We start from the raw sequence: 72,089 nt of genomic DNA on the forward strand, positions 1-72,089 counted from the left end.
GCTTTTGGCTCTTGATGCTGATTGCGTTGTCATCAGGTAAAAATTGTCACAGATCTTTTGGTAACGAAGAACCAAATAATTTACAGTTCGATTCATTTTCACTGGCGCAGAAGAGATCGCTATGTCGGACGCGAGGACCTGCATGCCGGCGGTTGGCCTTGGCTGCTTGAAGAGCGACAACTGCAGGAAGCCATGCTTAAATGATGATCCTGACAACAACAGTTGGAGATGTTTACACATATTCTGCCTCTGCTGTAGGCCGTAAGGGCTATGAGGGAGATATGAATAAAAACAAAGCGTGCGTTTGCGTGGCAATAAAACTGGTACCTAAGGAGCTAGCTTAGGTCAGATGGTTTGGGAGTATAGCGCTTGGGCAACTTTATCTTGATATCATCGATTGAGAAATAATAAGCTATATTATAAGCGTTATCACCCCAAATACTGGAGGAACTATTTATTGATAATAAAAATGTGCAAACAAGAATATTGGACTTTACCATCAAGTTCCTGGCGTCAAGATATTGAAGAAATATATTTGGAATAACAAAGTTAAAATCCGAACAAAGAAAAGACGGTTTTGGACCAATTTTGCCAAAACCGGCCAGGCTCGCTAAACCAGCCAGGCTGGTTTTAATGTGCACCGCTCGACACAGCTGCCCGACCTCGAGAAAACCGTCCAGGGCGGTTTTCTTGTTCCGAGTCCGGTTTGTTTCTCAACTCGGTTTTGATCTATTTTTTGTCGTGGAAAACTTGAAGATGCTTTCTGCTGGGATAACATCACCCCCTCTATATAAACGAGAGGGTCATAATCGATTGAGGAATCCAACTTTCAATCGTCAAAGAACACATCTACTACCCCTTTTGCCCTAACTCTCTCTACCCTTGTTGTTCATCATGTCTCTCAACGAGATTGATTTGGCGGTGTTCTAGGTGGCCTTACCAATCCTATAGCAACTTCGTTGTGCCCCTCGCAACGGGTCTTCCGGAGAGGTGTTCAGGAGTCTACCAAAGCCCCGTTTGGCTTGCTGAAACTTGGCTGAATTGGCTGAAAATACTGTTCTGGCTGAATTGTTGTGAGAGAAAAACAATGTTTCGGCTGAAAAAACAAGCTGAATAGTGCGGATTATAAGGTAAGCCGAACGGGGCCCAAGTGAAAAACGAGCGTTGAATCGGTCTGACCAACTTGCCAGCTAGTCTCGTTGATTTACTACGTTCTTGCTGTGTGCCAGGTTGTGTGCAACCTCGGGCGTCTAACACTTGCTGTGTGTGATCCGATTCAGAGTCAACACACTTTTGGTGTCTCCGTTGGGGAAGAAGAAGAAGAATGTATTTACTAGCAATATGTAGGATGATAGTAAGACAAAGGAGGGTGATCCAACCGATCCCTTTAACTTGGAGAACATCCGGAACCCAACATCAATCGAGGAGCTTCACGAGGACCCTTGCCAGAAGATTCAAACCAAGCTTTCTACCGATCTAGGGGTCCTTGCGAGCTACACTAAAGATCGGCGGGGCAATTAAGGTTATCCAATACCGTGAGCCCATCTTCGATGACCCCTCCGCTTTATTCTACATCCGCTGCATCGGAGGTAAAGTTTAGTGAAAAGGTAGACGATACTTACCCTACTCATGTTGATTATGCTAAGATGTTGCAAGATCTTAGGACAATTAATGATATCAATCTTATGATCGTCGTTAATATGACCATGTCGCATTTTGATAGATTAGAGGGTAAGAATCGATTATGCCGAGGCACCTGCTAGTGAATCAACTTCTACGCAACCTCAATATGGCATGCCTTGCAATTTTTATGAGAATCAAAGCATGTATGAAGCAACTACGACTGAAACCGATAAGGCCAATTTAGGTGGGGTTAGTACAACTATGTCAATTGTCACTTTTGCTTCAAATTTGGTTCATAACATGCAAACCGATAACGGACCAGCAGTGAACCGGTCTTCGATGGGGTACAATATGGTTCATCCTAACCTACCGAAGTCACTACCGAGTCAAATTTCTATGCTTAATAGTGCACTTGTGGCTCCTTGTACCGATTTTAATGAGTCTTTGAATCGGTTTAGGGATGAATTATCCAAATCTATTGAAAGTGGCTTGGGTGTGCAAATTAAGCCAAGCAGGACTATATATCATAAGTCGTACCCTTCACATTTTGATTTCTTGAAAGCTCCTGATGATTGGAGGGTACCGTATATTTTTATAAATTTAGTGGTGAAGATAGTAAATCTACTATGGAGAACATTAGCTTGTTTCTTACTCAAATGGGTGAAGGATTTTATGAATGTTCGATATTTTTCTTTGTCTCTTACTGGTACGACTTTCTCTTGGTTTATGTCTTTACGCGCTTGTTCCATTAGTTCCTGGGCTCACTTAGAATAAAGATTTCATGAGCATTTTTATAAGAGTTACTGGAACTAAATTTTCACATCTAACGTCGGTTCGACAAGGGCGTGATGAATCTGTCCTTGACTTTGTGAAACGCGTTAGAGACATTAAGAATTGATGCTTTCATTTAGCAATTTTGGAAAAAGATTTGATTGATTTGGCTCTTCACGGTTTGCACTCCAATATTAAAGAAAAACTTGAACATAATCAGTTTCTTACCGTTAATCACTTGCTGCAAAAGGTTGTTGCTGTTGAAACTCGTTTGAAGGATTCTCTTGACATTCATAGATCACATGGTCCAAATATGCATGCTATTGAATATCATTCGGATAGTTTGGACGATGAAACTATTGAATGTTGCATTGCTGAATTTATTCGGATAATTCGGTTAGAAGTGTTTCATATGAGCAGATCTGACAAGCTTGGTAATTACATGGCTTGCAATAGATCACGACTAATAGCGAAGACACAAGTGGTGACGACGGCGTTTCGACTTCACGGTGCTGCCGCCTAGTGCTGGCGGTGCAGTGTGGTGACCGGTAAGCAGTCGTGTGGAGCTTGTGGAGTGTTAGATTAGTGGTATACAATTCGCGAGACCACAATGTTGTTGTTTGACTGTGTTGAGGTCCCATTCTAACTCGGCCAAAACTTTTAGTTGTTGCTTGGTCTCTTTCATTGTCATTGTTGTTGTTGAGTTTACCCATTGGGTGATTGTTTTGGTGTACTTCCCAATCTAGGATATTTTAATATAATCGGTTGCTCCTTTGTTTGATTCGTTTTTTTTTAAAATACTTAACTTATGAATCCTTTGCTAGTACTCAATTTGTTCCATATATAGTTCACTTTAATTTTGTTTTAAGTTAAACTTATCTAACTTTAACTAAGTTTATAGAGAATTGTAGCAACATCTGCAACATTAATTAGTTTCATTAAATTCTCCATAAAATATGTCTTGATAATGCATTTCTTTGAAACAGTAGATGTTAATACATTTCTTGAAATTTGGTTAAAAATAGAAAAGTGTAGTTAGGATAAAACTGAAGTGACCAATACTTTAGAATGGATGGAGTAATATTTGTAAGGCTGAGGTTGTGAATTGTTTGCTACTAACGTATGAATGGCAAGGTTTGGCATCTGAAGACATCTACAGGACTGCAGTCAATCACCCTGTTCACTTCTTAGTTTCAGTCAGAGTTTATCAGCCATGATATGATACAGTGTTTTACTCTTACAACAAACCAGCACCAGCCGGACTTATCAGCCCAGAAACCAATTAGCGAACGGCGGGATGCAATCTTGATTTGCAGCGAATAGGATCACGTAGGGCAGTAATTCTGCTATATACACAATAAAAAAAATCCTCCAAATAAACCAGCGTTCGTACCGCCCACAGGAATGTCCCGGAAATAATAAGCTGGTCCATTATTAACTGATGAAGGGCGGTTTCATGCACCATACCAGGATGAACACTTGTTAGATAACATTAATCTTCAGGGCGCACTGCCATCTATACAGCCTCAACCTTTTGACTATATATACCCATCCCAACCTGCAGCTTAAGTACAATGCAGATCTAGCAAGTGTCCTAGAAAGCAATGGCAGGAACAACAAACAAGGCCTTGCTGTGCTTTTGCCTCTTGATGCTGATTGCCTCATCGATGTTTTGGTAACCAATGAAATAAATGGTCGGTGAAATGGTTAAACTGATTGACTTTTATGAGTTTGATCGATTATTCGTTTCGCTGGTGCAGCAGCAAAACTGTCACCAGTGCTCGAGGGAGACGACGATCCCGGAGACACCGCACCGGCTGTGGGACAACTACTGCGTGAAGAACAAGCGATGTGTCGACAAGTGCCAGGGCGTAGATGGAAAGGGCTACCATCACGGACACTGCGAGTTGTGGACATGCGTTTGTTGCAAGAACAAGCGATGTGTCGACAAGCAAAACTGTCCCTGTTCGCTGGTTGATTTCTGGACTAGTTTGAGCTGGCTGGTGCTGATTTATTGTGAGAGAAAACACTATTGGCTGGCTGGTTTGGGCTAGCTGAAACCAACGAGCGAACAGGGTGACGTAGCTCCTCCTAGCCGCGCGCAGCTGGGCCCTGAGCAGTGAGCACAATTACGCATTAGTTATTAGTATGAAACAAACAAAGCGTTATTAGGGGGAGCTCAAATGGTTTCACATTTCACTGTATTGTGTGATTGGGAACTTTTGATGTTAATGATCGATTGAAACAATAAGACGTACCGTTACGCAGTTTTTGGCTCACCCGGCACCAAGAGCACTTGGGAAGTTGGGATTGGGTCAGAGAGAGAGAGAGAGAGTCGAGTGTTGGATGCTCCCAGCGAAAAGGATTCATCAAAAGCAAAGATCCAGTGCACTCGAGAGATCTTTGCTGCTATCAGATGCACGCACCAATATGCTTCGCTATCCTCAGGAAACCTCCTCTCCTAGGATTGAAAATATCCTATCTGTATCTTCCTTTTGAGAACTCCCATGATCCGATGATCGTATGCACTGTACACTGACAAAACCACACCTCCAGTCATCACATCTTTCCGTTTGCACCAAATCGCAAAAGGTTTATTTCCAATAGCGTCCTGCCCGGCTGCCCCAGATCCCAACATGCTTTGCTTGATATCCCAACATGCTTTGCTTGATATCTTCATGACCCTCCCATGATCTTTTACCCACACTCACAAAGTTCCCAGTACAAGGAACGGGGTACGTATGACATGGATCGATAATTTTAAGCTTCCGAATCGTTAAGGGTATCTCTTCGAAACGATTGGTTCGTAGATGAGAACATGATCCCTAAATATTGGGACGCTATATATGGAACGTAGCTATGGAACAAGGATTATAATCCCGAGATATTTAAATCAATATATACCTTTTAGACGCCGTAAACTAATTCATAAATCACTGTACGCACTAGTAGAGAAACGACTTTTGATTCAGCTTGAAATTTGGCTTTAGTCCCGGTATTTTTTGCATCCAGGACTAGAGAGACCTTTAGTCACGGTTTGTAGATCCAACCGGGACTAAAGGTCCCTACCCAACGGCTACTGCGCCAGGCTTTTACTGGAGGGGACCTTTAGTCCCGGTTGGAGCTACCAACCGGGACTAAAGGTTAACTTTTACTCCCGGTTGGTGCCTTCAACCGGGAGTAAAAGTCTACTCCCGGCTGGAGGCTCCGTCCGAGACTAGAAAGGGACCTTTAGTCCCGGTTTCTGTCTTCAACCGGGACTAAAGGTACCCTCCTATATAGCCTTTGTTCCTCCCCGAGCCCGAGCCACTTCGAGCTCAGTGTTCTCTTGCTATCGCCGGCCTCTCTTCTTCCTCATCACCGGTGTATCACAAGATTTCTTCCATTCCTCCATCGGTTTTAAAGGTTACCAACTTTATACTCTCGTGTTTCATCTGTAGCTTATTTCATTTTATGGACTAGATATATGTAGTTTTTTTATGGTAGATTTTTTTTATTTGTAAGCCATTTAAGCTCAAAATCACTTTAAAGTTTGCGTATTTGGATGAAGGAAGGTTAAAGTAGTTATTCAAAACTAGTATTGAGCTTTCATTTCTAGCATGCATAGCACACTTCATGCTTTAGAGATATAGAGAATTTTAGAGTTTTTTTAATTTTATTTGTTTATAAAATGAGAAATTTATATTATATTAAAAATGAGTATAGAGAGTAGATGGCAACTGCTTCCGGGTCCTCGGCCTCTCATCGGGTTACAAAGCGACTGAGGCCGGACCTTCCTCTCATTACATGCGGCAAGTGTGAGGAGAAGATTGTGATGGAGTACCGGGTGAGAAAGGAGTGTCCCAACAAGGGTTGTATCTTCTACAAGTGTCCGGATCGCAATGTGAGTTATTTTGTCGCATTTGATGATTATGGTTAATTTATACTTATTTTCATGATGATTGTAATTAAAGTTCTAATTTTTTATTTTAATTTCAGTGGGATGGCACTGGATGTTCAGGCTGGTACTGGGAGGAAGAGTATGTTGAACACGTGCAAAACTCTCTTGCACAGGCGGCTACGGCGGCTGATGAGGCAGTGATCCTACGGAAGAAGCCCATAGATGTTGAACAAACGCATGATCTGTTTGTTTTAGTTGGGATTGGTCCCAAAATCCTTATGCTGCTGAAGTGCATTTTAGCTTTAGTTTTTTAGTGGTAGTTGGGATTGTCTACGTTGTAGTGAGACTTTCATAAATTAATACCTTGTGTGGTGGCATGCATGTCATATAATTAACTAATTATGTTCTAGGTTTTAATATGGTATGTATGTCATGTAATGCAGATGAGCTGGCATTGGATGTACAATGCTGATCGCCGCTCCTAAGAGTTCATTGAGGGCGTGCATTCTTTCTTACGTGTGGCCGAGGCAAACAAACGCGATGGTTTCATATGCTGCCCATGTGTCATATGTAAGAATTTAAAGGAATATGCTAGCTCAAGTAGTCTTCATTCACATTTGTTGAAGTCAGGTTTCATACCAAACTATATTTGTTGGACGAAGCACGAAGAAACCGGGGTTGTAATGGAAGAAGGTGAAGAACAATGGGACGATGATGACATTATTGCTGAATATGGTGCCTTCAATGATACTGCAATGGGGGAAACTGAAGAAGAGGTAGTGGCAGAAGATGAGCCCGCTGATGATCTTGGTCAGGCCATTCGTGACACACAAAGAGAATGCGAAAGTGAAAAGGAGAAGATCAAGTTCAAGCGCATGCTAGAGGATCACAAGAAATTGCTATACCCAACTTGTGATGCGGGACAGAAAAAGTTGAGTACCACATTGGAATTGCTGCAATTGAAGGCAAAGAATGGTGTATCTGACAAGAGATTTGGGGAGTTACTGAAAATCCAAAAGAAGATGCTTCCAAAGGATAATGAATTGTCCGTCACTACGTACGAAGCAAAATAGGTAGTCTGCTCTTTGGGATTAGAAATCCAGAAGATACATGCATGTCCTAATGACTGTATCATCTACCGTGGCGAGGAGTACGAGAAGTTAGATGCATGCCCGGTATGTTATGCATCGCGGTATAAGATCAGGCGAGATGACCCTGGTGATGTTGAGAGCGAATGTCCTACGAAGAAAATCCCTGCTAAGATTATGTGGTATGCTCCTATAATACCACGCTTGAAATATCTGTTCAGAAACAAAGACCATGCAAAGTTATTGCGATGGCACAAAGAAGACCGTAAGGTAGACAATATGTTGAGACACCCTGCTGATGGGTCCCAGTGGAGAGCAATCGATAGAGAATTCTCAGAGTTTGCAAATGACGCAAGAAACTTAAGGTTTGCTTTAAGTACGGATGGTATGAATCCTTTCGGGGAGCAGAGCAGTAGTCATAGCACTTGGCCTGTTACTCTATGTATCTATAACCTACCTCCCTGGTTATGCATGAAGCGTAAGTTTATTATGATGCCAGTGCTTATCCAAGGTCCAAGGCAACCTAGCAACGACATCGATGTGTACCTGAGGCCACTAGTTGAAGAACTTCTACTTTTGTTGAACAGACCAGGTGTATGTGTGTGGGATGAGCACAAACAGGAGCACTTTGACCTGCGAGCATTGTTGTTCGTAACAATCAATGGTTGGCCAGCTCTAAGTAATATTTCAGGACAATCAAATAAGGGATATAATACATGCATGCACTGTTTCGATGACATTAAAGGTATATTCTTGAAAAAATGTCGAAAGATCGTGTACCTTGGCCATCGTCGATTTCTTCCTGCGAATCACCCCCTAAGAAAGAAAGGCAAGCATTTTAAAGGTAAGGCAGACCACCAGTCCAAGCCGAGCAACCGAACTGGTGAAGATGTACTTAATATGGTCAAGGATGTGAAAGTAGTATTTGGAAAGGCACATGGCAGCGAACCTATTCCGAACGACGCCGACGGTCACGCACCCATGTGGAAGAAGAAGTCTATATTTTGGGAGCTACCCTATTGGTAAGTCCTAGAGGTCCGTAGCGCGATCGACGTGATGCACCTAATGAAGAATCTTTGTGTGAACCTGCTAGGCTTTATGGGTGTGTATGGGAAGCCTAAGGACACACTTGAAGCACGACAGGACCTGCGATGTTTGAAAGAACGAGACAACCTACATCCAGAGAAGACAGATGATGGACGCTATTACTTAAGTCCTGCCAGCTACACTCTTAGCAAAGAAGAGAAGGAAAGCATGTTTGAATGCCTAGCAAGCATCAAGGTACTATCTGGATTCTCCTCGAATATAAAGGGTATAATAAATATGCCAGAGAAGAAATTCCTAAACTTAAAGTCCCATGACTGCCATGTGCTCATAACACAATTGCTTCCAGTTGCATTAAGAGGAATTCTACCTCTAAATGTACGTCTAGCCACCGTGAAGCTATGTGTATTCCTCAATGCAATTTCTCAGAAGGCAATCGATCCAATGGATCTAACTAAACTACAGAATGATGTGGTTCAATGTCTTATCAGCTTTGAGTTGGTGTTCCCTCCTTCTTTCTTTAATATTATGACACACCTCCTAGTTCACCTGGTCAAGGAGATTAGCATTCTCGGTCCTGTGTTCCTGCACAACATGTTCTCCTTTGAGAGGTTCATGGGAGTCCTAAAGAAATATGTTCACAACCGTGCTCGGCCAGAAGGAAGCATTGCCAAGGGCTATGGAACAGAGGAGATCATTGAGTTTTGTGTTGACTTTATTCCCAACCTTGACCCGGTTGCTGTTCCTGAATCGCGACACGAGGGGAGACTAAGTGGAAAGGGGACACTAGGGAAGAAAACATATATTGATATGCAGGACAATTATTTTAATAAAGCACACTACACAGTTCTGCAAAACTCCTCCTTGGTGGATCCGTATATCGAGACACATAAAGAGTTGCTCCGATCCGAGTTTTCAGGGAAGTCTGAAGCTTGGATTATGCGTCAGCACATGAAAACTTTCAACGACTGGTTGCGAAAACAATGTCAGGGTGATGAGAGTATTGATGAGCAACTGTATTTGTTGGCTAGACAGCCATCGTGGCATATCCTCACATACAAAGGGTACGAGATAAATGAGAATATATTTTACACAGTAGCCCAAGATAAAAGGAGCACCAACCAAAACAGTGGTGTCCGTATAGATACCACCGACCCTAATGGAAATAAGCAAACATATTATGGCTGCATAGAGGAGATATGGGAACTAAACTATGCACCTACTTTTAGGGTACCTTTGTTCAAGTGCCAATGGGTAAAGGCGACTGGTGGCGGGGTAGCAGTCGACAACCAGTATGGAATGACAACCGTGGACCTCAATAATATTGGGTACAAAGACGAACGGTTTGTCCTTGCCAAGGATGTGAATCAGGTATTTTATGTCAAGGACATGTCTACAAAACCAAAGAGAGGGAAAAACAACAACGACCCAATCTATGAGCCAAAGCGCCACATAGTTCTTTCGGGGAAAAGAAACATCGTCGGAATTGAAGATAAATCAGACATATCAGAAGATTATAAAAAGGATGACCGAATTCCACCCTTCACAGTGAATGAAGACCCAAGCATCTAGCTAAATGATGAGGACACTCCATGGTTACGACGCGATCATAACCAAGGGATATACGTTAAGAAGAAGTTCACTACTGTGCCCGCTTGATATATTTAGTGATGTATTAGACCAATTATGTAATAATTGTGACTCCAGATTTTTTTGTCGTGTTTTCATATTTTCTACGGTTTAAATGAATTTTCTGCTAGACGGTGGATTTCCCATGGAGAATGTGTGATGAAAAACCAAATGATCAACGTTAATAAGATGTGAAAACTAATTTCCTATCGAAAAGCAATAGTCTTAATGATTTTAATTAAGTAGTATATTTTTGCATGGTGCAAATTGTAATTATTATTTACACTATGTCAAATATTCATACAGTAAAACAAAAGAGTTTAGGTTACAATTTTTTATTGTGTATAATAATGCAAAACCAAGTCCAGGATTTTTTAATAATTTTTTTGGTAATATTTTATTTATTAGGCAATTAATAACTCTATGCATTTTTATATAAAAGAAATATATAAAAAAGGAAAAAACTTATGGAAACCAGAGAAAGCCAACTGCAGACCACCTTTACTCCCGGGCCTAAAATGCCCTTTACTCCCGGGCCGTGGCTACACCCGGGACTAAAGGTGGGCTGCGTTTTCACAGCCCGCCAAAATGACCTTTACTCCTAGGCCGTGGCTACACCCGGGACTAAAGATCAGACCTTTAGTCCCGGTTCTAATCATCACCCGGGACTAAAGGGTCTTTAGTCCCGGTTCGTAGCGGCAACCGGAACTAAAGGTCTCCCTTTATAAAACCTCTCTGTCTCCGCCAAGCCTCATCTTCTCCACCAGATCGATCCAGCAGCGCCGCCGCCCCCAGGCCACCCTAGCCTCGCCTCACGCGTGCACGCTATCACCGGCCGACCAGCGCACGCCTCGTGTCGTCCTCGTCCTCGGCCCACCTCGCCCCCAAGCAGTCTTCTCCAAGATCCACAGCAGGCCACAACTACGACACGTCTTCTCCAGGTTTGGCCCCTATCTCCCTCTTCCTCTGCACTTCCCTTGATGATGCCGTTGTTAGAGTTCCGACGACGATGGAGATCGCCGGGCTAGGTTGGGGCGGGGCGCCCATGGCTGGCGGTGGCGGGAGCGGGAGGGGAAGAAGGAGGCCGCCACCGTGGCCATGGAGCTCTGGCATGACAAATCCTTTAATTAAAAGCTCTACTAGAAGATCATGTTTATTAGAATTATGATTTTATACATTTGTACATACTTGTTGCAAATGAGCTTTTGTATGAATCTAGAATCTAGGCAGGAGCTAACTTTGATCTGGTAGGAGTTATGGCTGATATCATGAGCTTTTGCAATTTCTACAAGTCATAAAAAAAGATGCTTCTGTATGAATCTAGAATCTGTGCATGATCTTTGAAGTTTGGATTGGAACCTGAGTGGTAGAAACTTTTTGCAACAAAATCTCTATGCTGATGAGAGCAACATTGACAATGGAAGCATTTTTGAAGATATAGTGAGATGCTTGCTTTTGCATTTGTTTTGTACATTTTGCTGTTATAAACAATAGTCTACTGATTTCCATTAGTATCAATTTGGCTCATCAATTTGGTGCATACTTCTGTAACATGTTTTTTTTAGTAAAGTCTAAGTCTCTAACATGTTTTTTTGGCTGCAGGAGCTGGACCTCGCGTTTGACACCTTGGATGTGAGCCACCGCCGCCACCATATATAATCTGTTTATGATGGATTAATTGCTCCAACCTTTTGTAATCGGATGGATGCGTGTGCCGAGCCCTCGTGCCGGCAATCTTGTAATGTGATTTTGCGCTGAGCCATCGAGCTCAGTGGAGCACGGGCACGCCCGGTGTATCGTCGTTTCCTCCTTTTTGCGCGGTAACTTATGACGACTAGTTAGAAAATTGTAGAAAATCCATACTAGTTAAACTTGCGGACCGTGTTCATCTCGGCGAGCATGTTCTCTACCGAGAGGTAATGGATGTCAAGGAGGAGCTTTGATTCTATAAGGGAGAGTGGCAACAGTCGTGGAAGACCGTGTTCCCTTCCTCGTAGAATCGGAGCTCTTTTGTGGCCAAGTACGGTGCCGTCCGGTGGAGAAATGCTCGCCGAGATGATCACATAAGCAAGGTCAACTAGTATGGATGGTTATTTATTCACACATCCCGATATCGTCGCAGTAGTCTGTCAATCACCGTATCCAAACGTAGTATATATATAAATATAAATGATAATCGATTGTTATGTGTGTACACTCCCATTCTTCTATTAATTTGCGGAAATATCATGTGAATTACTTACCTGACGCAGTAAAAGACGAGAACACAATGACCATGACCATGGCCATGGCCATGAAAAATGCCAATGACACAACACTAGCAACTTTCTTGGCAAGCAGAGTAGTGTTAAACGTTATGGAAACCTTTAAACTTTGTCAGTTAAGATTTCCCCTTCAAACAAACTAGGCACTTAAATAAGGCTTATGCTAGATTCTATCACTAGTATAGATATAGAAATGATTTTTACAAATGTTACTATCCTTGAGGTGGCACGTCTTGCAGGAGTTCATTTTATAGATATATTTTTTATTTTTTATAGATATATCTGGTGGTGTAAAAGCTAGATGGCTGCCCCGAGAGACAACATGGATGAAGAAATGATGAATATTATCAACACCGACACTTAATTTGCTGATGGTGACCAGCAGGATGTAGATGACGGGAGTCAATACCTGGCTCTTGAAGATAGCCAAGAAAAAATTGTGCAAGAAAATACAGGCGAGGTATATATATTTATATATATATTTGAATATTATATATATATATATATATTTGAATATCTATCATCTATTATACGTAGCCCTCTGGATCGACGGCGACAACGGCGAAAAGCAAAAAAATTCGAGGCCTGAAAAAGCCATTGGAGGGGCGCTACATAATATCAGAATTCAATATCGAGACAGGCGAACCACTTGGTCCACACGCAAGGAAATTCATGCAACACTGTGGGTGCCTTATAAGGGATAGACTTCCGATCAGTGCCCGTGAATGGAAGCAAAAGATCAACGAGCCTCATGTTAGTTTTGTCTCTGATCTTGATAAGAATTTAATTTGGGATGATATTCTTCAACATTTCATGTTGCAAGCGGATGATTATGATGCTATCAACGATGATGAATTAAAGGAACTAGTTCGAAAGTGGGCTATGAATAAGATGGCCACACAATTTCAGACTTGGAAGAAATCCCTATACACGAAATACGTCAAGAAGAACATAATGCCCAATTTCAATACTAGTGGCCCACTCGCGAAGTTGAGGCCCTACTGGAATGATTTTATATAGTACAAGACATCGGAAGAGGGTGAGAAACGGGTGAGAAGGAACCAAGAGAATGCCCGACAGAAGGTATACCACCATGGCATGGGATCTAGTGGCTACGCGACTGCCATTCCCAAGTGGGAAAAAATGGAAGTGGACATTCTTGCCAAGGGTATCACACCAGAATCACTCAATTGGCCCAAACGTAGTATATATATAAATATAAATGATAATCGATTGTTATGTGTGTACACTCCCATTCTTCTGTTAATTTGAGGAAATATCATGTGAATTACTTACCTGACGTAGTAAAAGACGAGAACACAATGACCATGACCATGGCCATGGCCATGAAAAATGCCAACGACACAACACTAGCAACTTTCTCGGCAAGCAGAGTAGTGTTAAACATTATGGAAACCTTTAAACTTTGTCAGTTAAGATTTCCCCTTCAAACAAACTAGGCACTTAAATAAGGCTTATGCTAGATTCTATCACTAGTACAGATACAGAAATGATTTTTACAAATGTTACTATCCTTGAGGTGGCACGTCTTGCAGGAGTTCATTTTATAGATATATTTTTTATTTTTTATAGATATATCTGGTGGTGTAAAAGCTAGATGGCTGCCCCGAGAGACAACATGGATGAAGAAATGATGAATATTATCAACACCAGCACTTAATTTGCCGATGGTGACCAGCAGGATGTAGACGGGAGTCAATACCTGGCTCTTGAAGATAGCCAAGAAAAAATTGTGCAAGAAAATACAGGCGAGGTATATATATTTATATATATATTTGAATATTATATATATATATATATTTGAATATCTATCATCTATTATACATAGCCCTCTGGATCGACGACAACAACGGCGAAAAGCAAAAAAATTCGAGGCCCGAAAAAGCCATTGGAGGGGCGCTACATAATATCAGAATTCAATATCGAGATAGGCAAACCACTTGGTCCACACACAAGGAAATTCATGCAACACTGTGGGTGCCTTATAAGGGATAGACTTTCGATCAGTGCCCGTGAATGGAAGCAAAAGATCAACGAGCCTCATGTTAGTTTTGTCTCTGATCTTGATAAGAATTTAATTTGGGATGATATTCTTCAACATTTCACGTTACAAGCGGATGATTATGATGCTATCAACGATGATGAATTAAAGGAACTAGTTCGAAAGTGGGCTATGAATAAGATGGCCACACAATTTCAGACTTGGAAGAAATCCCTATACACAAAATACGTCAAGAAGAACATAACGCCCAATTTCAATACTAGTGGCCCACTCGCGAAGTTGAGGCCCTACTGGAATGATTTTGTATAGTACAAGACATCGGAAGAGGGTGAGGAACGGGTGAGAAGGAACCAAGAGAATGCCCGACAGAAGGTATACCACCATGGCATGGGATCTAGTGGCTACGCGACTGCCATTCCCAAGTGGGAAAAAATGGAAGTGGACATTCTTGCCAAGGGTATCACACCAGAATCACTCAATTGGCCCAAACGCGCGAAGAATTGTTTTTTCGCTCATGGGGAAGACTGGACCTAGAGACCGGGAAGCTGGTTCATGGCTCAAAACTCGAAAGAGCAACACAAAGATTATCTTATGCTCTACAAGCTAAAACTATTGATGCGTTCAGGCCCAATAGAGAGAAGGATGAACTGACGTATGCCCTCGGGACCGCTGAACACAGTGGCCGAACAAGAGGTTTAGGACGAAATATTTCTTGGGAGCATGGTTTTCCTAACGACAGAGATACCTACAGAAGCTGGCAGAGAAGGAAGGATGAGGATGCGGCGCGGATCAGCAGGTTGGAGGAATTGGTTCGTGAGTCACGGGAGGCGTTGCTTCAAGCACAGGAGCGCGAAAAAGACATGCAAGCTAGAATGCAGGACGAAATCATAAAGCAAGTGCAAATAGCAATGAGTGCCCAGAGGCAGGCATCAGATCCAGGAATGAACATTAATATTAGCCCCCCTGATCAGTTGAAAAGCAGCTGCGCTTCCATGGAGTTGCCAAATCAAGATGACGCAATGCTACGTTTCCCCGTGGATGACATCACTACACCGTTTACATCATGTGAGCTACATATTCCAAAATAGAATGCCACAATCATGGTGGCTCTCGGTGTTTTTTCTCCTCCAAATCCTACCAAAACACCAAGAATCCATGGGGCAAAAATACCACCTGGATATGTTAGCGTCTCAGTGGATAGAATTAACAAAGGTTTTAGTGACCTGCCTCTTGACATTCCAGGAGGTGATGGGGAGAAGACTCTAGGAGAAGCAGAGAAAATAGGTGCGGACAAAAGTGAATGAAACAATTTTTTCACAAAATTTCTATTGACATGCATGATTAATAATAACAATTTCTTATACCTAATTATTCTTTTTTGTAATCACACAGCAGGGCCTCCGCCAACCTAAGTCCAATTATTCAATCTCCAGATCATCATAGTGCTCCGAGCAATCAGGTGGCAACGCCACCGCCGCCGCCACCTCTAAGGAGGTCTCCAACGCCTCCAAGGAGGTCTCCAACGCCTCCAACGGCTGCCCCGCCTCCCTTGATGACTAAGAGAAAGCTAGCTCCTAAGAGGTCCACCCCGCAAACAAAGTCGTTGTCCCACCAGTCGGCAAAGAAGAAAGTCTCATCTAATCCAGTTATTCCCCAAAAACTGTCTTTCGAGAAAAGTGAAAAGGAATTAAAAGCTGTAGTAAAAAAAGATGTGGATAGTTTCTTCGAAAAAGTAAAAAAGCAACGAGAAGAGAGGGAGAACCCGGAGAAATCATACTTCTACCTACCTCCAGATCTTCTAAGAAAGAAGGTGGACCAGAAAAAGCGGGAATCTCAAAAGACCCGGCCAAAATCAGACTACGACCACTCTCTCACCAAGTCATTTGAGGCGGCGCAGAAAAAGACTAAACCAGGGAAAGGTGTTGCACAACTCGGACAACAATCGCTACAATCAGTCCCCCCTCTTGTCGTTCGTAATGAATATGGTTCGAGCTTAGACTTAGACATCGATTTTGAGGAGCTGGCTCGGTTTTACGAGGAAACTGGTTTGGACCTTGCCCAAGTGCTTGCTGAAGGACCATCTGCTCTAAAAGTGGATCCTTGGAAGAAATTTGAATGTGGAAAGAGTCTATACAACCCTGAGGCCTTAGGTGAACTAGGTACGTAAATGTACCTGCTAAACAAGTGGTACATGACGGCGTGTGAACGGGGAGAGGCCTTTATTACTGTTAGAGTTAGAAACCAACATTACTTCCGTGGCGATGACGTTATATATGTCGAGTTTGAAGAATTACACCAACTATGCCACCTGGACTCTCTCGACAAAAGTCTCATTAGCTGCTATTGTCTGTAAGTGTGATTATTTTCTACTATTAAAGTGTGTATATATAAAGCTACATGTATAGATATACATTATATATCCTCACACTATATTTTTATATATGTAGATATGAGATGACAGAACTCAGAAAGAGAAAGGATAATGATGTTGGTTTCGTTGATTCAAATATCGTATTCAAACACCCTAATCCCCCGCCTCAATGGAAAGCTGAACTCGAGAAAAATCTCATGAGGTTCTTAGTGAACCAACAAAACAAGGACATACTCTTCCCCTACAACTTCAAGTGAGTGTTAAATAATTAATGTCGATCATATGGACATTTGTTCAATTATTTGCTTACTAGCTAAGCTATCTCCCATATATATACATATATGTTGACTCTAGTTAATGTCGATCATATTTGTGTATAAAAACATATGCATCAATCACTGGATATTGATGGTCATCGATATAGCCAATAGTCGGTTGAGAATCTTAGACTCGTTAAGAAAAGAGCAAACAGAGTACCAAGACATGATAGATATTATCCAAGGGTAATATAGTCTCTCTAGCAACTATATATACCCGATCTCTTAACTGCAACAATTATTAAAGACCAAATTAATGTTTTATTTTATTGGGCGCAGTGTTTGGAAAAGTTTCATTGAGAATCACCACATGAAACATTGCAAAGCGTCACTGGATGTAATCGCACACAAAGTAAGTATTATCTACATTTATATATATATATATATAATTCAATTAACACCATGCATACTTTCAATTCACCGGATCTTTTTTCTCGTAAAAGTGGGTTCTGAGGCAAGAACAGGGGAACAACTACTGCGGATACTATGTTTGCGAGTTTATCAGGGCGTACACAAAAAGAACTCCTGAAGAGATCCTCAAAGTATGTTATATAAATATATTCATATATTCACAATTTCTTTTGTTGCTCATATATATAAGTAATCAAGTGACCAACACACACACACACACATATATATATTAATACTTTTCCTTTAACTTTTATTGAAGACTCTATGGTTGAAGGAAAAAGTCATACGACGTGACCAACTGAAAGCAAATTCAAGAGACCATAACAGGATTTCTTAATGACCAGGTCCTCAACCCCGCCGGCGAGTTCTACAATGACGTCAACGAAACATGGAAGCCAAACTAGATGGAGTGATTTTGTTATCCCAAGGATATGATAGAATATGCAATGCAACCTTTATTTGTAATATATATATATATATATATATATGCATATAATATGTGTGTGTGTATATATATACACACATACATACATATTATATGTACATAAAATAACGTACAATATATGTATATGCATGTAATATATACGTTAGTTTCATACTTTAGTTTGTAAAAAATGTTCAAACATTATAAACGTGTAGAATACGTATATTATTAGCAGCGTAGAATGCGTATTCGAAAACCTATTCGAAAACCAAAACAAATCATCAATTAAAAATAGAAACAGAAAAAAAGAAAAAAAGAGGAAACCTTTAGTCCCGGTTGGTAATACCAACCGGGACTAAAGGGCCGCCTCACGTGGCCAGGCCGGGAGGCCCTTTAGTCCCGGGCGCGAAACCGGGACTAAAGGATGGGACCTTTAGTCCCGATTTCGTACTCCCAGTTCCAAAACCGGGACTGAAGGCGGTTGAGAACCGGGAGTACAGCCCGTTTCTCCACTAGTGACGAGATCAATATAAAAGTTTACTGTATAATTTTAGGTTGTATAGATTTTTATTTTTTTATTAAAAAAATACAAATCCATTGCCTCACTGTCTTGGGCTGCAGGCCCATTTAACTCACGCACTACTACTAGGTCTCCATGACTCCGATGGACCAACTCTCATCCATGGAGAGAATTCCCTGAGAGCCATTATAAAAGATGGTGTTTCCCCGGTAGCCACCAGAAAAGTTCATGTTCCATCTATACCACCAGTTTGATTTTGTCGAGCCGTATGGACCACTGTCGTGGTTTGAGCTGTTTTAGTGCACGTGGCTGGCCCTTTTTGGATAATGGCCATTTTGCCCCTGCGTGGTCAATACATCTCGTGGCTCATAGCTGCTCGACTTCTCCTCCTCTCTTGCTCGCGACTTTCCCAGGAGCGCTCCTTTCCCGGCTCCGTCTCCACCGAAACCCTAGAACTAGCGGCGACAATAGAGGAGGCGGCGGCACGCGGGCGGCTGCGTCACGCGAGTTGCGACACGCGGGCGACTGCACGCGGGCTGCGGCGCCGGGCGGAGCATGGGAGGAGGCGGCGGCTCTAGGAAATCCCCCACCTCTGCACCCCCATCTTGAACTACAAGATGCTTTCGTGGCTTCTAGAGGGGTAAGTCTTCCCTTGTACTCCCACGATTGATTTTTGGTTTTAGTAGATTAGATGCGTTATCAAAGTTCGATCTCGGGTAGCTTCACCGATAAACTACATTTGTAGGATGGACCAAGAGTCGAGCTACAATATAGAAATAAGGATTATTTCTAGCAATACTCAGTGCCGATGGTTTAGCTTTAACAAAGTGGTAGATGCAGACAGGACGAATTTCAAAGATCTTGTTGATGAGATTGTGGAGAAGTACCCACCTCGTTTTAGAGAGGTAGTGAAAGTGTACTACTACTGTCCTATGTCTAAGTCCAACATTGTGGTCAGCACAGACCAAGAATTGGTTGCTACGTTTGCTAGGCATGTTGAAACCAAGTGCATTTACATGTCGATTGCTCATCACCTTTCTAGCTATGAGCCACCTAGTATACCAGATTGGGAAGATGTGCATCCTATATCCTTTAAAATCCCAAGCACACCTTCAATCTGTGATCCATGCCTTGCACAAATTAGCCAAGCCACATCTCAACCTTCCATTCAAGATGCTACTGAGACACATCCTTCTCAGCCAAATCCTGCCACTGAAATTGCTACTGAGACACATTCTTCTCAGTCAAATCCTACCACTGGAACTGCTGAGACACAACCTGAGGATGTTTACCTAATGAATCCTGAATCAGAGAATGAGCATGCTGGAGTTGATGAGGAGAACCTGTATAGTGATATGCTACCCTAGAAATACCCAGTCCCACTTGATGAGGAGAACCTAGGGACTGACTCTGAATGTGATGTTGATCATGAGGATATTGTACCTGACTGTGAGGGTTCTGATCCTGACTTTGACGATGACCCTGATGAGCCTATGACTAACAAAGTTCCAACTCACATCCCTGAAGTAGTGATTGACAAATATAACCCACCAATGGTTGTGGGTAGTATTTATCCCAACATAGCTACTTTTAAGTTTTCTTTAGCCACTCATGCTATAATAAATGAATTTGAGTATAACAATGAGAAAAGTAAATCAGGGAGAGTGAGGGCCTACTGCTCTACGAGAATTGATGTCTGCAAGTGGAGGATCCATGCTTCTACCATGGGTGACAATGTTATGGTCAAGGTAATGTGTACTAACTTATGTCTTTTTTCTGGTCCTTATAGTTATTTTATTAATAATGTTAATAATTCCTTTTTTTCTTGTGTTAGGTGAAGAGGAATCATTTTCCTCATGATTGCAATAGTACTAGAAGGAGTGTAATGTCAAGCATGCATCCAAGTTCTGGTGTTGTGAAATGGTGAAAGACTGGCTAGTGGATGACGCAACAGTTCATGCAACAGAACTACAGAGAATGATCAAGGATAAATTCAAGGTACTTGTGCCATACAAAAGGGTTTATTATGGTAGACAGCTTGCCATTGACCAATTGTAGGGAAAGTGGGGATCAAGTTTTGACAATTTGTTCAGATTCAAGGAGCAAATAGAATCATCTAGTCTAGGAAGTTTTGTAGCGATTGATCATCATACTATAGGTGACAAGATCAGGTTCAATAGGTTATTCTTTGTAATGAAACCATGCATAGATGGGTTTCTCAATGGTTGTTGACCTTATTTGGCAGTTGATAGTACATTTCTTACAGGAAGGTTTAGGGGACAGTTATGCATAGCTTGTGCAGTGGACGGATATAGTTGGATGTATCCAGTAGCTGTAGGCATGATAGATTCAGAGACCAATGACAATTGGATTTAGTTTATGCAAAGGCTTTGGGAAGCAATAGGGACCCCTGCTGGTTTGACATTTTCTACAGACTGTGGCCAAGTAGTCATGGCTGGTGTCACTGAAGTCTTCCCAACAGCAGAACACAGAGAATGTATGTGGCATTTGGTCAAAAATTTCAAGAAAAGATAGACTGAGAAAGTATTTGATGACCATTTGTGGGCTGCTGCTTATTCTTGGAATGCATACTGGTTTGACAGAAACTACCTTGCCATGGCAGAGGCAAAACCAGAGGCTATGGAATATTTGAAGCAGAATCACAAGAAGCTATGGACCAGGAGTTAGTTTCCCACATGTAGCAAGGTTGACTATGTAACAAACAACCTTGCTAAGAGCTTTAATAATTGGATCAAGGATGACAAGGCATTGCACCTAGATGACCTAATGGATAGGATCAGGCAGAAGTTGATGGTTAAGTGGAACAATAGAAGAAAAATTGCAATGTAGATGGATGGTACTATACTTGCACCAATCTTGAAGAAGTTGAAAGAGGAAAGTAGGAACAACTGACATGGAAGTAATTAGTGGATCAGATGGGGAGATTTTAGATATGCAGAGGTGTGTGCCAAAGCTAGGACTGGATTCAGATATGTTGTAAATTTAGAGGACAAGACTTGCACCAGTAGGACTTGGCAGCTGTCTGGGAAGCCTTGTAAACATGCATTGGCCTTCATCAATTCAATCAGGAATGAGAAGATTCAAAATTATGTGGACAACTATTTCTCAGTTCAAAAGTTCAGATCTACTTATGAGGGCATCATTCTTGCTATTCCTGGCAAAGATATGTGGCCAAAATTAAATCATGGCTTCTTCATGCATCCTCCTCTGCTGATATCCTATGGCGGAACCGCCTAATCTAATGCCTCCCCGGAGTGCTTGTCTTCCATTAGACATTAAGCACCCAAGGGAGAACACCAAATTACTCTGTTCCGTCGAGCACACCCCAGGGGAGAACCCAAAAATCTACATTTTTGCCATCAGGATCACGAATGAGAGAATAAAGCTTACATCATTCTTAACCATTTCTTACATCACTGGTAATACAACATCAGAGTATAATAGTTATGGTATAACAGCGAAATGTAATTATATTATCAGAGTATAGGATTTATTATTTATAATAGCGGAACATGAACATGTTATCAGAGTTATGAACAATTTAATTCAACAGCGGAATATAAACAGGTTATCAGAATTACAGCAGAAATAAATATCTATTCATGACATGATGAAGCATTGATATGTAAACTATGACAATAGATTATAAACTTTTATTTATAAAAACATTTAGTGAGAGTTATAAATAACGACTATGATCGCAGCGTAAAGAAATTCTCTCTGAGCCCACCAGGAGAAATCCACATACAAAGGTCAGCTTTAGCGTCCACCTGTCACCTGCAATAGGGGAATAAAACCCCGAGCACTCAATTGTACTCAGCAAGACTTACCCGACATGAGAAAAGAAAAGACTCCAAGGATATGCAAGGCTATCTGGCTTGTGGGTTTATTGCCTTTGTAGGAAGCAATACTAAGCGTGCGTCCTTATATTCAATTTTTATTAATAGCCGCATTGGTTCATTAACTAACTATTCTATGTAAGCACCTATGCTACATTCAAGCAGGTGGTAAGCAATCGGATTTCCTTCTTTCATCTTCTTTCATCTTTTAGTTCTTACTACGGTGCTAGGCACGAAACAAGCCATACCGACTCGGTGGCGATTTGTGAATCAATGTCTCCAGCTGGGTACCCCAAAAACACACGTCCCGCTTGTACATAAGGCACAAGCAGGACCAATCCATCACCCTCCTATCCTGGGGTCCTAGCCTCCTAGGTCCCCGTCCAAACTAGGACTCCAAGCCCCCACCTCTAAGTCCTGGACTCAGTACGGTGCAAGGACCTCCTTCACCAAAACAAAACCCTAACAGCCAGTCCAAAAAGAGCCGAAACCCACAACAAGAGAGCAACAAGTCTTCCAAGCGCCCATACACAAGTATGTGCTCGGGATAATAAATTTGTGACTTGCCTCGATGGCTTATGCAACGACCGGTCCTTAACCGACATAGATAGGAAAAACAGTGTAACCAAGCCATGCCCCGCGTCCACGGTGACACAACCTCTTACACCCACCAATACCCAAACCATATCCCTGTCCGGTCACCATTTTTCCTTTCCACAATTTATATTTTCCAAGTGATAATGATATAGCAACATATTTCCTATATCTCACGAGTGATAGGCAATCAATCGACTTCTACCGGTTCCTGTAGCATAGCAATCTACCTGATCCTGTCATACTAGTAAGACTCATAGGATAAAGATATATATATGCAAGTGGATTTCATTCAACTCCTTAAAACTTAATGCACAAATATAATTTAAACTGCAGAAAAGTTGGGGTTATGCACCAGGGCTTGTCTGGGTAATATATATTAAAAAGTTAGTATCTACATCGTCAGATCATCCACCATCTAAATAGAAAGCCCGTCGCATCATCTCCTGGGGAGACTACCATCACACCATCTTCGAATTCTCAATCATCCTTCAATTGATCTGTTGATCCATCATCGTACCTATATGATATGCATTGATGCAAATGCATAGATCTAAATAATCAACGATAGCCGAAATACTTAGAAATCTGATTACATCTCATAAGCTAACAAGATAGCTCTAACGCTGATCTACATATCCATGTTGTCGAATAAGGCATTACTTCCCAATAATTGTTTTAGTTATACAATTTCACGGTGTTTAATTATTCCATCCTATCGATTTAATCCTTATTCAAAATAGGACATCATTACCTACCTAGCAAACTAATTATTCTAGAGCCACAAAAATTACAATAAGTATCTAATATTGCTAGGAACCTACTATAGAAATTTTAGATCCAACACTATTACTAATTTACCTTGGAAATTCCTACAAGTTCTCCTTTTAACAATATTAAGCACCTTAATTTAATTATATAGCTTCCAAGAATATCATCAAACTATGTGAACAAAATATACTAACAGGTAAATCATGATTTTAGGAACTCAACAAAACTAGTTTGGCATTTTTATGACTTTTCTATGATTTATTATGAATTTTACAAGTTCCCTGTTTTTGATAAAATAAAAAGACTAAGAAAAGGAAAAAGGACCGCTTGGGCTAACACTAGCCCAGCTCGGCCCATGCGCGCGGCGGCAACAAGCGCGGGCGGCACAGTCGACCCAACGCACGGCGGATGGCCCAGGCGGAAGGGACCGACCGGCCCAACGAGCGCGTGGCACCAGGACCAGGGGCAGGCGGCGCGGGCAGCGGCCTAGGCGTAGGCGGACCAAGCCGGCGGCGCAAGTAGGCCGGCCCACGCGGCCAGGGCACGGAGAGGGTGCATAGTTATGCGAAAAGGACCCTGCATTTTTACCAATTTGACCCGCAGTCTCTACTACACTATTCCTGTTAATCACGTTTATCACTCCTAGGCCCTTACTGTTATCTCTATTCACAAATTTACGTCCTCACCTTCTCACCTTCTCCTCTTCACAAAAGCAGAGCACCGCAGGGGAATCCGGCCGGTGGTGATTCGGCACGGAGGCGGTCAGCTACGGTTGGCCGGCAGCCAGGAGGCGCACCCAGCATGGATGACGGCGGAGGCGGCGCATGGAGCAGTGGACCAGTGCGGCAGTGGCTTCGCACGCGCACGTGGAGAACCAAGCGACGACGGCGGGAGAAGTGGCCCGGCGGCCCGACGACAGCGCAATAGGCGCGATAGGAGGTGGTGAGGTGCTGTGGCCATCTTGGCCGTAGACACGGGCGGTCACGGCCTGGCCAGCGCTCAGCAGTGGCGAAGGGGAGGGGACACCGGCGTTGCACACAGAGGAGCGGAGAGCAGGGGAGAGGAGGAGTAGTGTCGCGGCACGGGGAAGAAGCAACGGTCTAGTGCGGGAATAGAGGGGCGGTGCTTGCTCGGGTGCAGGATGGCGAGGGAGAGCAGAGAGCGGGCGAAGCTGCGTGCGGGGAGGGCCGATACCGGTGGCACGAGGCAGATGAGCAGCACGTGTGGGACCGTGGGACAGCAACCGGCAACAGCGGCCAGGTGCAGCGGTAGGGCTACGCTCGGGGCAACGACGAGCATAGCCCTAGAGGGTACGCCGACACGTGGGCACGAGGGAAGTGGCACTGACAGTTATAGGAATGGCGCGGAAGTGGAGCACTACGGTGCAGCGCGGCTACTGGCAGCAGCGGCTCCCCACGTGGATGGCGGTGGAAGGGGAAGAGATGCAGCACAAGGCCCCAGTGGGTGCTACTGAGTGATGCTCTGGTGGTAGGGGCACCGCACAAGACAGGCAGAGGAGGCAATCGAGCGAGAGAGCAAGGAGGGTGAGCCGGAGTTGGGACGCCACCCATCGGCAGCAGAGAAGAAAAAGAAAGGAGGAGACGAAGAACTTGGCCGTGTCCGATAGAGACAAGGTAGGCCAAGACAAGCAAGACAGGCAAGACAAGTAAGGTCAGCGAGCAGAGAGCAAGTGAGCAGCGGCTCGGGATAGACAGATAAGACCAGTAAGGCAGACAGAGGCCATAGGAAAAACAAGGAGACGCATGCAGGCTCGTCATCAATTTCAAGCACGATGAGGGGAGTAGGACGGGATGCCACAACGCGGCCAGTAGCGGTAGGCAAGACAAGGCCGCTGCCACATAAATAGAAAAGGAGGAAAACAAGAGTGTTCGGCCAACTTTCATTAATGCAGGAACAGCATGGCAGCAGCAAGGACGACACATATTTCACGCGCTAAGGCACGACAATGGTTTTATGTAATTATTTTACACAAAACAAATCGCCATAAATAACGCTTTAAAATATAATTTCTGATTTTTACCGTTGAGGCAAAAAGCTGATTTTTAAAATTTAAAATCTGAGACAATCATTTCGGAAATTTTTCTTAGGGCTAAATCATGGTGCTAAACAAGCTCGTAACACCAGAGGTGTTACAACCAATCCCCTTAAAAAGAATCTCGTCCCGAGATTGGAAGCAAGAACCAAAAGAGGGAAAATATGATTACACTCCGTAGATTAGGGATTACACGACTTCGAATACTAAACCACACAGGGATGTAGGGATACATGGTTCAGAGCAACCTAGTACAACCACGACTTAATCTAGAAGTCGAGATAGACAAGGACAATGGAGAAACAACAAGATAATGAGTATCCAAAACATGGTGTAGGCCAAACAAATCCAGAAACAGTCGATTGAGAAGTAAAACATCATGAACCCTAAGATTGACTAACCCAAAGGGAACTTAAACTTCTTCGATGAACCGAATCCATTCTTCTCCTCAGATTACACCATCACCTCAGACTGATAATCCTAGCTTCACAATGTCGACTAGATTTCGTAACTCTACTCCGAAGGCGAGGGGAATGAGGATGAAGAAGAAGAGCAAGGACCAAGGGTATCTTATAGTGCCGAACGGAGGTGGGTGCAACATCGGAAGTAGAGGCGACAGGGATGGGATACACAGACGGTTCATGCTGTGAAGATAAGGTTGGACATGGTGTGCCTCCTATGCAAGCGGCAGAGGGGGAAATAAAGGAGAGGAGAGGGGAAGGGGTCCGCTCGACGAGGCAGGCGTGCGGCCGACCATGTTCACAAAAGAAGAAAGAAGGGAGGGGGAAGGGGGTCTGATACAAGGGATGAGGTGTGGGAGTCGAGAGCCGACCGAACGCTAGGAAAAAGGAAAAGCGCACAGTGCACAAGGACAGCGAGTGTGGCACGATGCCGCGGCCACGCAAAAATGGAGTGCTAATGGACCCGGCACAGACGGCGTCCGTAGGGCACGTAGCGAAAATAACCCAGCAAGTGTAGCGCGGTCAACTAAACATAGGGCTAGGGACATGACGTCCACTCAGGCTTTTCCAAGCACTCCCTACTACCTGAGGCTAACTCTTTCCCTAGTGTTCTTCTTTCCTTCCCTTCCTCGACCACATATGTCTTTCATGCAAACTAAGACCATGTCATACTTTCTTCAAAACCACCTCCTCTTGCTTACCTTGAGAGAACACTATGTCATCAACCTGTTGTGGATTTTCCGTTTGAACACCTGAACATTTTCAAGGAGAATATTTGTAGCAAAAGTGGTATGGCGGTGTAACGTGGTAAAGGTACTTGGTTAACAACCTCGATACCAGTGCGTGTCGAGTAGTGTCACCATGTGGTAGCTATTCCACTAGGGAGCCCTCAGGTTTCAGTTGTGGCACTATAAGCTATTAACCAGGCAACTATTACCAACTTACACTGCCATGAAGGCAGTGGGGTCATAGACCACAAAATAAAGGGAGTATTGCAAGGGAAAATTCAAACAACAAAGGTTCTCTTCACAACAAGGGACAAGGAATTCAAATTCAACGGTGGATTTGTTTTAAAGAGATTCAAGTGTTCTACTGGAAATATCCACAATTAGTCAATACAGCGTCCAATGTTCTCCAATCACGACTGGTTTGCTGATATCTGAATAGCAACTTCTCTTGTATCCCGCTTAATATCGCCTTGAAAACTTTAAGCACGTCTACTGAGACCTAAAGGCAGATGGACGCAATCAACACGGCAAAATAACACAATGCATATTCCAATGGTCTTATACGGGTACATCGTACAGGCATTCAGACTCCCATCCATGACACAACATTCACCTTCCCTACGTCGGACGATTCCAACAACTATGGACGACAACAACGGCAAGAGTACAATACCAAAGACAGCGACGAACAACACTACTACTATGGGTACAGCATCCTAAGGCAACTAATCTACTCTAGACCACACATCTTCATTCCTAGGCTCGACAGATTCTTCTACCGACTAGGCTATGGATCTGCATCTTCTCGTGGCAATGGCTGAGTGAGAAGAACCAAGGGCTCAACTTCTGACACTTCCGAGGGTGGAGGTGTAGGCGGCACTGCAACACCAGTTCTCCTTCTTTCTGGTGGGTGGATATGGATCCCTTCCAAGATCGAGGCATCCTGCCTTTCAGTAGCCAGCGTCCTCCGCTTGGCCCTAGGTGACAAGATAGGCCTCCCGTAGCTGATGGGACATGCCAATCTTCAGCCTCCTTCAAGGCTTCTGACATGGCTAGTCTCCTGGCTCTCAGCAGCTGCCAGCACTGGCATGCGCTTCAACTAAGCTGCACCTAGAGCATCCTTGGAGAAGATCTCGGCTTCCTCAGCGCTATGGAGGTAGATCCTCAGTTCCAAGGCTTGCTAGTCATACTGCTCATCCAAAGCAAGCAGGTACGCTGGTCAAGTGCACCACGGTTGGACTGTCCTCTTACACATCTCCACCCTTGCAAAGCCTCCATGCGAGCCCTCCATGCCCGCTGATTCTTATCCAAAGGTGGAAAGAACCTCGTGGGGGTACAGGCAATGGGCTCTTCATAGATCTGGCAGAGGTATCGCAAGGCTTTGTGGGCCACAACCTGGTAGGTGTCGATGAAGCTAAACCCGGTTGTGGTCACACTCCAGGCTTCAATGTGGTCAGAGGAACTCTTCACCCTTCCCAATGTAGACGGTAACCTCACACCGCTCGGTGCCATGCTCCTCATACTCATGGCCCTCATACTCAGGACGATCTTTGACTCTGAGCTTTTGTAGGGTGGCATGTAGGATTCTAGGAAAACCCTCAATATTCAGGCAGTAACTACTAACCCAGGCTCCTGCCATCCCTGGCGGTGGTGGTGAGGAAGGCTGAGCGAAAAGCTGGCTTAAAGAAAAAGCTAAGCGAGATAAAGTGCGCCGAGTGGTGGTACCAAGGGCTAAGTTAGGCTCTGCTTATAAAGGCGGAGCTTTCAGTGGTCCTGGCGCGGTCCACCAGGGTTCCCACGCGGGGCACTATGAATGAATCGACCAAATTCCGTGCGTTCGAGGCGAGCGACGTGCGATGCCATTACTGACTAGTATGACTGTAGGGCAGGTGTCCGACAAGAACGTAGAACAGGGGTACAGGGAGATGTGGGTCACGACAGGCGTGAACCATGGGCGAAAGCGGAGCACGAAGCCATAGTGCAGACCTAACTCTGAAACAAAAATGAGCCAGTCGTGCACAATACGACACGCGTGACACCTATGTATGGCGTATCTGCAAGCCATACAGCACAACAATGCACAAACAGGATATGCATGAATGTATGTCCTATACATCCTTTCACTGTTGCCAACATATAGGACAACCGTTCTCAAATTTTTGGCACATCGTTCTCTCCCTATAACTAGTCGATACTATCGGACTATGCTCGAGTTAGTGTACCTGTAGAAAACTTGATTAAGCCTACCTAAGTCAGTAGAGTGCCATCTATCCTGGATACATAACCATAATAATAGGGCTACTTATATAACTTCGCATGCAAACGTCCTATTCTTTTGAAAAGAATTTATTATCAAATTTTATTTTAGAAAATGTTTTCAAAGCTTTATTTCCTCATTTATTCTCTGATACCACCTGTGGCGCAACCACCTAATCTAATGCCTCCCAGGAGTGCTCGTCTTTCATTAGACACTAAGCACCTAAGGGAGAACACCAAATTACTCGGTTCCGTTGAGCACACCCTAGGGGAGAACCCAAAAATCCATATTTATGCCATCAGGATCACGAATGAGAGAATAAAACTTACATCATTCTTAACCATTTCTTACATCACTGGTAATACAACACCAGAGTATAATAGTTATGGTATAACAGTAAAATGTAATCATATTATCAGAGTATATGATTTATTATTTATAATAACGGAACATGAACATGTTATCAGAGTTATGAACAATTTAATTCAACAGCGGAATATAAACAGGTTATCAGAATTACAGTGGAAATAAATATCTATTCATGACATGATGAAGCATTCATATGTAAACTATGACAATAGATTATAAACTTTCATTTATAAAAATATTTAGTGAGAGTTATAAATAACGACTATGATCGCAGCGTAAAGGAAATTCTCTCTGAGCCCACTAGGAGGAATCCACACACAAAGGTCAGCTTTAGCGTCCACCTGTCACCTACAACAGGGGAATAAAACCCCGAGTACTCAATTGTACTCAGCAAGACTTACCCGACAGGAGAAAAGAAAAGACTCCAAGGATATGCAAGGCTATCTGGCTTGTGGGTTTATTGTCTTTGTAGGAAGCATTACTAAGCATGCGTCCTTATATTCAATTTTTATTAATAGCCGCATTGGTTCATTAACTAACTATTCTATATAAGCACATATGCTACATTCAAGCAGGTGGTAAGCAATCGGATTTCCTTTTTTCATCTTCTTTCATCTTTCAGTTCTTACTACGGTGCTAGGCACGAAACAAGCCATACCGACTCGGCGGCGATTTGCGAATCAATGTTTCCAGCTGGGTACCCCGAAAACATACGCCCCGCTTGTACACAAGGCACAAGTAGGACCAATCCATCACCCTCCTATCCTGGGGTCCTAGGTCCCCGTCTAAACTGGGACTCCAAGCCCCCGCCTCTAAATCCCGGACTCAGTACGGTGCAAGGACCTCCTCCACCAAAACAAAACCCTGACAGTCGGTCCGAAAAGAGCCGGAACCCACGACAAGAGAGCAACAAGTCTTCCAAGCGTCCATACACAAGTATGTGCTCAGGATAATAAATCTATGACTTGCCTCGATGGCTTATACAACGACCGGTCCTTAACCGGCACAGACAGGAAAAACAGTGTAGATCATGATTTTAGGAACTCAACAAAACTGGTTTGGCATTTTTATGACTTTTCTATGATTTATTATGAATTTTACAAGTTCCCTGTTTTTGATAAAATAAAAAGACTAAGAAAAGGAAAAAGGACCACTTGGGCTAACACTAGCCCAGCTCGGCCCATGCGCGCGGCGGCAACAAGCACGGGCGGCACAGCCGACCCAACGCACGGCGGACGGCCCAGGCGCCAGGGACTGACCGGCCCAACGAGCGCGCGGCACCAGGCCTAGGGGCAGGCGGCGCGGGCAGCGGCCTAGGCGCAGGCGGACCAAGCCGGCGGCGCAAGCAGGCCGGCCCACGCGGCCAGGGCACGGAGAGGGTGCGTAGTTATGCGAAAAGGACCCTGCATTTTTACCAATTTGACCCGCAGTCTCGACTACACTATTCCTGTTAATCACGTTTATCACTCCTAGGCCCTTACTGTTATCTCTATTCACAAATTTACGTCCTCACCTTCTCACCTTCTCCCCTTCACAAAAGCAGAGAACTGCAGGGGAATCTGGCCGGCGGTGATCTGGCCAGCGGTGATTCGGCACGGAGGCGGTCAGCTACGGCTGGCCGGTAGCCAGGAGGCGCACGCAACACGGACGATGGCGGAGGCAGCGCGTGGAGCAGTGGACCAGTGCGGCCGTGGCTTCGCACGCGCACGCACAGAACCGAGCGACGACGGCGGGAGAAGCGGCCCAGTGGCCCGGCGACAGCACAGTAGGCGCGATAGGAGGTGGTGAGGTGCTGCGGCCGTCTCGGCCGCAGACAGTGGACGGTCATAGCCTAGCCGGCGCTCAGCGGTGGCGAAGGGGAGGGGACACCGACGTTGCACACAGAGGAGCGGAGAGCAGGGGAGAGGAGGAGCAGCGCCGCGGCACGGGGAAGAAGCAACGATCCAGTGTGGGAATGCAGGGGCGGCGCTTGCTCGGGTGCAGGATGGCGTGGGAGAGCAGAGAGCGGGCGAAGCTGTGCGCGGGTCGGGGGTCGCTCACGGGGAGGGCCGGTACCGGCGGCGCGAGGCGGATGAGCAGCGCGCGCGGGACCGTGGGACAGCAACTGGCAATGGCGGCCAGGTGCAGCGGCAAGGCGGCGCTCGGGGCAACGGTGGGCGCAGCCCTGGCGGGTACGCCGACGTGCGGGCACAGGGGAAGCGGCGCTGACAGCTGCAGGAATGGCGCGGCAGTGGAGCACTGCAGCGCGGCGCGGCTGCCGGCGGCAGCGGCTCCCCACGTGGATGGCGGCGGAAGGGGAAGAGATGCAGCACAAGGCCTCGGTGGGCGCTGCTGAGCGATGCTCTGGTGGCAGGGGCGCCGCGCGAGACAAGTAGAGGAGGGAGTCGAGCGAGAGAGCAAGGAGGGCGAGCCGGAGTTGGGACGCCTCCCATCGGCAGCAGAGAAGAAAAAGAAAGGAGGAGACGGAGAACTCGGCCACGTCCGACAGAGACAACAAGGTAGGCCGAGACAAGCAAGACAGGCAAGGCAAGCAAGGTCAGAGAGCAGAGAGCAAGTGAGCAGCGGCTCGGGACAGACAAACAAGATCAGTAAGGCAGACAGAGGCCACAGGAAAAACAAGGAGATGCGTGCAGGCTCGTCATCAATTTCAAGCACGATGAGGGGAGCAGGACGGGATGGCACAACGCGGCCAGTAGCGGCAAGCAAGAACAAGGCCGCAGCCACAGAAATAGAAAAGGAAGAAAACCAGAGTGTTCGGCCAACTTTCATTAATGCAGGAACAGCGTGGCAGCAGCAAGGACGACACATATTTCACGCGCTAAGGCACGGCAATGGTGTTATGTAATTATTTTACGCAAAACAAATCGCCACAAATAACACTTTAAAATATAATTTTTGATTTTTACCGTTGACGCGAAAAGCTGGTTTTAAAATTTTAAAATCTGAGACAATCGTTTCGGAAATTTTTCTTAGGCCTAAATCTTGGTGCTAAACAAGCATGTAACACCAGAGGTGTTACATATCCACATCTGGTAGGAGAAAAAAAAATAGAAGGTTCAAGGCAGCCATAAAAGGTGGAAGAGGGAACAAGGGTAGGAACCAGTGCCTCGTATGTGGACAATATGGCGCATACTTGGAAAAATGAGGATCCAGCTGACATTGAGGCTATGAAGTTAGAGAGGTATGTAACCATATTTATGTATGTACTGCTATGTATGTATGTTCTACCATCACAAATATGACTACGAAAGCTGACTACAATTGTAAAAATGACAGGGGAGAGCCAAAGAAGAAGAAGAAGGTAGCACCAACCCCTACATGTACAACAGAGACTAGCATTGTGCCATTCACTGCCCCTAGAATGACATTTTCAGCAACATTGAGCATTTCAACATCAGTCCCTAGGCCCAACAAAAGGAAGAGAAAGTCCCCCTCTGTGACTCAATCATCTACTGCATCTATCAAGTAAGACATTCCTCTATGTTGCTTGTTGTGAAGGAAACATAACATTTCTAAACTAAATGTTCTTGCTGGACCAAAAGATCAGGGACAGGCTCCAATCAGGTGGACCCAATTCCATTGCCCATGTTGCTACCTTCTCCATATGAAACAACAACACAGGAAAAAGCACCAGAGAAGGAGAAATCTGCAGTAGGGAAGAAGAGAACAACACAAGTGAACAAGAAGGCAGCATCAGTCAAGAAGAAGGCAGCAGAGAAGGAAGCTGACAAGAACACTAGTTCTCCGGCCATGGGAACTAGGAGCAAGGTGCAGAGTTCTCCATCCAGCCCTGCAATGGAAACTAGGAGCAAGAGACAGTTGCTGATATAACCTGAAAGTTCTTGCAACCATTTTGGAGTGATTTTGGTATGTTAGTTGCATGTATGACCAAAACTATAATAGTGTGGTCCAACGTGATGCCTGTGAAATGGTTATTTGACCAAAACTCTACTATGGTCCAACTTCTCTTGGCCTAAAATAGCTGTGACTAAACCTATGTGGTTAATGGGTGATCAGAACTATGTTGCCTTCTTATTGGCTTGTTGAAATCTGTGAGCATATTTTTGTGATATTGGCTTGCTAAAATCTGACCATGTTTCTATGATAAATTTCTGTGATAATGGCTGAAATCTGTGAGCTTATTGCCTTATTTATTGGCTGTGCTAGACATGCTGCAGCCTGCAGCTGCTGCTGGGCAGGTGCCAAGGCACTACAGCAGCGAGCCCAAGGCTGCGCACAGCCACAGCAGCCAGCCCAGCAGCAAAACCAACAGCCGATCAGGCTTCCGTCGCTCTTTTTTTTAATGGAAAAGAGGTGTCGATGGTGGCAAAAAAGGAAGCAGCAAAATTTTCCAATCCATGTTCATTAAGGGGTACTTTGGACATTGAGGGTTCCTGTTAGGACCTGTTACAGGCAAAGTTCACGGCGGTGGCTTGGAGGGGATGAAATTTGTGAACTGATGGTGACAAGGAAGATGAAATTTTTCGGTGTCGTACAAGGAAGTTGCTCCATGAGAATTCTCTCTCATCCATGGACATCAGAGGCACGCACCGCCGCCAGCCTCCTCCAGCACTGGTCCCAAGCTCCCAGTGCCGCGCCGCTGCCAGCGCCCGGGCGGCCGGCCCCAGCGCCGCGTCGCTGACTTGCCTCCAATGCTTGGCCCCAGCACTGCGTAGAGCCCAACGCCGCGCCGCCGCTCTCCGCAGCTCCGCTTCCTCGCCGGCTGATAGCCGTCGGTGTTCATCCTATTGATTTTCCGATGTGCTTTGGGACACGTTCCAAGCAGCATCCCGTCGTACGGATCCGTGTACCCCTTTTCTCCCTGAAGATTTCCCATGACCCAACCACGCCTCAAGCCTCGGCATCTTTCAGTTAACCTGGAGCCCCGCATCAGTGTCATCAGTCCACAGCCAGCGTAACCAACCAAGCCTCCAACCAACTCCCCCCCTGAACTGGAACAAGGCAAGCAGGACCATCGCCATCCCACTTGCGTTCTTGCCTTGCCTTGCCTTCTCCCCGCGAGATTCCTCAGCCGCCCCGCCCTTATAAGCCACGGCAACCGCGAGCCCCGGACGCAACCGCAGCAGGGCGTTGGGACTTGGGTGAGTGAGTGAGACTGGGAGAGCAGCAGCAGCAGCAGTAGCCGCACTGAACTTCCCTTCTTTTCCTTGTGGTTCGGCGCCGCGCGAGGGAGGCACAGCAGCAGCAGCAAGCAATGCCGCGCCGACAGAGGGCGCGCAGCAGCGAGGAGCTCAAGGCGGAGGACTTCGTCGACTCGGTGCTCAACTTCGGCGGCGGCGGCGGGGGAGACGAGGATGACGAGGAGAAGGACAAGGAGGACGGCGGGGACGCCCAGCCGGCGGCGGAGTTCAAGTCCAAGAACCTGGAGGCCGAGCGCAAGAGGCGCGGCAAGCTCAACCGCAACATCCTCGACCTCAGGTCCGTCGTGCCGAACATCACCAAGGTACGTACTTGACTGATCAATCACGGCCACCATGATTCCTCTTCCTCCCCCCACCCCCATGACCCCATCAGTGATGCACGCATTCAGTTAGTCGCCGCGCCGCCCTTAGCGCGCCGCTGCGTTGCCCATAGCACGCCGCAGCCGCGCCCTAGTCCTAGCTGCAGCCGACCCCTTGATGCCGCCTACCACGGTGCCGCCGAGCTCGTCGGCGCCCTTACTGCCTGTGCGGCCCGCCGGCACCCCTTGCCAGGCTTAGCCTGCAGGGCTGCCGCCTGGCGCCCACTGCTGTCTATCTGCCTCAGTAGCTCAGTCCTGCAGTGCAGGTTATGGAGGACGGGGTGGTATGTCTCCGCGTTGTTGTGTTCTATTTTTAGATAATCGTATATTATACATTAACTGATTTGTTCTTCAAATTCATATTCAGAGATTTTTTTTTACCTCTTGGATAGTTGGATTTTTACTCTTGTTTAGTTGGTGTTTGTTGAATTAATAGATTATATTAAGTTGATATGGACATCTTCTAATGATAGATACTATCTTCAATCAACCATATATTAGACATTCATGTGCGGCCGAATGACGATATTAAAAAAAATTATGCCCCACCTAAAATTCCTACAATTGTTTTCTGAAACAACCGCGAACCAGTGAAGAACTGAAGATGAAGCTTTCTTTTGTTTCTCTCAGTCTGAATTCCGTTGTCCTGGAATACATGCTGAACTCCTCAGCCACCCAACCTGATATGTTTCTCTGCTGGTGGTGCAGATGAGCAAGGAGTCCACCCTATCGGACGCTATCGATCACATCAAGAAGCTCCAGAACCAGGTCCTTGAGCTGCAACGCCAGCTCGCCGACTCGCCTGGAGAGGCCTGGGAGAAGCAGGGCAGCGCGTCGTGTTCTGAATCCTTCACTGCCACTGAAAACATGCCGTATCAGGTAATCGCTGCTGTTATGAGTTGATACTGCAAGCATGGTTTAGCTAGTTCAAGGATAATTTTAGGGAAATATTAAACATCAGGATTAGTTGCTGTGCATCTTTGGAACTGAAAATTCAGAACATTTCATAGAAGGTTTGGTTACTCAATTTCATCATAATTTTCGGATGCATTGAACCGAACCTTAACAACTAGAAAAGCCCTGAAATCTTCTTTGAACGAATGAGAGCAGAATAGTTCAACTAGGTAAAGGAGAAATGTTATGATAGCATTGGACTTCAGGATCAATGTTGTGCTTCTTTTGGAACTGAAAACTAATAGAGCTACTCAGCTTCATCACGATTTTGGATTTTTGGGAGACACTAATTTAGTACCTTTCAATAGCTGACTATCCCCAGCAGATGCTTGAATCGGTACAATTCAAATTTCATCAAATTGACTCTTGTTTATTCGATTATTAGTATAAAATTATTAACTTCAACTATCAAACTATCATGTACTGAAAGGTTAAGCTCTGAAATTTCTTAGAATGAGTGAGATCAGAAACCTGAAATCACTGGATGTCTGTTTTGAAGCTGAACGTTTAGCCGTGATGTACTATTGATCCCTCACAGACTCACTGTGCCATACATCTGTGCAGGGTCAAATCGAGCTGGTTCCTCTGGGGCCATACAAATACCACCTCAGGATCTTCTGCAAGAAGACCAGCGTCTTCACCAAGGTGCTGGAAGCGCTCTACAGCTACAACGCGCAGGTCACCAGCCTGAACACGATAACGTTCTATGGCTACGCCGAGAGCGTCTTCACCATTGAGGTGTACTGTTTGCAAAAGACGCTTTTACTGATCTGCTAGATTTGCCACCGAGAGTTCTCTAACTATCAAATCTGTTCTTGTCCCCTGTATATGTGTAGGTTAAAGGCGAGCAGGATGTTGTGATGGTGGAGCTAAGGAGCCTCTTATCCAACATTGTGGAGGTTCCAAGCAACTGAGATTCCGATAGCAGTAGCTCATAGAGCTCACATGTTTCAGTGCAGAAATCTGACTTTCGAGTTTGGACGAAGAACTCTAGTGGTAAAGTGTCTTTGTAGGCAGTGTAACAAGAGTACATGTCAAACTGGTAAAACTGACGGATAAAAGACTGGGTTTTGCGTTGAACACATAGCACAGTTGGCCTTATGAGTTCCATGAAAGGAATGAACTTGTGATTGTGAACAAATTTACAGTTCCTCTTCATTGTCATCTATCTTTGTGGCCACTTCCGTTAAACCTGAAATCTGTTTGCACTGTTAGTACTATCTACTGACCCATGTACGCAGCAAGGGGCGATCAGATGCTGTATTGTGCTGATTTCAGCTCCCATAAAAAAGCAAGGCAATCATGAAAACCTGTTAATGATTCCAAGTTCAGAGCAATCTGTTACAGAAAGATCTACTGTTTCGTTCGCAAACAAAAAGAAAGATCTACTTTTTTTTTTTGAACATGGGCCCAGTTTAGATCCGAAAAATTTGGCAAAATGAGCACCGTAGCGTTTTCGTTGTTATTTGGCAATTAGTGTCCAATCATAATCTAATTAGGCTTAAAAGATTCGTCTCGTGAATTTCGTCTAAACTGTGTAATTAGTTTTATTTTTTATTTATATTTAATACTTTATGCATGCGTCCAAAGATTCGATGTGACGGGAAATCTTGAAAAATTTGGCATTTTGGGTGGTAACTAAACAGGCCCATGGAAGAAACTCCATTACTCAGAACCTGATGCCAAATCATTGACCACCAGAACATTTATACAAGGTGGAATACTATCCATAATCGGATTAGTACCCGGACATAACTTCGCCTCAAGGTCAGCTAGACTGTGAGCGACAAGATTACAAGAACGGGGTTTATGTAGCTACGACAAAACTAGAAAAATTGATATGTAAGCACTCCTTCAACTCCCATAGCAATCCGCTTACCGAGCTTCGGTCAAGAACGGGCGCATTTGCCGCTTGGGCCACCATCAGTGCGTCGGTCTCCAGGATCACTTTCTGAATCCCCAACATCACTGCCCGCTGAAGAGCTTGTAGACAGGCAATGAATCTCGGTATGAGCAGCATCCAGAAGTAACCTTTCCCAGCTTGCCGTAGCCTGAACAAACAACAGTACCATCGGCTCCTCTCATGACATATCCCCAACCACCAGCTAGATCCCTCCTGGCTAAAAGCCCCATCACAATTAATCTTGATAAAAAATCAGTTGGTGGCTTAGACCATGCCGGCTTCCTTCGACTTTGGACAGGTTCAGCTTGTACATTCTTCAAACATAGCAATTTACTAACTGTGCAATATGTCCCAGCCCTCTTGGTGCATCCCCTTCGCGAATCCTGCACCGTTCTGACCACCAAATGTACATGAGAGTGATCACCCGTCGCCGCACGTTTTCCTTCAGTTTCAGAAGAAGAAAAAAAGAAAGATCTACTTTTAAGACAATACTTCACCTGAACTTTGCGATGACTAAAATTCTGCAATAGGATGTTTTTTTTTAAAAAAAATTCGGAGCTAAGATTCGCGCTGCGGGATGGATCGCATCGACATCAAGTTCAGCAGGCCCAGCGGAGCACGACTCCTCCACGTGGCCATGTAAACGTGGGCCCCACCTACACCGGTGCGGACTGCGGAGGGGACTCGGCCACGGGCCACTCGTCTCGCTCTCATCTAATTACGCCCCCTGTCCCTCTCAGACCTCTTCCTTGTTCTTCGCCTCGTCTTCCTCAATCGTCGCCGGGAGCCTCCGATCCTTCCTCCACCTCGCCGCCGGTGGTGCCAGGTGGGACAAATCCGATCTCTCCGCGGTTCGCTTCTCCGCGCGCGCTCTTCCGAGTGATTTTTTTTTTAATCTGTCGCGTCGACCTGATCTGCGAGCGGTGCGAGAAGGGGAAGGATTCCGATCTGATCCGGGGCTGAATTGCAGGGCCGGCTCGCGGACGGTGCTTGGACTGCCCCCGTGCCGTCATGGATCGCGCCGAGCTCACCACCGAGCAGGTTAGTGCCTGGGGTTGCTTACCCGCTTCCGTTTCAACTGTTGATGCTTGCTAGCTTCCGCGTGCCTAGTGTTTACAATCCGTAGGGTGTGCGGGCTGGTTTATTGGGCCGCATTAATAGGCTCTAGTGTGGTATGAAGGATGCACTATGCAAATTGTCATTCTACTGTATTGATTGACAGGATGGGTACAACTCTGTAAAATCTGTTGCAATGTTGTTTGAAGTAAATCAAAATTTCCACTCATGTCAGACTTACTTTGTCGCAACTTGCATCGTAGGCTGACGTTTTGCTGTGGTCATCTACGGAGTCGAGAGAGCAGTTGCTACTTGCGCCATAGTGATAGCGCGACTGAAACTGCGGTGATTATCATGGAATGGGATTTTTGTTATGCAAAAACAAAGTGGTTTGCTGTTTCTCTATCGATGGGGCCACGACCTGAGACATAGCCACCCTTTCGCTGTGTTAAAATGATGGATGCATACACTCCGGGCCGTAATACACTATCATGCTAGTGAATCAGTCCATGCAAATATCTTAGGCTATCATGTTCTTGTTTACCTGCTTACATAAAGCTGATGACTGCTACTGCTGCATTTATATTTGTATCAGTTAGCAGATAAAGTTTTAATTTTGGCGGGAAGAGTTAGAAATAACTACTGGAAATTGCAGATGATTGCATCGCATTATGTTTATATTTCTTGGGGCAAATCTTCCTTCCATCCATGTCCAGAGATGGATATATGTTCTAACTTCCAACCAATTAGAAACTCTTGATATGTTACCTGGCATCATATGCTTTATAGGTTCTAATATTATGAACTGAGTGCCTGATACCATCAACATTTAGCAAGTTTGTCGCGAATTTATAAATCAAATGCCTTGTTAATTTTGATACTAGGTGCTGAATTACTGAGACTGTCCGTTTTTGCTGACTGAGTGTATGGAAAATTACACTTTTCTAGCTCTGGCATACTAGTTTTCATGCGTTAGCATGCCTTCTTTCTAAGCTAGGATGCTTTTCATAAAAATGTTGCAAGCATCAGTGGATTGTGGAATTTTTTGTTGCATTATGTTAGCAGGAAGGAAAAGTATAATTCTTTTTAATTAATTTTTGTATTGTGGTTTTGTATATTAAGGTTCCTCAAGCGAGATATTCCATGGGAGCATTACATGTCAACTAAGCTTATCTCCGGAACATGCCTTCAGCTTTTACGGCGATATGACCACAAACCAGAGAGTCAGCGAGCTCCTTTGCTTGAGGAGGTGAGTTGCTTTCTCAACCTAAATTATTTGTGTGGATAAAAATGATTAAAGGCCATTGTATCACTGCCTTCTTTTTCCATCTTTCAGATTTGCTACTATCTTGTTATGATTGATGTCTTCATCTTTGCATCACAATTTTTCTGGTTTCTTCCTGTTTTCTCACTCTTTAGTGAACTATCTTATCCTTACGTTTTTTGGTGTTTCAAGATCATGTTTTTAGCTTACAAGAGGTTATCAGATATGCATATTTGTAATGCACTCTTTTTTTATCAATATCTGAATTGATTCAGTGCATTAATAGGGTGTGTACTCAACCTTGCATAGGTTTACTGTAACAGGATCTAGTTGACTAATTTCCCTTTTCCTCTTTTGCCCACAAATAACTCTTACTGCCTGTATTGCCTTGCACTTGCCCTTCAAAATAGTTTATATTATATTTACTTGAATTTACTTTTACCTTGTTTATCTATTTGTGTAAATCTCTATTACATGTTTGGTTACTCAACTAGTTTTATATAACAGTATAACACAAAGATCCTTAAAACTCTGTTCTTTTAGGATGGGCCAGCGTATGTCCGAGTTTTCCTGAATATCCTGCGGAGCATCTCCAAGGAAGAGACTGTGGAATACGTGCTTGCCCTCATTGATGAAATGCTTGCAAGTATGCCAGCCTTTTTTTCTTTCAGATGAAAACTATTCACTTCCATCATTAAACCATTAGATTATCACTTATTTATGTTACATTGGTGATACCTTTGTTTTCAGCAAATCCTAAGCGTGCAGCACTGTTTTATGACCAATCTCTGTCTGGTGAAGATATTTATGAGCCTTTCTTAAGTTAAGTGTACTATGCTTGTTTAATTCTTTTATTTTTATCTTATTAATTTAAGGAATCTGCTTATTTCGTTGTCCAGCAAATATATTGACATATATTGCCCATTCCGCATCCTGATGACAAGACTTTGTAATTAGAAGTCACCTTCTGTACCTTAGCCTGTTTTGTTTCGGGAATACCCATATGCTAGAAAGAGTTCGTACACACCATGCTAGGCCTGTTTATCTTGTTCTCTTATTACCAAATTTAGCTAACAAAATTATAATTTTCAGGTTGTTGTGGAAAGGCAACTGGTTTGTACAAGAAAAAAGTTGTAAGATATTGACTGATATAATTAGGTAAGTTTGGCTTGTATTCAAATGCTCATCATGTAAAATTATTTGTAGATCTTACTTTACTTTGACTATAGTGCACGACCAAAGCTTCAGAATGGTACACTTCCAAATGGAGATGCTTCAAATTCAAAGAGCAAACTTACTTCAGCACATGATGTATTGAGAGGTTTGGTTGAATGGCTCTGTTCACAGGTTAGAAATGTGAATGGTCTTTTTAGTTCATTACCACTTTTTGTTTTTTATATGCTATGAAACTACCATTTATGCGTTCTGAATTTTATTATGATATGTTTTGCAGCTGAGGAATCCTACACACCCGAGCTGCTCTATTCCTACTTCTATCCATTGCCTCTCCACTTTGCTGAGAGAACCATATGTTAGGACATTATTTGTTCAAGCTGATGGCATCAAGCTGCTCATTCCTTTGATATCCCCAGCTTCCACACAACAGTCAATTCAGGTGATTGCTTGGCCCTAAGCATCGAGAATGGAAATATCTTGGAGTAGAGTGTCTCATTAGGTCTTAGCTGTTTGATTGCAGATAACAGGCATAAACTGTTTCATCTTTCAACTCTAGAACTAACTTCCCCATCTGTTTTCCTTTTTGTTATTTCTTGTGCAGCTCCTTTATGAAACTTGCCTCTGCATCTGGCTTTTATCCTTTTATGATGCTGCAGTTGATTATTTGTCCACCACAAGGGTTATGCCAAGACTTGTAGAGGTTGTCAAGGGCTCTACTAAAGAGAAGGTAATGTTCTAAATTTGCATGTCATATTATGTCACTGTAATTACGTCAGAAATGTTAACATTATGCATAAAATTGAAGGTGGTCAGAGTTGTTGTGTTGTCCTTCCGTAATTTGCTGGCAAAGGGTGCATTTGCTGCCCAGATGATCGATCTTGGATTGCCACAAATAGTACAAAACTTGAAAGCTCAAGCAGTGGACTGATGAGGTGAGGAGCTTTCCAAACCTTTGGTTTTTTTAATATTCCACAGGAAAATATGCATCGAATGTTGAAATCTTTATATCTGAACCATTGTTTCGATTGAAGTAAATGTAGGAATCACAAAATGGCAAGCATATGCTTTCTTGAAAACCAACCTGTCTGAAATATTTGCTATTTACTGTTCAGTAAGTAAAAAAAGATTGCAGTTTACCTAGGATTTTTAGTTTAGTGTCCTATTTTTTTTGTTGTAGATAGGGTTAGGTGAAGATATCGCTTAAACCTGGGTTTTCAAGTGTCTAAGGAAAAATGACACAATTTGCTAAAATATATGGAGTTGCTATATTTCAGGTGCCTGAATTTTCAGGCAACAATCTTAGACAACTAATTAGTACAATTAAAAGGACAACTCACAAGAGACAAGTCACAGTTTTTTTTTCTAGTCAAACCATGACAAAATTACATGTCGCCTGAACAACAAAAATACAGGCACCTGAAATATAGAAGTGGAATTGTAATGACATAGTGCGCCCTCTTGTAGTCTTGTAGTTTCTTTGTTTGCTGAACCTTTTTGTGTGATCTGGTCTCCCATATGCCCATGGAAACCCTGGTAATTGAACAGCAGAAGTTTGCTTGGTAACATTACAAAGAGTTAGTTAATCAGGCATTTTGAAGCACAAGAATCATTTTTATCTGCAAGATATGTTGGAGGTTCCTGTATTTGCTGCTTCAAAATTGGGACTCGTGAATTTTCATGCAAGCATAAATAAATGTGACTATATCTCCTTTAATGTAGTGATGCACAGCTCTTGCGCGTTTGAGAAAAAAATATGAATGTATCTAGTCTATTACATGCTCAGGTTGAGCTTGTATGTTTTTGCACCTTTTTGTGCTAACAGCAATTTCCTATTATTTATGCACTCAGGATCTGTTAGAAGCTCTGAATCAATTAGAGGTGGGACTCAAAGAAAACCTCAAGAAGTTGAGTTCCTTTGATAAGTACAAACAGCAAGTTCTTCTTGGTCATCTTGACTGGTCTCCAATGCACAAAGATCCAAGTTTCTGGCGTGAGAACATCAACAATTTTGAAGAAAATGATTTCCAGGTATGCCTTGTCCTTTCTTGAATGAAAATGTTTGAATAAACTTGTTGCACAATTGGACTAAGTAGTTCAACAGTCAAATTCATAGCTAAGCTATTCTGGACAATTCAATCTAGATTAGATAGGCTCGTAAGCATTCGGCTCTGTGGTTGTGATGAAATTGCACCTATAACTTGGCAGATTCTACGAGTTCTCATGACAATCATTGACACATCAAGTGACACAACCGCTCTTGCCGTGGCCTGCTACGTACCTCTCACAGTTCCTCCAGTACCATCCATCTGGCCGAGTCGTGGTGGCAGACCTCAAGGCCAAGGACCGAGTCATGAAGCTCATGAATCATGAGAACACTGAAGTGAGGAAAAATGCGCTGCTCTGTGTGCAGAGGCTCTTCCTCTGGCGCAAAGTATGCCAGTTTCCTGCAGGCTTGAGAGAAACTGAGTCTTCTGTATTTAGATCCAGAGAACCCCTGTCCATTTTTTCAGAATGGCCAGTTGAGAACAAAAAACCTTGAAATTCTTGTCCAGTATATCGTATTGTTATTTGATTTTTGAAACCGATGTATAATAAATAATCAGAGCCATACCATGCTCGATGTAATAAAGTGTCCATGGGCTTGTTGATTCATTTATGTAAATTTGAATTGTAACTTTGGCATACCTCTTTTTTTTTGTTATTCTGTTTATTCTTCTACTTGACAGCATTGCCTGACCTGTGTGCATATGGATGTTACATGTTTGCAATTGTTCCACAGGTTTTTATGAAAGTTCATTCTCCTGAAATTTTAGAACATCATGCGCGAGCCATCTTTTGATTTTGGCTTGTTGCGCTACAACAATACACATCGTTCAGTTAAACCTGTATTATTGTTCATAATAACATTCGATGTTATTTGCATTTTTTATAACATTTGAGCTTTCACATATTTGAAAACACATATACTTCATTGTTCTGAAATATGAGTGATCGAAGTTTCTTCCAATTCAAACTATCCTAAGTTTGATTAATATCTATCACATGAAAGAGCTAAATTATGAAACTACATTTGATAATGTCATTGCTGCTAACTTGATGTCTTAAATATTATAGTTATTTTTTATAAATTTACTCAAGCTTATAATAGTTTAGACTTATGATAAACTTTGATATTTATACTCCCTCCATTTCAAATTATAAGTCATTCCAATTTTCTTGGAGAGAGCATCTCAAGTTTAAATCAAGAAAACAACTCACTATATAAATTGTCTGTTGAGGTAACTCATGATTACATGGAACTAAAAGGTGGTGATAGACTCCTAGTGGATGGCTCTAAGACATCAAAAGCCTTGTGATAAATCAAACCATACTATCGGAAAAAAGAAACTACGGAACTATAATAGAAGAAGTAAGACCATCTCGAATTTAAATCTATATATAAGAGAGCTAATAAGGAACTAGATAAATACTTGGTAAGTGGTTTTATCGGTAATAGAGCCCATCAAGATGAGGCTGAAGGCTACTTTGATTTGTCCTTAGCTAAAATTGCACAGTCACAAGATAGTAATAGAAAAAAATAAGGAAGAGACAAGAAATATGACAATAACTCTAGGTGGAGTTCATGACAGTAGATAGAGTAGAGGCACACCAAGATAAAACAATATAATTATAATCAAATAAATAAATAAATAAAACATTAAAAAATGTGTATGTCCCCAAAAAATTCTAAATACTACAATAAGCAAACTAGAATAGCACTATTTGCAGAGACCAACTTGCTACTTTGCTACTAGCAAAAAACAGGAAAAGAAAAAAAAAACTTGCTACTTTGCTAGTTATTTAAAGGGGCTCTTGTGTTAGTACCCTTGTTTTGTATCGAAATTGTGATTTTGCCCCTATTTTTTTGACTTTGTGAATTTACCCTTACTGTGTCATTCACGAAGCACCAGTTTGCCCCTGCTCCGTCATCCACCCCTAACGGTGTTAAACTTTGTACAAAAGGACATAAATGCCCATGTGATTTTGCCCCTGTTTGTTATGCCTAATTGTGATTTTACCCTGATTTGGAATTAGACTTTTTTATTGTATGTCTAATTATAATTATTTGAACTCAAATTTAATATTGATAAATATTCAAAATTTTGACAGCACATTTGCTATATTTTGCTAGCATCATGACAACAATATGAAGCACATATAAAACACATAAGAAAAATCATGGAGAACCACAGCATTTCAAAGTCTACCATACAACGTATCAACATGTCCACAAAAGTTGTGAAAAAAAACATGTCCACAAAAGCTACAGGTCTACACCATGTCACATGTCCACAAAAGCAACTACACCGTGTTATATACTATTGTTAAACTCTCACCGGTCTTTTGTCAAGGATAGGCATCAATGGATAGTTCTCCTTCACGCCTCGTTCAATCAGAGAATCACTATCAGCAGCTCTGTTGAGATTAGAAGCAAACAGATTCAATCTATCCTGAATATTCTTGTTAGGGTGCTTGATTGAGGTCTAGTCCAACGACTCCCAAATTGTGTACGAAATTGTGCGTCTTCATTCGCCTCCTTCTGTAGAAGTTCTTCAGTCTGAACAAGTAGTTTCTGATTGACCCTGCTCAAATCCCTAAGCTGCTGCAACTCAGATTCTAAGCCAGCAGGGCCACCACTTATCTGCACAGCCTCTACGTCTTCCTTCAGATCCAAGGGCAAGGTTATATTTCCTTCCAATGAAAGAATAGAATCTGGTAAGTCCATTTCCTTCAGCCTGACTCTAGTGATCTCACTAGCTTGCTGTAATTTCTCTGCCTGGGTCCGGATAATATTATCTACCATCTCTGTGTACTTAGAGAGTGCTTTCATGCTGTCATTAGGCACAAGTGATGAAAAAAGCCTTTCCTTGCTGGCATCTAAAACTTCAGCCAAAGAGGTAGGCTTTACAAGGGACGCTACAGGGAGGGCTCCCAAGGAACCAGCAGCTGGAACCCGCATCAGGTAAACACGATCATTCTCCTTCATAGCCCTTTCCAAGTTGGTTTTCATGTTACTTTCCAGCTTGTTGACAGAATCCAGAAGCTGGGCAGCAACTCCCTTCGTAGTCTTCTTAGCATCTGCCAAGGCACTCATACCAATCTTTAAACGTGCAATTTTCTCAGCAATTTCTTCTTTTTGATGAAGATCTAATGAATACCTATAGCAAGCATCGGCGTAGAATTGAGCAGCTTTCAGCTGGACATGGGACACCCATGTCTTATCAAAGTGCTGACTTAGAGGAGGTGCACTGAGAGCTGCATATGCTTCTTCATAGAATATGCCCACCTGAAAAGATATGTGAACATGTAATGACGAAGAATTAGTTAGATAGCACATTGACACCAAAGTTTTGCAGAAGAAAGAACTGTACGGCATCATGAATAAGAATGTGCTGTATTAATGGTAGCTAAAATGAACCGTGCAACTCATATACAATTAAGTCATCATATATAACTAAATCAAATCAATTGTAGGAACTAATCTCACAACTGGATACACACACGAACTTGCTTGCTAATTCCTAAACAACTTAAGAAACATTCAGAGCTTTCATTCATTCCACATCAATTCAAACTAAGCTCCCATATCGCAAAACCTGAACAACAGGAAGTAATCACGCACCTGCCGCGCCACCTTGGAGCACAGCGCGGGTGGCTTCCCTCCACCAATGACCTTCTCAAAGAAGCACTCATGCGCCTGCGCGAGCATGAGTTTCTCCAGCATGCCGGCGCACTCGGGCGTGATGCCCACGGTGGTGGCCCCCGCAGCGACAGCCTTGGCCGCGACCCCGCTCTCCCTGAGCCACGCGAATGCCCCCGCCGCACTCTGGAAGGCGCCGCACGCGGTCTTGATCCCGACGTCGGTGGAGCGGTCCGCGGCAAGCGCGATCTGGGAGTAGACGGCGCCGAGGTTGAAGAGCACGGCGGCCTTCTCGAGGTGGACGGAGGCGAGGGCTCACTTCTTGTTCCCCTTGAAGGCATCGTGCCATGTGAAGGTGAGGGAGTGGACGTGGGCGCGGTCGGCGGAGATGGGGAAGCGGGGCTCCACGAGCGCCAGGGCCTACGCGTAGGCGAGGAGCGCGTCGCGGCGCTGCTCCAGGGAGTACGGGTCCGGGAGGGAGGGCTGCTCGACAGCGGCGCGGAGGTCGCGCACCACGGTAAGGTCGTCGTCGGCCGCGGCAGCCTCGCGCTCCGAGTAGACGGAGGCGATGTAGAGGCGCAGCGGGCGTCCAGGCACCGGAGCCGCCCGCTCCGCCCTCCCCTGCGCCCCGGCCCGCTCCACGCCCACGTCGCCCCGATGCCGCACCTGCTCCGCCCGCCCTGATGCCGACGCTGCTTCGAGCCGCCGCACCCACGCCGCACGCTCCGCCGCCTAGAACCGCGCCGCCCGCTCCATCCCTCTCCGATGCGGTCGGTGTCCTGTGGAGTCGAGAAACAGCCAGAAAGGATAAGGGGCAGTTTGGGCATTTAGACTTTTCTTTTCAGGTTTCGAATTTTTTTAATCCATCTATTCGATGGCCATCCGACGCCAAAGCAGGGGCAGACGGACACTTCAGTTCAAAATAACAAGGGCAAAAACACAAAGTTAAAATAGTAAAGGCAAAATCACAATTGAAGTACTGAACAAGGGCAAGAATACAATTCTCCCTTATTTAAACACGAACGAAATACTAGCAGTGACGACGAAATAAGCCCCCTGGTGATGGAGAGTGTATAGACTGGCGGACCGTTGTTGCATATATATGCATCCTGAGCTTTCTGGCGGCCGATTGCATGCAGCTGACCCCTGATGATGGACATTGCTCCATCAGTTCTCCGTCTCACTCTCATCTGGGCAGACTTCTTCCATCGTATTTCCTCCAAAGACGGGGGTGTCAGCCCCTGCGATGCATTCACTGCTGACGTTGAATCCCAGCTTCGCAGCAGCTTGGGCCACGAATCCACATGCGCAACGCCTAGAATTGCCATCCGTAGAAAAAAAAACAGCATTCTGCAGACGTGCGCAGCAGAGTCGGTCAACGACACCGGCGCCCCCGACAGCCGCAGGTGCCACTGGACGTGCGCAATCCCTCAGCTCGGACTCGGAATCGTAAGCACATATCTTGTCGATCTGGGAGAGAAATGCAGCCTCGGGAGGTACAAGGTCGTCTGCAGCAGGAGCAGGATCTAGCTCGGCTGCCCTGCTGGTTGGCAGGAGCAGCGAGAGGCTGCTGGCGATCAAGGCCGCCGCCAGCAGATGCAGAATCATCAGACCCGCCTCCGCCGCCGAGGGTGAGGCCGCCAGCTTCGTCGTCGACCAGGGCCTGGGCACCATTCACAGCTTGAATCAGTGTGGGCGTGGGTGGGTGCGGTGGTGTTCTAGCCTGTGAGTGGCTTATGCGATTGATAGAGTGAAGTGATTGAAATGGCTGGCTGGCTCTGAACTGATCCCTCAACTGCTGCGTCTCCGCTCGCCTTTTGTAGCCTCTGCCAGAATACAAAACCACTATATAATAACCATATAAATTGTAAATGATACCCTCGTTCCAAGCGTGATCCCGTTGTTTAATTTAATTATTTCTTCGTCGACGACGCGCAGAACGTGCACCAACACCGACATCCAGGTAATTGTTGAGGATATCTCAATGAGACATGCGCGTCCGTGTCCGTAAATCAAATCAAACTGATGCTGTATGATCTGTATTCTATGCGTATACACTCGCTCGTATATACTCCATACCTCTTCTTGCAAGTTGAAAATAAAATGTGTCTTCGTGGTTGCTCATTATGGATGATGGAGATGATTTTGCATATGGATGGGGAAATGGGAGCACATCCGAGTACTCTGGTTACCATCCGGAATTAACAGCATGTTCGGGAGGCCGTATCGTATCGTGGATTATTTACTGCTGGCTGATTTGGTGTGAGAGAAAAACACTGTTTTTGGCTGGAAATTTACGATCGTTTACGAGCAAGCGAACAGGCTGTTAAGTTTTCGACTTGATCATCGTCGTCCTCAGAGTCATAGGCAACGAGGTCAGCTCGCGCAGTTGGACAACATGATCGGCGCAGTTGTGGTGTCGTATAAATATATAAGCACCCCGCCACAGGTTAATGCTCCTAGCGGCCGAAAAAAAATGGCGCGGCAATCAGACTCCAGATTCGCCTGGTGCTTTGCTACAGCGCGCGATTGTGAAAATTTCATATGCGCGGCTGGCTGTACGTTTTATCGAAAAAATTTACAAAATCGCGCAGCAAAAATACTGGTTGCTTGGGGTTGAACTCAGCTCACTAGCTTGAAACCTAGTGCCCTTTACGGCTTTACCACCTGAGCGGAGAGGTAATTTTGTTTCTAAGTACTAACGAGTTAATCACCATATTCGCTTGTTGGTTTCAGTCAGACTTATTCAACCAGTCAACAGTGTTTTCTTCTCACAACAAATCAGCACCAGCCAGCCCAAACCAACCCAGAAACCAACCAGCGAACACGTCGAATATGGGCAAAGCAAGAAATAGGCACCCTAATTAAAACACTCCTTGGTATTGGAGATGATGTCCAAAATGACATGTTTTTGAAACATGGAGGGAGTACTTATTTGCTACTACCTGTCCTGAAAAGAATGCAACTATGGGTTATGTGTGATAAAAAGTGGTTCGTGTTTGACTAAGTTTTTAGTGATTAATATTTATAGTTATGTCTTTAAATTAATAAATTAATTTATTATAAAAATATATTTCATAATTAATCTGATGATATTTATTTAGTATCATAAACATGGATACTTTTTTATGTATAATTGATCAAACTTAAGATACTAAAAACGTAACACTGTGCTAGCATCGCATTCTTTTGGAGACGGAGGTAGTACTAATTTGATATTTTGGACTTTGGAGTTTCATAAACTATGTTGTAATATATCATATTGGTAATGTAAGATCTATAGAACCTTAGAAACATATTTGTGTTCATCAAATTTATATTTGTCATGTTTCTTACATTAATTCCACCACAAAAATACTCATAGCGCCGCTATAGCTTAATAACTGCTAAAAAAAAATGTGCTGTTATTTTCAATAACCCACTATTTTAAACCATGGCTAGCCGGCTATAGCCACGTATCTTCATTGGTTTAAACAGTTGTATTTAGTCCAAACTATAAGCAAAGGAATCATCAAAATGTTCTCAACATATCTTCAATTCCAGATTGAGGATTGTTTGGTCCTAAAAATAAATACCTTAAAAAAATCCATGGACCAAAACACATGGTGCCATTGTATTCTGCGTAGTCGATTATGAGATGGGCACGCAAACTAAGTGTATCTCGGCCGATTATATGTTCTTTGTGGACAAGAATAAGGGTGTGTTTGGTTGCCTCTTCTAAATTTTAGTCGTTGTCCCATCAAATGTTTGGACACATGTATGGAGTATTAAATATAGACTAATTATGAAACTAATTACATAGTTTGCGACTAATTTGCAAGGCGAATCTTTTGAGCCTAATTAGTCCATGATTTGACAATGTTTTGCTACAGTAAACATGTGCTAGTGACGGATTAATTAGGCTTAAAAATTCGTCTCGTAGAGTATCGACGGATTATGTAATTTATTTTTTTTATTAGTATCTAAACACCCCATGCAATATCTCCTGACACTTCTCCTAAATTTTAGTAGCTGGATCCAAACACCCCCTAAAGGTGAGTCTGGCTGCCTGCAACTTGCGTTCTTGATTTTTGAGAGCTCAAACCAGCTACATGCCTATGTGGCTTACTCTTTTATCCTGAGGCATACAGAACTTATAGCCTGCATTGAAGAAGCCCTAAATCTATATCTGACATGGACGGCAAAGTTAACGTACAACAAACCGTATTTTTCTTTCACAATACATCAGCCAACGGTACTTTTAGACATTCAGTCTATTGGTTTGGTCGTATTTGGCTTATAAGCTATGGCTTATCAACCAACGAACAATATTTTTCTCTCACACTAAACCAGCCAGCAATACTTTCAGCCATGACTTATAAGCTAAACAAACCCAAATAAAAAGGGCAATTGCTTATCAGTCAAATATCAGTAGAGTACGTACAGGACAAAGAGGGAAATCTAGTAGAAGAAAAAGTGCGGCACCAAAGGCCTCTGCACTGCGTCATCATGGCCCAGCTCCACTACCCCAAACCAGCAACATGCACCCATAGCCACTGACCAGGAGTCCAGGCCTTAATCTAGTCCTGCAACTGAATGGACGAATTTACAACTTCGAAAATCACCACTGCAAATGCAGCGAAAATAGTCGTTTTTTCAAACTTTCTGTGCCAATGCATAGTTTGAACTTCTGAGGCTATCCGCACCGCACGCCTGCAAGCGGACCGGTAGCCTGCACCGCGCGCCTGGAAACACACCTGCAGCGTACCGGCCGCACAGCGCATCGCTACCTGCAGCGTTCCGGTCGATCTACGCTAAACACTGTAGCAAAAGAGAGAGGGAGAGTCGGTGAGAGAGAGAAAGAGGGAGGGAGGGGAATAAAATATGGAATAGTATGTATAGAGTATGTGATAGAGATACCACGGGTACGGGAAAAATATATATAGAGTAGAGAATCTCGATGACTAGGATAAAATATTCCTTTTTAGAGATGAAAATAGAGGTGGACGAGTGCGGATAGCCTGATAACATGGAGGGCAAAGTTTAACTGAACTGCATTAATGTAGTACCGAAAAACAAAAGTGCACATCACGACACTTCTGAAAACATAGCAAAATGGATTGCAGTAAGAATTACGATCATTTGGAATTACAAAAAATGGCAAAAGTTTGAACTGACATAGCTCCAACAAATTGACTTCTGCAACCAACCCTAGCTAGGCTGAACAAATAACAAGACTGAGTCCTGGCACATGCATTAGAAGAACTGCCTGAACAAACAAAGATTTATTTGGCTCATCTTAAGTCTATCTTGTCAGCCAGGTTTTTTCACGGCAAATATGCTCAACAGGCCATCTTGATGTAGACCAACAATGCAAGCAGCCTGTGCTGGTGCTTAGGCCCTGTTTAGTTTTCAAAAAAAATTTCCTCCTACAGTAAAAGAGCATGTTTGGACACATGCATGGAGTACCAAATGTAGACGAAAAAAAAAACTAATTGCACAGTTCTCGGCAAAATCGCGAGACGAATCTTTTAAGCCTAATTAGTCCATGAAAAGCCTTAAGTGCTACAGTAACCACATGTGCTAATGGCCGATTACTTAGTGTCATTAGATTCGTCTCGCGGTTTCCTGATAGGTTCTGTAATTTATTTTTTTATTAGTATCCAAAAACCCCTCCCAACATACTTCCGACACATCCGATGTGACACCCAAAAATTTTCACCTCCCCAACTAAACACACCCTTACTAATTGCTCATTCACACAACCAGTGCCCAAATGTACAGGTCTGTGAAATGCATGCAAGAGGCAAGACTCACACTAAAAAGTGTACCACTGCATATCCTTCAATCCTCCTTGGTGACAGAGATGGTGGGAAACCAAAATATGGATAGGTACGAAAATTAACTTGTCCTACCGACCCTCTCAACATTAAAAGACTCATGTCAAGTGAGAAAAATGTTGAATATGTTGGATCCTCTTCATCTGGAATGCGTTCTATGAAAATGTATCCTTCCACTGGACCACAAATGCAGCATTCACTAGTATAATAATGGTCAGGCAAGGGGATGGTAATCTTCATATGCCACTCATGGGACTTCTCACTGCCATTTTGCGGAAACGTATAATAATCCACAGATGTCCCTTCACGAATCAGAAGACTAAACATTGCAACCTTGCTTCCCCCTGACTCCACAACAACGATTTCCCGTTCATCACGGGAGGTCAATAGTGCAAAACAGCATACTATTCATGTCGAGCTTGATAACCGTGCTCATGTCGTATAATTTCCAATAGAAGCAGTCATACGCACATTGGCCTGAATCCAACATATCAATTTGGTCCAAACCTAGATCGCCCCAACTGACAGACGTGCTGACACTCCAGCAGCCAGAACCCGAAGAGAAGATAAATACTCCCAGCCTTGACTTGGATTGTATCCAGTTGATCACACTGAATGATGTATCCTCCTCTATGCCTCCTGAAGGGATAAAGGAGGCCCTCGAAAGGATGAGACTCTTGTGGAGCCCGATGGAGGCGAGTTGGTCATCGGTTATGAGAGGCAGCAGCAGGTATCGTCGGGACAACGGGTCGCACACCGCGAGGTCCCGGATGGGGCCTCTCCCCCTATGGCAATCGACAAGGACGCGGCTGTCGCGGACATCACGCAGATACCAGTGGTCCAATTTGGTGGTGCGAGGGAGGAAGTCGAAGGAAAACGCGACAGCACGTGCGACAACAGTGGAGGGATGGGGCGCCTCGACAGGTTGGAAACCAGAGGAGCTAACTAATCCAAGGAGTGGGGGCGGGTGAAAGGAGCGGTACCGGCGGAGGAAGGAGTGGTCAGCGATGAGGCGGCGGAAGGCGACGCACGCGGCGGAGGCGCGGGCGAGGTCAGGAGTTATATGTTTAGTGCACTAAGCTGTCTGACGGGTCACCAAGCAAATGTATATTCCCACCGTTGAAAACAATAGCATATAGGAATTAAATTCCCCTAAAAAATATAGGAATTAAATTATTTTAAGTTCAGATCAATTTAGACAAAAATTACTAATGTTTTTTTAGTTATGGAATTTATTTTTTTAATCAAATCTATTATAAAACATAAATGTTGATGACATTTTCTAGACTTAGGTCATCAAACTTTAGAGTATCTTACGGCGTTAAACCTAGGATTGCATTATCTTAAGAATGGAAGTAGTATATTTATGGGTACGGACTCAACCTTACCCTAGGCGAGTTCTGAGTTCATTATTTGATGATGAGAAGTGTTCAACTCTGTCAAGTTCATCCTCAAAATGGCGCAACATCGTCACATTTCAAAGTGTCTCGAATGCTTATGTAGGGGCAGGTTAGACTTTTCTGAACAAAGCCGCGTCGTGACATCACTTGTACATGGAACGGTTCAGTTTCCATCCAAAATTGTTGCTAGTGTTTTCAAGCAAAAGGGTTCAGGGACTGCCCTGTGGCCCACCCTCTTGCATGTCGCGCTACCCTGCGCCAAACGGAGGAGACAATTTGGCTTCAGCAGCATTGGGGAAGTGTGGAAACGGCGATCGACGTGCTAGCAGGGCAGGGTGACGCTAGTGCCATTAGTGGTCGAGGCAGTGTATTGTTAGGACAACTAATAACTAGGCACACGACAGTGAATCACTCATGGCGGTGAGCAAATTGAGGACACGAGGTCCATCACGCATGGGAGGGTAACACAGACGTTTGAGGACAGTATGGTGTGCGTTAATTGTTTGCTGGGCCCGTTTGATTTCCAGGCCCCAGGGGATTTTATGAATCTGGGTAAAATAATTCTCAAAATCCTAGAATCACATCCAAACAAGCTAGATTCTATTGGCTTTTAATATAGACACTGAATCCAATGAGCACAGTAAATCTTTTTATCCAATGAAAATATTGATATTTTTTTTTTTGGAACGACAGCTAGTGATTTGGCAGGGGCGGGCGGGCGGCGCAGTGCTCCAGGTGATCGGTGTCGTCGGTGCCGAGCCTGGACAGAACTAAGGGTGACTCGAGTCTAGCACAAATCACCAGTTGCCCTGGGTGGTAAAAGTCTGTTCCTCTGCACCTTTACAAAAGTTACGCCGAGTCTAGCACGAACAGGCCAGCAATCACGGCAAGATTTCTTTGGTCGGTCTCTACATATAATTGAAGATATCCAAACGCTAAAAGTTCAGTTACAAGACAATGAACTCTGAAATATAGAAGACCATATGTGTATGGTGCTTCTACATAATACATGCAACTCAGGGCAGCAACATTTGAGGACAGCGGTCATCAGACATAAGATTAACCCAGTACAACCAGAAGCATATTAGAAGGAAGATGGTTTGATACAAAAGACTGCATCCACTCCCATGCTCCTAATCAGGATGGGAACCTAGTCCTGCAACAGAATGAATGAAGTTATTAGAACATAGAAACCACCATTGCAGAAAGACAATGCATCCCAAACGTTTGCTTAATTGCTTTCCACAGTTCCAGTGCTAAGGCATAATTTGAAGGGTGGACTGTTCACAGTTCAGAAATACTTGACTCAAAAAGGAAAGATGCATAACACTAACATGTTTTTTTTTATTTGAGCTGACGAACAAACATGTTTTTTTTTTCAGAGCTGACAATCTTATTACTGCAGTAAGCATTGATGTAGAAAACACACACATTACACAACAGTGATTTCAGTTTGCAGGTGCAAAAAGATGGCAAAAGTTGAAATGGTATAGCTACCCAACAAATTGATTTGTGCAGCCAGGCCTAGCTAGATTGAACAAGGAACACGATATGAGATTCCAAACTTATGATAATGCTAGAATAGGCAGAAGCTCATTCTAACTGAAAGGCCTATGTAGCTGAGTTTAGTCTCATAAGCCTGAATTTTACAACAAATTGCTCAAAAGACTATACTTTTGTAGACCGGCAATGCTGTTTGGAAAACACTACAGAACTAGCACCACTCAGTTCAGTTGCTCGGTTGCTCCAGTGGATTGTAATATAATTGGCAACTTTAAACTGCAACCAGGTGAGCCTATCACAGTAACAAATACAAACACGAGAGAACATGAAGTTTCATAAAAGCTATGCCAAGTGAATAAGATAAATAGAAAGAAGCATTTGTCAAAGTTCAGAATATTTGCATAAGCATGGGATGGGAGGCAAGGAGGGAACAGATATGAGCCCTGCATTACTGAAACTGATCATCAAACAGTACCCAGACTAACCCTTAAACAGTACCCAGACTAATCATATGTGAACAAGGTCACAGCCTCACAGAGTCACAAGGTTACAGACCCTTTCTAAATATGAAACAATTGCCCAGAAGCTTGTCGATAAACCAGTGCTTTATCTTTTTTATTTCATGATTTTTTGAATACTGTGGGATGGATCCTCCATAAGAAAAAAAATGGTTTTCATAGTAAAATGCTCCTACATACCACTACTTGTATGAAACAGCAAGCAGATCATGAGTGACTTCCTGAGTACGCTTTACCTTTGATACACTAGAGAGCACTCAGGACAAGAAAAGGTCATGTTAACAAGAACAGCCTGCAAGTCTCTAATGGAAGCAAATTGTCAAATATCACATGAACTATGTGGTTAACACAAAGATCTATAGAAGACTTGGATGAACCCAAAATTACATCGTTCAAATATAAAGTTATTCCCGCATCATAATCACATGGCAATAATTTAGAGCTCTGCTAAAATGCAAAAGGCAATACTTACAATAAAATCTTACCTCTCCATATCCTTACAATTTAGAGCCTTCAGCCGATTCATCTCGCGCCTCGGCGAACAAGGACTCCCCCTTTATCGACTCCTAAAGAAAGCCGACCGTTACGAGTGGACAGCCGAGGCCCAGGAGGCGCTTGACATGGTCAAGCTACTTCTAACAAAACCCCCGGTCCTGGTTCCTCCGAGCGACGGAGAATCCCTCCTGCTGTACATAGCGGCCACCACGCAAGTGGTCAGCGCCGCCCTGGTGGTAGAGCGGGAAGAAGAGGGACACGCCCTCAAGGTGCAGCGCCCTGTGTACTTCATCAGCGAGGTACTATCCGACTCCAAAACCCGCTACTCCCAAATCCAGAAACTCCTATACGCCGTCCTCGTCACCAAGAGGAAGCTACGTCATTACTTCGAGTCACACCCTGTGACTGTCGTAACATGATTCCCCCTCGGCGAGGTCGTCCATAGCCAGGACACCACGGGAAGAACCGCGAAGTGGGCACTCGAGCTGATGGATCAAGGCATCGCGTATGCCCCCCGAACGGCGATCAAGTCCCAGGTGCTGGCTGACTTCATCGCAGAGTGGACCGAGGTCCAGATGCCACCGGCGGTCGTCGATCAAGAGTGCTGGACGATGTACTTCGACGGGTCGCTGATGAAGAAGGGCACCGGCGCGGGGCTGGTCTTCGTATCACCCCTCAGGGTCTGCATGAGGTACATGGTTCGGCTCCATTTTCCCTCATCAAATAATGTGGAAGAATACGAGGCACTCGTCAACGGCCTACGCATCGCGATCGAGCTGGGCATTCGATGCCTCGACATTCGGGGCGACTCTCAGCTGGTCGTTAACCAAGTCATGGAGGAGTCCAGCTGCCACGATGCCAAGATGGTTGCGTACTGCCAAGAAGTTCGACGGCTGGAGGACAAGTTCAACGGCCTCGGATTTAATCACGTCCCGAGGCGCCTCAACGAGGCGGCCGACGCACTCGCGAAGGCGGCGTCCGGTCGAGAGCCGGTGCCAATGGGCGTCTTCGCCAGCGACCAACACAAACCCTCGGTGCGCTACGAAGGGTCAGAACGGGCCGAAGATGGTCCGTCTGATCCGGCCCCGAGGGCTGATCCGCCGACTGCTCCATCTGACCCTGAGGTCATGGAGCTTGAAGAGGATCCAGCTACAAAGCCCGACCCTCTAGACGACTAGAGAACGCCCTACCTCAACTACCTCCTCCGCGACACACTGCCGATAGACAAGACGGAAGCTCGACGGCTCGCACGTCGCACCAAGTCTTTCATTCTTGTAGAGGGCGAACTCTACAAACAGAGCCACACCAGGATCCTACAGCTCTGCATCCCCAACGAACAGGGAAGACTTCTGCTGAGCGACATCCATGGTGGGGTCTGCGGTCACCATGCCATGTCGAGGACCTTGGTTGGAAACGTATTTCGATAGGGCTTCTACTGGCCCACTGCAGTAACCGACGCCGAGCAAATCGTACGCACCTACGAAGGGTGCGAGTACTACGCTCAACAGACTCACCTCCTAGCCTAGGCAATCCAGATGATCCCCATCATGTGGCCCTTCATGATCTGGGGGCTCGACCTGGTTGGGCCACTCAAAAAGGCACTCGGGGGCTTCACCCACCTGCTTGTCACCATAGATAAGTTTACGAAATGGATCGAAGCTCGACCGATCTCCACGATCAAATCCGAGCAAGCTGTGCTATTCTTCCTCGACATCATCCATCGCTTTGGAGTACCAAACTCCATCATCACAGACAACGGCACGCAGTTCACCGGTAGGAAATTCATTCGATTCTGCGATGAACAACACATCCGAATTGATTGGGCGGCCGTCGCGCACCCTCGGACGAACGGGTAGGTCGAGCGCGCAAACGGCATTCTCCTACAGGGCCTCAAGCCTAGGATCTTTAACCGGTTGAACAAGTTTGGCGAGCGCTAGGTCATCGAGCTCTCGGCGGTGCTCTAGAGCCTAAGGACAACTCCCAACCGGGCCACCAGCTACATACCTTTCTTCATGGTCTATGGTTCTGAGGCCGTTCTCCCAATGGACCTCGACTATGGAGCGCCAAGAATCAGAGCATATGATGAACATGGAGCTAAGCCATCCCACCAAGACGCCATGGACCAACTAGACGAAGCCCGCGACATCGCCCTCCTCCGTTCGGCCAAGTACCAGCAGGCGTTGTGACGGTACCATAGCCGACGGGTGCGGAACCGAGCCTTCACCATCGGGGACCTTGTCCTCCGCCTCGTGCAGAGCAACAAGGACCGCCACAAGCTCTCCCCACCCTAGGAGGGGCCGTACGTCGTCACGAAAATACTCCACCCAGGCGCCTACAAGTTGAAAACCATCAACGACGAGGTCTTCACCAACGCCTAGAATATTGAGCAACTACATCGTTTTTACCCTTAAATAAGCGCATACTTTTCCTTATCAGTTTTTGTCTTTACAAATCCCCGATCTTTAGTGACGTCCGACTCCAACAAATTACGAGGGGTCGGACCTCACTCGGGGGGCTAATACAAATGATACAAGTACGTTTATCTTGCAAACACTTCCTGTGTTACCTTTGCAAACATTCTCTAAGTTTTCCACTCTTCCCGTAACAAGTCCTAAGGGCTAGGATTTCAGGAACAAATTCTGAGTACAACTGGTAGGACTGTGGGAAACCCATGCCCCAGCGGCTACAACCTCCTTGCTCACCAGCGTGATCAGAACTGTTTCACCCGCACTCTTAGCCTTTACAACCTGAGCCATGGGAAGGGTCGGAGGGCACCGAAACCTCTTCTACAAAGAGAGGAAGCTGAAAAGACTGTTTGCCATAACAAAAGATGAAAATTTATTCATTCTTTGCATAAATTCGCCACTTACAAAGTGATTTCATCATGAAAAGGACTAATGTATTCTTAAATTCAAAGGACTGTTCACTCAGGGGCTCCCCCACAAACTTATTCAATTACAGTCTCTACCTAGCTTTACTATGAGTACTACTACGATCGCCGCACCACACTCTCCATCGGCGATGTCCTACTGCTCTGCGGGATCCTCGAAGGCGTCGTCATCTACAACGTCGAGCACCATGCCAACGACTGCGGTGCCCCTCCATCGGGGAGTCCAAGGACTACGCCATCTTCATCAGCCACAACCCCGACAATGGCATCTGGGCGGGGGGCGCCTCCCGCCGAAGGAAGGCCGCAACACATGAGGGCAAAGCTGACGATGTTTGGCACCCTCCAGCGCTCCTCCTTCGGCAGCAGCGGCTCCTCCTCAGCATAGGCGACCTGCACCATCTCATTTATGTTGGATGACCTCTAGCTCGACATCGCGCTCTAGATTCACGAATGGATCTCTGAGTTCTTCTCTCCCTGGCATTACCCTCTCTTACTTAGGAACCGCTGCATTCGGTGGAAAGGAAGGAGAAGAGGTGGCGGCTCAGAGGCTGGCGAAGAGTTGGGACGAGAACTCCCCATCCAGGGGAGCCCAACAGGCCTCCTGGGTCGATCAGGCAGCCCAGTCAAAATAATGAACGAACGACCGCTGAAAGATAAGCACCTCTGTTTACTTACTTTGAGTGTTAATTTCTTTACCGAGCCTCTGACCCCAGCAACAGCAAAGGCACGGACATTGCTCGGGGGCTGTCGAGGGTGTCTATTTGTTTAGACACCCTATTCGCTCGACCCCTCCTTACGTTTAAAAAACCGAAAGCGTGGTGTGTGGGTATAAAACTTTGAATACAACTGGACCAACTGCCAGACCCTACGCCTCGGCGGCTACGGTGTTTTTTGTTCACCCGCATAAATCAAACTCACAGTTTCCCGCACCGTAAGCCTCAGCTCCTGCCGTCTCAAGAAGGGTTTGGAGAGGTCCCCCTGTAGAACCTCCTTCGAGGAGAAGCTGTCAGGTCGACTAAATCAATCAAGCGGCTCGAATCACCGCTGAGAAACAAAAACAAAAAATAGCGATGCTTATGCAGGTTACGCCAACCTCGTCACAAACATCAGGCCCGAACCCCGCACTGACACATCTGGTAGGAGCTTCACAACCCTCATATCGCCAAGGTAACGTTATCAAATCCCACTTTCGTTTCAATTAAGTGATACACTAAATCCATTAGTCCAAACATTGCATATGCAAATCTCTGCATCTCAACACTTCGTGTCACGTCACGAAGCGGCAGCCGCCTCATTATATGAGCGGTGACCGACCGAGGTTCGAAGGCTGGCCCACGAAGGGCTCGAGGCCGCCTTGCGTCAAATAGAGCCAGGGGAGAAAAACAGAGACGAGCCCCAGCGGCCTTGCCCGACCTCGCTTAGAAGCGGACAGGGATGTCTCGACCTTTCTTGTTTGATTCTAACCCCGAGCCAAGCACACAGAATCTCTGTCGATGAGAGGCCAACGGGCCACCTGAGCCCAACGAATGGCTCAGGCATCTGCCAGGAGGCGGGTTAAGAAGTAGTGGAATGCCACATAAGGGCTCTGCCGACCTCGTCAGCGAATGATGGATCTAGATTCCACATGAACATACCCATTAGCGAGCTCATTGAGCGCGACACTCGAGCCATCGAGGCAAGTGTCGTCAACTCAGCCCCTCCAATTACGGAAACCGAGGATGAGGTGACACGCGAAAACACGGCCGACCCCTATCAGACCCTAAAGGGCTTGGGGGCTCGAGCTGATCGATCCAAGATCGAGAGATCGAGGTTCAAAGGCTGACCCGCAAAGGGTCCGAGGCCGCCCCACGTCGAACAAGAGCTAGGGGGGAAACGCAGATGAGCCTCAGCGGCCTTTGCCCAACCCATGTTGAGGCAAATAGGGTCATCTCAACCTTCTAGTTCAATCCAGCCCTTAGCCGAGTCCATAGAAACCCCATTGAGGGGGAATCTATTGGAAGGTGGGGTAAAGAGTAACGGAATGCCACCCGAGGGCTTTGCCGACTCTATCGCAAAGCGACGGGATCAGATTCCGCTTGAACATCCCCGTTAGTAAGCTCATGAAGCATGTCACTCGAGCCATTGAGGCAAGTGACGTCGCCTTAACCCCTCTAGTCATGAAAAACTACGGACGGGGCGACAGTCATAAGATGAACAGACCCTTGACCGAATTCCCACCACGCGCGGGGGCTCAGGGAAGGCCGGACCAGCGATAAGACCAAACACACGCCCACCAAAATAACACTCCCCCAGATGGTTCTGCCCGAACCACCCAGGGGCTCGGGGGCTACACCCACGGGTACGCTCACGCGCACCCACTAACAAAACAGAAAACCTCCCCTGATGACACAGAAAACCCCCCAGATGGTTCCGCCCGAACCGCCCGAGGGTTCAGGGGCAGCACCTGTGGGTGCGCTCGTGCGCACCCATCGGTAAGACAAAAATCCCATGAACGATTTGACCCGAATCGCTCGGGGGCTTCTGTCGGGTTCATAAACCCAGGGTCCCTCGAGCATCGGCTTCCACGCCAAGGCTCAGCCCAAGAGTCTAAATACAACAGGCCGGAAGGACGGCCCAGTCGCTGACAAGAAGGTCTTGATGTAGACTAGGCCTGATCTTCCAAAAGGTATGATAGCATCGATTGGTGGAGACTCGACGTTCACGATCTAGGCTTCGAACCAAGACTGATTTGGACCCCCGCAACTGTTACACCACTGCTCCGTTGGTTATCAACCACGCGAACGCGATTGACCTCGCCGAGAAGGCTTTCCTGCAAGCGAATCGAGAACATAAGCAAGAACGAGATAAACGTAATCTAAAATTGCAAATAGATATGAGGCTTATGATAATAAGAAAGAGTTCAAGTCTTTATTCGAAAGGACTAATTGCCACAGATGAACAAGATCAAGAATTGGGGCCCTGGTTCACAGCAAGCGGCCTTGGCGACGACAGTTGCAGCAAAACAACATCTGTTTCACGAGGAAATCAAGAACTAAACAAAACACAAACCCTAAGGAGGAGCGACGGCTGGTATTTATAGAGTCTTGGGCATCACCCCCTCTAGACGTGCCCCCTAATGGGCCCAAACACGATACACGGTCCAACGGACCAAAAGACAGTGTCGCAGCACCCTAATAGATTCTGGATGCTGACTTGTTTCGATGATTCCCATTGATTCCGAAGGGCTTTTAATGTGAAATCAATTGGGTTGGCTTCCTTATCCAATTAGATTTCCATCAATATATGGATCATCGAAAATGGAGTCCGAATGCATCCTGGGTGATCAATTTAAGGCAGACTGGTCTTGAAACCCAAGACAGACTCGAACTTGAGTTGCTTTGGGCCTCCACCTCGGGGACTCGAACTGAATTAGCCTCAGACCTCCTTCTTGACTTGGACACCCTCGTTGATCTCCTTGGTCTCCATATGGTTCTCCAAGCATGGTCATATATATGGAGGTCATATCCTCATCATCATCCCTTTCTTGACAAAAAGCCGTCCTCGGCGTCGATTTTGCTTGAAGTCGATCCTGCACAACATGAGGACAAACAAGGTTTCCAAAATAATAGGAACGGACAATGTTGTGAGAAAGAATATGACCACATGTCTAGGTTTGTAGCATGTCTTGTCCTACAGACATGTAGTCTGCTCGATTAAAATACACACGATCTTTGCCAATACTATCTTGCAAAAGATTAGTACTAACAAGAAATATATGTTCCCTTTCTTTGGATTCCACTTGTGTTCGAAAAGCAAAACTAGAGGAATATGGCATAACAACAATGTTGATTTTACTATCCTCTAGTTGATCATTAATTTGCACAACAAAAGGAGAATTTAGATTTGTACAAATGTAAACTCGTTGTGTCAAATATTGCCCTTGGTTGTTATATTTACCAAAAACATAATATGTATGTCTAGAGAACCATGGCAAATCAGCATATGCATAAAGTTTCTCCTCTAAAGAACTAAGATTACATGGAACATCAAATTCAATGTAACCCAAAGTATTTAAAGAAGACAACAATTTCAGCTCATCAACTTCACTAGCATTATGAATAACAAGTCTATTTTCAACACAAGTGCTCATCTTCAGCACACATATAGCGTGATCATTCTTCAATGATTGCATGGGTATAACATAAATATCATCATGCAAGTCATCTTCATCACAAAAAACATCAAGCAAATCATCTTATGACAAAGGTAAATCAAGTGAATGCTCCACTAAAATTTGCTCTATCATAGCATGATTGGTGAAAAAATTCAACACATCAAGAGAACTCTCACCTTCTGTGAGTTTAGCATCATGGGCATTACCTTTTCTCTCATGTTCAGCAGGGGTAATAGTTGATGGTTCTGAATTTTCACATGAGGCTGTGAGCTTCTCATTTTCTGTCATGTCATCCTCGCTCTTTTCTACATTGTCTTGCAAAAGGTTAGGCATAGCAGGAGGAATAACAATAGACTCTTTCTCTAAATGGTGCACCTCATCATATGAAGTCAAAACAGGAGGTGGATTAACAAAGGTTTCTCGCATAAAAAGTTTCATATCATTCCAAGTTTGAGGCTTATCAGAAGGATCTAAAGACTTCCACTAAGATAAAGCAGAATGTCGCAAAACACTAACTGTATTTTTTACCTTCCTCCTTGGACACATAAAGCGAGTAGCAAATATGTTATCGATGGCAATTTCCCACTCCATGTACTCATCAGCACCTTTACCATCATAAGTCGGTGAATACGAACAACCTGTCATTGTTAGAAGACAGCAAAAGACAACACAAAAGTATTATCCCTACCAACTACTTAGGTTGTGGATAAGGAAAAACAAGGCACTCAACTCTCAAGTGTCTTACCACGGTCTTACAAGTGTTCTTACTAAAGCAACAGGCGGTGCAATCGGTCGATGACTGTGATACCATTGTAGCTTAAGTGTAACAGTTGCAAGGCGAACTTATACTTGGTTAGAAGAAAGTGGAGCTTGGACAGGCACAATATAGTAGCAAGGAATAGCAATAATTTAATTCAGAAATTGTAAGATTGAAAAGTAGTCCCAAGCTAGTTTATGTTGTTGGCCTAAACTCGTCCTGAACCTAGTTCAAGCAAGCAATACAATACAATTCAGCACAAGGACTCACAAGGATGCAAGCACTTCTGAACTTTTTTTCACTTTCTTTTTCTTTCCTTCTTTATTTTTTTCTCTTTTTTTAGGTGTGGCTTTTTTCCTTCTTTTGGTTTTTGCACCTCTTTGCCTTTTTCTTTGTTTTATGTTTTTTATCTCACAAAAGTGCCGCACATAAGAGATTAGACTTTAGATATTTCCATCGTGGAAGAAAAATACTTAACCAAGGATGCCGTAGAAGGAATTGCTAGACAAAACAAACTCAATCACGCAACCCACTCCGTGACTATTTCAGATCCAAAGAAAAATTGGAGATCAATCTGATGTAAGCTACACTAGGAAACAAGACTTGACACTAGACCAAGAACAAAATCAGAACACAATGAACACTAAGACACGGCGAGGGACGACAGTTCAATAAAGCAAACTGAAATTAAAAAAATTGCAAAGGCACAGCAAGGCTATTGGACTAGAGATATGTGATAGTGTATATTTTTTGGCTTTTTGTGGACTATAGGTAAAACAAAAACAGTAGCAATCTAAAAGGGAAAAATAAAGTTATACCTAACGAGCAACAAGGGCTCTGATACCACTTGATGTAGACTAGGCCCGATCTTCCGAAAGGCATGATAGCGTCGATTGGTGGAGACTCGACGTTCACGATCTAGGCTTTGAACCAAGACTGATTTGGACCCCCGCAACCGTTACACCACTGCTCCGTTGGTTATCAACCACGCGAACGCTGTTGACCTCGCCGAGAAGGCTTTCCTACAAGCGAATCGAGAACACAAGTAAGAACGAGATAAACGCAATCTAAAACTGCAAATAAATATGAGGCTTATGATAATAAGAAAGAGTTCAAGTCTTTATTCGAAAGGACTAATTGCCACAGGCGAACAAGATCAAGAACTAGGGCCCTGGTTCACAGCAAGCGGCCTTGGCGGCGACAATTGCAGCAAAACGACGTCTGTTTCATGAGGAAATCAAGAACTAAACAAAACCCAAACTGTAAGGAGAGCGACGGCTGGTATTTATAGAGTCTTAGGTGTCACTCCCCTGGACACGCCCCCTAATGGTCCCAAACACGATACACGGTCCAACAGACTAAAAGACGGTGTCACAGCACCCTGACAGCTGGACACTGACTTGTTTCGATGATTCCTGTTGATTCCGAAGGGCTTTTAACGTGAAACCAATTGGGTTGGCTTTCTTATCCAATTAGCTTTCCATCCATATGGGGATCATCAAAAACGGAGTCTGGATGCATCTTGGGTGACCAATTTAAGGCAGACTGGTCCTGGAATCCGAGACAGACTCAAACTTGAGTTGCTTTGGGCCTCCACCTCGGGGACTCAAACCGAATTAGCCTCGGACCTCCTTCTTGACTTGGACACCCTCACTGATCTCCTTGGTCTCCATATGGTTCTCCAAGCATGGTCATATGTATGGAGGTCATGTCCTCATCAAGTCTGGACCAAAAGGAATGGCGCCCGCTCGTCGACCCTTTCGGCCCACCACTCTGATCGGAGCACTCGCTTCGTCCTCCAGACGCCTCCGAATGCCCTCTCCAATTGAAAGGCCTCTCCGATCAGAAGGCCTAGCCCAAAGCGATACTTCTGACTCCGACCCCACGTCTCTCCGACCAGGGCTCGTGGAAACCCTGCTCACCACTCTTCTCCGACCGGCACACTCAAAGCCGATTAGAGCCATCTGACCGGGGACGCCCGCTCGGTAGGAACCAAGAGACGTGCGGAGAAAAGCAAGGCAAGGCTCACAAGTCAAAACATATCCGCTCGGTAGGCAAGGAGCAGTAGGATGCTCCATGCGGGTCATGCCAACTCCGTCATGAACGATGGACCTAGATTTCACTCGAACATATCCGATAAGAGCTCCCCGAACCCGTCACTCGAGCCATCGAGACAGGAACGCTACTGCGTTTCTTGTTCGAATGATGGAAGACTGGTTCCACCTCGCCTGACGACCAAGGGCCTCCTCTGCTTTGCCCGACGAGTACACCCTGCACCTTCATAAAGATGAGCACATGGTACGACATGACATTCGAGTCAAACGCAGCACCAAGGACCATGCCCTACACCGCGGCAGGAAAGTACCACTAGGGTACGACGGGATGGGCGCTTTAGACCATTCCGACATGGCAGAGTCCAAATAGTGTTGTAGGCGCCGCCTTCAGCCCTTGGACACGGAATCTGACATAGACATACGACAGCCACTACGGTTTAGGAAAAGACTCGCGCCCTCTACAGTGACGGACGTACTGTCACCGTGCCATCCGCTCCCCATAGGGCCACAGGTCAACACCCTTGTCCGACACACCGCCCCCCCGGGGGGGACAGGATGGGACGTGGCCACTTGCTGATCTGGTAAGGGCATGACGTCACCTGAACATGGGCACCCGACGAGAGTGCCAATCCCTGACACCGTCTGGCCATGTCAGCAAGGCTGGCTCAATGGAAAAGGAGGGCCCAACACCTTCGAAGGGGCTTCTTTGTGGCAGAACCGCCTAATCTAATGCCTTACAGAAGTGCTTGTCTTTCATTAGACACTAAGCACTTAAGGGAGAACACTAAATTATTCGGTTCCGTCGGACACACCCTAGGGGAGAACCCGAAAATCCACGTTTTTGCCATCAGGATCACAAATGAGAGAATAAAGCTTACATCACTCATAACCATTTCTTACATCACTTTTAATACAACATCAGAGTATAATATTTATTAATTTAACAGCGGAATGAAATCATGTTATCAGAGTTATAAACAAGTTAATATACAACGGAATATAAACATGTGATCAGAATTACAGCGGAAATAAATATCTAATCATGGCATGATGAAGTGTGGATAATAAACTACAACAGGTTATGAACTTTCATTTATAAAAATATTTGGTGAGAGTTATAAATAAAAACTGCATCGCAGCGTAAAGGAAATCCTCTCTGAGCCCACCAGGAGGAATCCACACACAAAGGTCAGCTCACGCGTCCACCTGTCACCTGCAATAGGGGGGAATAAAACCCTGAGTACTCAATTGTACTCAGCAAGACTTACCCGGCAGGAGAAAAGAAAAGACTCCAAGGATATGCAAGGCCATCTGGCTTGTGGGTTTATTGTATTTGCAGGAAGCGTTACTAAGCGTGCGTCCTTATGTTCGATTTTTATTAATAGCCGCATTAGTTCATTAACTAACTATTCTATATAAGCACCTATGCTACTTTCAAGCAGGTGGTAAGCAATCAGATTTCTTTTGTCCATCTTTCATCTTTTAGTTCTTACTACGATGCTAAACCGTAGACAAGCCGTACCAGATTTTCCAGTGATTCACGAATCAATGCCCCCAGCTGGGTACCCCGAAAACACACGCTCCGCTTGTACCCCAGGCACAAGCAGGACTGACCCATCACTCTCCTGTCCCGGGTGTCCAGGTCCCCGTCCAAACTGGGACTCCAAGCCCCCGCCCCTGAGTCTCGGACTCAGTGCGGCGCAAGGACCTCCTCCACCAAAACAAAACCCTGACAGTCAGTCCAGAAAGAGCCGGATCCGCGACAAGAGAGCAACAAGCTTTCCAAGCACCCATACACAAGTATGTGCTCGGGATAATAAGTCTGTGACCTACCTAGAGTCATATGCACGATCGGTCCTTAATCGACCAGACAGGGAGAAACGGTGTAACCAAGCTATGACCCGCCTCCGCGGCGACACAACTTCTTACACCTACCAATACCCAAACCATATCCCTGCCCGGTCACCATTTTCATATTTTCCAAGTGATAGTAATCCAATAATATATTTCCTATCTCTCGTGAGTGACAGGCAATCACTCGACTTCTACCGGAGTCCTATAGCATAGCAATCTACACGATCCTGTCATACTAGTAAGACTCATAGGATAAAGATATATATGCAAGTGGGTTTCATTCAACTCCTTAAAACTTAATGCACATATATAATTTAAACTGCAGAAAAGTAGGGATTATGCACCGGGGCTTGCCTGGGTAAAGTATAAGCAGAAGTTAGTTTTCCATCATGGTGACATGACCTCCAAAAGCATCATTTCTCCAGCAACTCCCGATGACCCCATGATCCATCGACGTCCCTATTATGATATGCAATGTAATGCCATGCAAAGATATAATTAATTGACTGCAATCGAGACTCGTATAAATACGCTTTTCGCCTCTCAAGTTAACGGGTTAGTTCTAACGACGACCGTACTTAGCTATGTATCCACGTTGTCAAACAAGGCATTATTTCTCAACAATTCTTTTAGTTATATAAACCAACGATGTTTCTTTATTTTATTCCTTCGATCAATCCTTATTCGAAATAAAGCATCATTAGCTACCTAGCAAACTAATTAGTTTGGAGCTACAAAATTTACAGTGAGTACCTAATATCACTAGGACCTGACTGTAAAGATTTAAGATCCAATACTATTACCAATTTAGCACGGGAATTCCTACAAGTTTATATTTTACAATATTAAGTATCTTAGATTAATTATATAGCTCCCAAAAATATTACCCAACTATGTGAATAAAATATACTAACAGGTAGAGCATGATTTTAGGAGACTAACAAAACTGGTTTCATAATTTTTGGACAACTACACAGTTTTATATTGATTTTACAAGTTTGCCTTATAATCTAAATTAAAACTTGCTTCACAAACCAACCAGGCCGACGTCAGCGACCTTGGCCCAACGCGAACGCGGCCTGGAGGAGACCGGTGGCCCAACACGGGCGAACAGCCAACGGCCCAGACAGCGACGGCATGCCAGCCAGCGCAGGCGAACGGCCTAGGCGGGCGGGGCGTGCGCGGCCCAGGCACGGCGCAGAACGGTGCGGGCAGTCCAGCGCGAGTAGGCCGGCCCACGAGGGGAAAACCTAGCGGTGGCGGCATCATTTTACAAAAACGCCCCTATGCTCCCATCTATTTCGTCTCCTACTGTTCACGTGAGTCACCATGTCCACACCTAACCCCCCGAAAAACTTCTAATTATACGTTCTCACCTTCTCCTCTTCTCCCCTTCGATACAAAGCAGAGGAGCGGATCGGAACCGGCCGCCGACTCCGACCAACCGGCTTCCAGCCGGGTGAGGACAAGTTGCACGGCCGCGCGGCGAGCAGACGTTCGGCTGCACCCACGCCAGGCCCTAGCTCGGGAGAGAGAGTGAGGCAGCACAGAGGGCCGGCGCGTGCTCGCGCGTGGTGGGGAAAACCGACGATGGGCGGTCGGTGCGGCGCGAGGCCACGGCGGGCGCTGCGATTGGGGGCGCGGCTGCTCGGCGACGGGGCAGCAGGGAGCTCCGACGCTGGAGGTGGAGCGGCATGAGGAAAAATCGGCGGCGCTAGCAGAGCGGCAAAGGAAACGGCCATGGAGCACCGTGGTGGCGGCGGTCTCGGCCCAGGCAGTAGCTGCGGCATGGGCGCGCGACGCACGGGATGGCAGCGGCTCGGAGCGGACCGAGGAAGGGCGGCTGCGCTGCTGCGGGTGGAAGAAAAACAGCGACTCTCCAGGACGCGGTGGCTGCGGTTCGGCCGGCGCTGCGGCACGGCGTTGAGGAGCCACGGGTCCAACGCGGGACCGGGGACGCGGTGCAGCCAGGCGGATGCGAGCGAACCAATGAGGCGTTACGGCTGCGGTCTGGCACGGCTCGCGGGCGGTACTCCAGGCACGGTCGGCTGCGGCGGAAACAACCACGGCAGCGTGGAGGAGCGAGGAGGAGCAGGGAGGTGCTAGTACTTGCGCGGAGGTAGGGAAAAGGAAGAGCTACGGCTGCGTTGCTTGCGTGCTCTGCTATAAAGGCTCTGAGCTGCTTGTCAGTAGAAGGAAAAATGCAACTGAGACAAGCCAAGACAGACAGAGGGAGGCCCTGTCCTGCCACTTCTCTCTCCTCCGATCCAGCTCACTACTTGCATGTTTTTGGTTCTGCTTTGCTTGCGTGCTTTCCAGGTTGGAGATTCCCTACCAATTATTATCTTCTCTAATCGCTAGCTCTCTGTTGGACCTGCTGAGACTGAGAGGAGCAGGGAGCGGGTGGGCCAAAGAAAAAGGCAGGCACGCGAAGGAGCTGAGAGCGAGGTCACCAGCTAGGAGCAGAGCAGACCGACAGACAGCGACCGTGAGCACATGGCGCAGCAAGCGAACAGACTGCACGATGCATCAAATCGAAGCAAGCAGCCAGGCCGGCAGTACCATGCGCGCGAGGTCGCGAGGAAGCAACGTCTAATACGGTAGCAGTAACCAACAAGCAGACGAGCGGAGAAAAGAAAGATCGAGGAGCAGTCGGTCAATTTGTACAGTCAATCGCTACAAATATATGTTTGTCCTTTTCTTCTAATTCTTGTTTTAGAGTACCGTGTGTATATATATATATATATATATATATATATATATATATATATATTTTAACGGTTTATTAACTTAGATAATTTACAACGTCTAGGCACAGGAAAATTTCAACAAAGCTCGAATTTAAATTTGATTCAAAAGCTATATATATGTATATTGTTCTATTTATTAATGGATTTTATTTTATTTATAAAAGTTGCTTTTCATGCTTAATTTAACAGAACAAACCGTTCGCTAACATCGTCGTTCGACGTTCATAAATATTCCTACGCACGACGTAGTTTAAGTGGAGCGTTTATCTGAGTCCACAAAACTAAGTCACACGTGATTCGCTTATCACACCAAGCACGTTTGAATCAAAATCCGAGAAAACTCGTTTCGAAAATTTTACTGAGGCCTAAATCGCAGCGCTAAAAAGGATCGTAACACCGGAGTATTACATTCTTGGCCTCTAGTTTTTCTCCCTTCTGTAAGCCCTGCTCCCCCTTGATCTATAAAAGGGAGGGCAGGGCCCCCACTAAATGGATGGACTCTGGACAGATAAGTTGAACACACAATGCTTCACACACAGTTGAGTAGAGACCAAGCTCTCGGTGACCTTTTCGATCATTCCATCAGAGATTTGGGACTCGTCCCTCTCTCGACCGTTTGTACCCCCTACTACGAACCATTTTCGGTATTAATAACACGAGCAGCAGCAACAAATTGGATGTAGGGACATTCAGCCCGAACCAGTATAAACCTCGTGTCCTTTAGTGCACCATCCGGGCCTAACGCGTAACAATCATAAATTTACTAGCCGGTGTTTGTTCGAAACACCGACACCCTTGAAGCCATTGACATTTGCATGGCATTCTCTCCGGGAGGAGAACACTCTAGTTTGGTGCCCACAGTACACAACATACCAAGTCATAAT

At 45.0% G+C, this 72,089-nt stretch overlaps 1 protein-coding gene and 3 pseudogenes across 3 annotated transcripts; 2 read left to right on the forward strand and 2 right to left on the reverse strand.

The window, feature by feature from the left end:
• Window positions 1-20,343: 20,343 nt before the first annotated feature.
• On the forward strand, window positions 20,344-37,330 carry LOC136542432 (transcription factor UDT1-like). Of its 3 annotated transcripts, none has more exons than XM_066534861.1 (6): window positions 20,344-20,363; window positions 32,735-32,923; window positions 33,001-34,922; window positions 35,688-35,858; window positions 36,498-36,671; window positions 36,770-37,330. In XM_066534861.1, the coding sequence occupies exons 3-6, from the start codon at window positions 34,674-34,676 to the stop codon at window positions 36,845-36,847; spliced, it is 672 nt and encodes a 223-aa protein (XP_066390958.1). In that variant the 5' UTR covers window positions 20,344-20,363; window positions 32,735-32,923; window positions 33,001-34,673; the 3' UTR covers window positions 36,848-37,330. The 3 variants fall into 3 exon arrangements, with proteins under 3 accessions (XP_066390958.1, XP_066390957.1, XP_066390959.1); XM_066534860.1 differs by lacking the exon at window positions 20,344-20,363 and adding an exon at window positions 32,586-32,639; XM_066534862.1 differs by lacking the exon at window positions 20,344-20,363 and adding an exon at window positions 32,586-32,639 and having other exon boundaries at window positions 33,006-34,922.
• Window positions 37,331-38,449: 1,119 nt separating this feature from the next.
• Window positions 38,450-44,022, forward strand: LOC136542433 (probable V-type proton ATPase subunit H; annotated as a pseudogene).
• Window positions 44,023-45,574: 1,552 nt separating this feature from the next.
• LOC136544434 (vacuolar-sorting protein BRO1-like) lies at window positions 45,575-48,686 on the reverse strand (annotated as a pseudogene).
• Window positions 48,687-52,738: 4,052 nt separating this feature from the next.
• On the reverse strand, window positions 52,739-56,778 carry LOC136544435 (uncharacterized; annotated as a pseudogene).
• Window positions 56,779-72,089: the final 15,311 nt, after the last annotated feature.

This window comes from Miscanthus floridulus, chromosome 3 (genome assembly GCF_019320115.1).
Source record: "Miscanthus floridulus cultivar M001 chromosome 3, ASM1932011v1, whole genome shotgun sequence".
NCBI lineage: Eukaryota > Viridiplantae > Streptophyta > Magnoliopsida > Poales > Poaceae > Miscanthus > Miscanthus floridulus.

Excerpts from the sequence above, each read along its gene's own strand:
- LOC136542432 (XM_066534861.1), top strand. The coding sequence starts at position 34,674 with ATGCCGCGCCGACAGAGGGCGCGCAGCAGCGAGGAGCTCAAGGCGGAG. Across the intron at positions 35,859-36,497 it reads CTGAAAACATGCCGTATCAG|GGTCAAATCGAGCTGGTTCC; the intron begins GTAATCGCTGCT and ends ACATCTGTGCAG. Across the intron at positions 36,672-36,769 it reads AGAGCGTCTTCACCATTGAG|GTTAAAGGCGAGCAGGATGT; the intron begins GTGTACTGTTTG and ends GTATATGTGTAG.